The 72,089-nt window shown below is 36.3% G+C and overlaps 2 protein-coding genes across 3 annotated transcripts; both read left to right on the top strand.

Moving 5' to 3' along the window:
- The first annotated feature begins 13,702 nt into the window (after positions 1-13,702).
- ehf (ets homologous factor) lies at positions 13,703-20,359 on the top strand. 2 transcript variants are annotated; one of them, XM_046858661.1, is made up of 9 exons: positions 13,703-13,821; positions 15,696-15,804; positions 16,325-16,582; positions 17,377-17,436; positions 17,530-17,586; positions 17,670-17,738; positions 18,890-18,934; positions 19,063-19,258; positions 19,454-20,359. In XM_046858661.1, exons 1-9 carry the CDS (start codon positions 13,714-13,716, stop codon positions 19,551-19,553), a joined length of 1,002 nt encoding a protein of 333 aa, XP_046714617.1. In that variant the 5' UTR covers positions 13,703-13,713; the 3' UTR covers positions 19,554-20,359. The 2 variants fall into 2 exon arrangements, with proteins under 2 accessions (XP_046714617.1, XP_046714618.1); XM_046858662.1 differs by having other exon boundaries at positions 13,737-13,821; positions 15,669-15,804.
- Positions 20,360-29,291: 8,932 nt separating this feature from the next.
- Positions 29,292-69,871, top strand: pdhx (pyruvate dehydrogenase complex component X). The gene is made up of 11 exons (XM_046859846.1): positions 29,292-29,599; positions 34,883-34,966; positions 38,789-38,889; positions 48,529-48,725; positions 53,828-53,926; positions 60,194-60,374; positions 61,402-61,549; positions 62,715-62,773; positions 65,274-65,432; positions 67,580-67,644; positions 68,934-69,871. Exons 1-11 carry the CDS (start codon positions 29,473-29,475, stop codon positions 69,181-69,183), a joined length of 1,470 nt encoding a protein of 489 aa, XP_046715802.1. The 5' UTR covers positions 29,292-29,472; the 3' UTR covers positions 69,184-69,871.
- The last annotated feature ends 2,218 nt before the right edge of the window (positions 69,872-72,089 follow it).

Below are 72,089 nucleotides of genomic sequence, written 5' to 3'. Positions count from 1 at the left end.
TTTCTTTACTCAGAAATAAAAAATAACAATTTTTAATCAGTAAACATTTGTTTTACTGATGTGCCAAGTCTTACCTCAAGCACCAAAATCTGATGCACACATCCGGCAGTTAATCCTCTGGGGGTCGACAAAAGAGTTTTGTGGCATTTTTTTCTCAGAATGCCCATAATGTCTTTTTTTGATCATACGAATAAGAACAATACATCATTCAAATATGTAAAGAGTCTACTTTTATTTGTTTACACTTATAGCAAAAAAAATGTGTGCTTTTGTAAAATAAACAAAACAGACTGGGGGCACTCTGCCGTCTCTGTCATCTCTCTTCACAGACACATGAATGAAACAACCTGAATCTCAAGAAATACTCACCTCACAGACATAGTAAATATATGACTAGAAAGCTCGAAATGTCTACTTTTAAATAAAATTCCCAAATCATACGAAAACAAATATCGGATTATGTAATCCATAAGAAGAGGTACAGTTTCTCTGGTATCACCTCATTACCCGTTCGTGTGGAAACATAGCAAAATTCTGTTTGGTGTCCTGATGATTTACATATTTTAAAACACCATAATAACTTTAAAACATTAACAAGTATATTTTGTCTTCATGGACTATGCTGAGCATTGTTTCACCAATAATAAACACACATTTGCATAAAGCATCAATATTTGTCCAAGCCCATATTGATTAGAGTATTAAAAACATGAATTAATGAAATTGAAATGAAATTAATTTAAGGTACATTTAGAACAAAAAAATGTGCGATTAAGTTGCGAATAATCATGAGTTAACTCATGACAGTAATGTAATTAATTGCAATAACCGATTGACAGCCCTATTATTATTATGACGTGAGGTCCAGTTACCTGCATGACACTAAAACGGGTAGTAGTAATGACTACTTTTTTACTTAATGACATGTCGAAGCCCAAACTTCTTTACTTTAACTTGAGTTAAAAATTATAGTCAGTACATGAGTGTACTTTTACTCAAGTAAAAGATGTGTGTACTTTGCCACCTCTGTTTCTACTTGGACTACAGGCAGCTGAAAGTATAATTTCTGATCATGTAGTAGCTCTGAATGTCCTCTCAGTTACATCATGTGCACCAGGAAAAAAAAAATAACCTTGATGTGATTTTTGACTCCAGTTTCTCATTTGAAACTCATGCAGATAGCATTACTGGAATAGCTTTCTTTCATCTTAGAAATATTTCAAAGAATTGTGTAAGAAAAAAATAATTCATGCTTCTATCATTTCTACATGGCTACTGTATTGCATTGCGGTCTGAATGTTTCAGTAGCTGCAAAAACAAGCTTCAATTAGCCTAGATGGCAAAAGAGTTCTAACTAGAACCAGAAGATTTGACTATATCACATCTTTCGTATCCAATCTTTATTAGGCCCCAGTAAAAAATTCACATTCACATTGACCATAAAATACTACTAATGACTAATAAAAGCACTGAATGGTCCCTCATCACAGTACTACAGTACTACAGAGATTTTTTTTAATGATCCACAGTGTCTACAAAAACATGAAAACTAGAACTAAGGACCAGTTTCTATTCTTAAAAATCCCCACAGATAAGGAACAGCCTTGCAATTATTGTTTGGGACTTGAATAAAATCTCAGTCTTTAAATCTAGGATAAAAGTAGTCTCTTTGTTTTGTCAGTCCTCTTTTTAATAGGTTTTCTCTCCAGTAAAGGTAGAGATGTGGATGGTTCATGGATATAGAGTGTTTTGATACACTAGGATGTTTAGATGTTTTTTAACTCCCTTACCTACGGTGGCTGAGAAGTGCAAAACACATTAACAAATCAGAAAACAAATTAACAAATTAAAATACACAATAACAAATCCAAAAACAAAATAACAAATCCGAAAACACAACGACAATTCAGACAAACCGGAAAAGGTAGGTATAGTTTGTGAATGGAAACTTACCGATCATTGGACGATCATTCAATATATACAGGAAGTATGAAATCTTATAACTTTGTTTCTTGTACATGTGTTAAGTTCTCAGTTTACTTTAAACTATTTTTTATTTCGATTAGCACCTTTAAATTTACGAAAAGAACAGAAGTATACATTGGCAAGCAAGGAGAAAATGGAATTCATTCAATGCTACCTTGGGGAAGGACATTCATATGCAGTGATTTTGGAGATTATGGTAGTATATCATGATTTAAAGATTAGTCCGTACACTTTTACAAGTACGTTCCAACTTTCTCCTGCCGCAGACTGTTGTACTTCCTGTATATCTTGAATGACAGGTGTCTTGTCTAATGATCGGTAAGTGTTCCATTCGCTACCTTTTCCGGTTTGTCTGAATTGTTGCACGAAAACACATTAACAAATCTGAAAACACAACAACAATTCAGACAAAGGAAAAGGTAGCGAATGGAACACTTACCGATCATTAGACAAGACACCTGTCATTCAAGATATACAGGAAGTACAACAGTTTCTCCTTGCTTGCTAATGTTTACTTCTGTTATTTTCTTATATTTAAAAGTGCACTAATCGAAATAAAAGTTTAAAGTAAACGGAGAACTTTACACATGTACAAGATGCATTTGTTTTTGTATTTGTTATTTTGTTTTCGGATTTGTTAGTGTTTTTTAATTTATTCATTTGTTTTCTGATTTGTCAATGTGTTTTGCACTTCTCGGCCACCGTACCTACCAGCCCCCCAACTCTCATTCACTCCAGTTTGCTAATGGTGGAGTGGCTGGCTACATTACAGTATGTCCCAGTAAACACTCATGCCTGTGTTTTTTGGGTTTTTTTTGGCTCTACCTTTTTGCTATGCTGTCATAGCTACTGCTGCTGGAGTCCCTTCTTGCACTCTGTGTAGACTGTACATCCCCTAAATGCAGTACAGGATAATCTAATACGTTATGTTCTCTCCCCCTCTTGCTCTCCCTCTTTCTCCCTTTCTCTGTATTAAGCTGCCTGGTCTAAACTGAAACTCTCCTTCTGCTTGGAGCCTCGTTCACCTAAGGATCACTTGCATGCGAATGCCGAGGATGTTTGTGCATGGATTGCTTAAATTGCCATGAGGTTACTGTGGATGGTACCACATAGAGAACTCATTTAGCACTACTTGACTGTATAGCATACAGCTGTAGAAGAGCAATGATTTTCAATCTCACTATGCAGTGTCACCCAAAGAAGATTCTTCTCAATGTTTCTTCAGAGAAAACAAAGATGCCTAACAATATAATTGGTGGAGTCTTTAGGATTTGCTTTAATGTTTTGATTCATGCAGGACTGCTGGACTTATACATGGCTACAAATGCTTCTGCACCGACCTGGAGCATGACTACCCAATTTCAAAGCACTCAGACTGTTGTTGTCAATTGCATTTTCTGTATGAACTGAATTTTCTGTATGCTTTTATAGCATGAAGCTTACCCGCACTTTCATCAGGTTTGTGATTTCTAGGCTGCAAAAATTATATTCAATACTGTTAAGGGTGAATTACCCTCTTAGGGAGCAAGAACTCATCTGCATTACTTCTGGGAACACCATGGTGTCCAAAGTCAGCAAAAAGAAAGAGAGGGTTCATGGCTTTTCCAGACAGTTTTGCTATGGTGTAGGAGCTTTTCATAGGATTTGAGAAGATGACAACTTCCACAAGAGTTCACAGAGACTGCAAAAGAGACTACAAAAGAGAACAACTACAATCTTTCCTTGTTTTGCCTTATGCCTTGTATGCTTGGTCTCTACATTTTAGCAAGTAAAGAATCTTCTGAAAGAATTGTTTATTAGGTGATAAAGCCGGTAAGTGTTATGATTAGGGTTAGGGTTAGAATTAGGGTTAGGTTTAAGATATGGTTAGAATCAGGTTTAGGATTAAGGTTAGGTTTAGGATTATGGTTAGGGTTTTTAAAAATGAAGCAACGGCCTGTATACAGACAGTGTACAGGTAACATTAAGAGGGGATAATCCAAAATGAAAAACACAATTTACAAGTGAAGGTAAAGACCAGAAAGTACATTTTAAGAGGTTATATAGCCAGACTTATTAACTAAACAGCTAACGGTAGGCAACAATATGGAAAATACACATCATAAAACAAGGGACAGTAACAAAACCAGGAAGTTAAAACCAACAGTGTCATGGCTGGGCTGTGCACATTGTGCAGACAAAAACATTCTGCTCAGAGGGGATTCATGACAGCTATCACTAGAACTGAACAGTAATATGGATAGGGGACAATGACTATGGCTTTCGGGCCAAGTATCTCTGTGGGCTCATGTCTAATCTGGTCTAAAATAAAAGGATAATGAACCATTTAAACTTTCTACATGCTTTCAGCTGAGGGGCACTGTGTCACATTTAATGCACAATGACAGGAAGAGAAGTGATCTGCTAAAAGGGAAGAGAGAAACAGAGACATTGCCAGGCCGTCGATCAGCTTTGAAACTGACAGAAGTTAAAGAGGTCACATTGCTCTATGTGTGTGTGTGTGTGTGTGTGTGTGTGTGTGTGTGTGTGTGTGTGTGTGTGTGTGTGTGTGTGAAAGAGAGAGAGAGAGAGAGAACCTGTAAAATTAATAGTAGTAATAGAATAGTAAGGATAAACACTATTTATGACATTTAAAATAAATCATGCTAAGGCTATTGTCACAAATATTGACATTTAAACACTGAAATGTAACGAAATGTATAGCAATATGTCAATCTAGGGTATTTAGTATGTTTCACTAAAGTTGTAGACTTTGTGACAATGAATGTGTAATCTTATTTGACCAAAAGCTTGATATTCCTGTGTACATGTGTGTGGTTTATTGTTAGGTCATTTTAAATGTTTTGGTCTGGTGAGGCTAAGATTCCCTTCTTCTGTTACAGAGTCCTCTCAGCACAGAGGGACCATGTGTTTTTTTGTTTGGTTTTGAGTTTTTTTATTTATTTTATACCATAAACATTTTTTTTCTCTCCTAATCCTGTCTCCACCACTGTGCTGTCTGTGGTTGATTAGCATGCCTTAATTGGTTTCTGCAGCTATACCTTGCTCTTTCTCTTCCTATTTTGTTTTGAAAGTATATAATACAAAATTAGGATGTAACTAAGATTGCGTAAAAAATGACTAAAACTTTACTCCTTCATAAATTCGTCTCCATTAACACCTTTATCAATGTTTTTTTAATATACAATTTAAGAAAATAATAGCTTGATTGTTCGTTATCATTAAAATATAAGAAAACAATTTTTTCTCACATCAAATATTACATGTCTGTCAGCATATTTACCTGCTTCCTGAATTACTTTACTTTACTTTACTTTACCACTTTACCCATGATTCCCCAGTCAACCTCATGCTCTATCATGTGACCAATCACTGGCATCACCTTTAACCTCAGCATGATCCCATTTTGCCAGACATCTGATTGCACACACAATTAGCACATGCCTTTTAAAACTCTTAATGAAACCTCGCAGGTCTATACTGTTGTGTAATGGATAAACGTGTTTTTATGTTATTCCGAGCATGTTGGCATACTTGCCACATTTAGTGCATTTTAGTTTGTGCAGGTCCCATTCTTTCTTCATTATCTTAAAAAAGGGTTTTATTATTTAATATGTTCAGTAAGAAATTCAATATTTCTCTGTATCATTCTATTTCTGTAAAATCAGTGATATGCCAATGAATACATTATTAAACATTTGATTAATAAATTCAGTTAATTCAAAGAAGAAAAAACATTACCTGAAAAAATAAGATTTTTAAAGTACATATACAGCCTTGGCTACTTGTAATTTTAATAAGTTTTAATCATTTTACATTCAGGTTTTATATAAACTATTTTCTTTAGAATTGTTTTTGATTCAATTTATCTCTTGGCAGGGTTAAAAGAAAGTTTTCTTAAGTGCTGTCCTCCACTACAGCAACATACGTCATAGTCACATTGTTGGCAGCTTGGCAGGTCCAAATTGCCCATACCAAATAGGCAAACACAGCATGGCATATATCCAGGGAACAATAAAGAAAACAAAGTGGCACAACCAACCTTCAGATCACAGCCTTTGAACGTTGGAGTGTACACCAGAGAGAGCGAGAGAGAGAAAGAAATGTGAATGACTCCAGTCCTTTAGCTCAAACCCTCAGCTTTAATCCTCATAGGCTGGACTCCAGCAGGACCAGTATATAACGAGCCCCTTGTGGTCAGTCACTAGCCCCGTGGAGCTAAGTGCAGAGACTGCTGTCCCTGTGGGTTCCACATGCTGCTCATGATCAAGACCAATAGAGACCTTTGATCAAAGAATAAAAAGAAAAACTAAAATCAAACTCAATGTTTTCATTCTGCTTTCACAGGGAAAAGGTTCTTGGGTTCAAAGAATAGTAATGTTTTTCAAAGTAAATATTAGAAAAGACATTTTTTGTAATTTCTGCCACTCTCTTTCTCTTTCTCACTTTCTCTGTGCACACAGCGTCAATTGCCTCAGTGTTTCCTTTTCAAGGGTCATGTGGCTCCCAGCTTTTCTACAGTGTGTGATGTCTAAATGCAGAGGGAGAATGAGATTGAGGTGGTCATTTCTTCGGTCTCACCTCACTGCCTTTCCCCAATTTTGCACTAATTACGTCGAATCATGCACAGTATTCATTTCCAACAGTACACGAGAAATACAGTGACTAGAGGAGAAAGACCACAAAAAGACCTGTGACCCCTTATTTTAAATTAAGAAGCAACTACTTACATACTGTATGTAGCGTCCCTTTTTGTGTGTCTGGCTTATTATTAATTACTAAAAATATGTGGGACGTCAGTGTATATATTTCAGTCTATAGTATATATAATTATCATGTAATTGTTTTGAATTTAGTACTTTAGTATGAAAGATTGAAAATTTAATAAGAAATAATTCTGATTACTTTTTAAGCACTGACTGCACATGGCCTATGGAAAATTGCAGAGATACTTTACTTACTGTACTTTAAAGAATAAGAAGTTAATGAATAATCTATAATAATCTTGGGTGCCATATATATTGCAATGGGAAGTTTTTAGGAGTGTGTAAGTGTGGGGACAGATATTTTCTGTTTCATGCAGCCGTGGCTTACTGATAACCTTGAGACACTGTTGTGCCATCTGCCACTGTTTGGGATCAAGTTGTCTGAAGGGAAAAGCAGTAGGTCAATATTTTAATGTTACAGTTCCAATGAGATCACTTTAGACCTGTGTGGATTTGGGTCTATTGAGCTGGGCTGCTGATGTACTTATTTTTATTTGTACCTTTCTGTAATATTTTCTGAAAAAAACATATGCGAGATATTAGCATAATTTATACCACCTCAACTCTCTATATAATTACTATGGCTGCCTCCCATGTGTTTGTGTATACTCCAAGGTATATATCTGACTATTTTTTCACTTCAGCATGATAATTTTTTTGTTGCTGTTGCATCCCATGGGATCCCAGTCTCAACACACCTGCAGTCTTAACTAGCTGACCTAAGAACCTTGTGTTGGAATTTAAAAAATCACACGTGTATTTGCCTGTGCTCTTAAAATATTCTATTTATTCTGCTGATGTATTTGTGTTGAGTTACATCCCCTACATCACCTGTAATGTTGATCAAGGTTGATTCAGTGTCATCTTCCAAGTAAAGTTCCAACCTAAATTGCTCTAAGATATTGCATTTAAACAGCAAATGTTACAGTGGAGAAAACACACACACACACACACACACACACACACACACACACACACACACACACACACAAAATCATAGTTCTTACTAAATTTGTTATATTGCCTTCGCTAAGCTGTCTAACCTCATCATCTTCCTGTGTGCTTGTCAGCGGTTCAGGCAGAATTGAGACTTTTATATTTCAAGTATGACGCCAAACTGACATGCAAAACCTTTTAGTCTGATACAACTGCAGGAAGCTATTGTTAGAGATTTCATGGTTGACCTCAATGTTGTAAAGCATTAAGAGTCATGGTTGTGCTGTTAGTCTGCCATGACCAGCCTTCCGCAGCACGCACTTAATTGATGCAGCCTGACATTTTCCCAAGCTATTGGACCTGAAAGAGAACTTCTGGCAGCTTGAGAGTGTCCTTGTCAGGAGAGCACATCACCGTCACCCAGAGTAGAAGTCCTGATCTGTGACAGAAAACATTAGCGATGCGCTTGTGTGTGTTTTTTTTTTAATCAACATAAACCTGCAGCAGGTTGCAACCATAGGCCAGAAGAAAATGCTCCCGGGCACGCTGTGCACAAAATCATCAGAAACAGAAGCTTCTTGTGACAGGAAGGAAATAATTAGCATAATTCATGATTACTATAAACGCATATCATAAGTGATGAACTGTGTAAGCAGATGGCCTAGGGGAATATTACAGAATATCCGGTTAAAGAAAAATCCTTCGAAATTTTTTCTACACGCTGCAGGAGTGCAGAATGTGTCAGATTTTCCATTTATCACTCAGATTTCTAAATGCGCAGTTCTCCCAGGATCATTCACTCGTATTTCGCATGAGAAAGATGCATACTAATGGGTAAAGTCTTTTATTATCATTATGACATTAAATTGAATATAGCATTCATTTAATACAGTATGCCCAAGGCAACGATGTTGAAATGCTTTCAAAAAGTGTACTGAAAATATGACAAAATATTTTTTGATTTATCCAGTCTGAATGGTCAGAAACTGTTGATTAGATTTCTATAACAGCTCTGCTCTGATAGTAGTGCTGGCTGTAATTCAAATGAGAGTTTTTTATAAATGAGCTTGTGTACTATAACAATAACTCAATGTATAATTTATAGCCTGTCATAGATTATTTTCCTATAACATTGCATACGCCATGTTTGATTCCTTATTTACGTTGACCTTTTTGGTCCTATAATGTAGTGACATTTTCAGGATACAGAGACGAGGCAGAATTGCATTCTGTTATTATTTTACAGTTGCTCGATTTAGAATCTAACAAAAGATTACATATTTCATGCACATACTTTCTCAACAGCAATCCACTTTATAAATAGCGTATGAGGGCCAATCGAACTGATGCCTGCCGTTGATGCAAATTTCCTTATTCAGGACACACAAATCTACCCACCATGCACACATGCTCACTCACGTAGATGCTCAGCTGGCAGTCTGGTGGTCAACACAAAAGACTGTGACATGTTCATTAAGCAGTGGGGATCCTATTACAGCACACACCAGCCCCTCTGTCATATCCCTCACACATAATTAGTCAACAGAAAGCTAATTTCCCTCCTACTCATGCTCTCTGGCTATTTCTCTCATGCACACACACATACACACAGACATACCATGATTTAATTTTTGCTGCCGGTTGTCTTCATGTACACAGGGCTCAATGTCCTTGTGTATAATGTAGTTAGAGTGTTATGTTCTGTGTGCACGTGTTTGTGACAGCGACTCACTGTGTCTCTGAAAGAACTTCTAACCACCAACGATGCCACATGTGCCTGTACTCAGCAGCTTCAAACGTAGTGCTGCATTACAATGACACAAACACACGTGCCTCACAAGCTCCCTGCAGGTCTGTGCAGAAAGCCCTCCTGAGGCGAAGTAAGAATGGAAGGATTTTGAAAGACTTTAGAGGCAACGCATGAATAAAGATCCTGCGAGTGGCAGTAGGCTCCTGTACCCTCTTTTAGGATATGCTACTGTATTGCAGCCTCGCAGACCATGTACACATTATTATTTTAAAAAAATGAGAAAGTGGCCTGAAGAGAGACAGAAACATTCACTTTGTAATTATCTTTTTTCCCCCGAAGACACTGAGATTGGGACAAGCATGAAGCCAGGATTTCTGCCAAATGTATAATTTTGTCAGCGCAATTGGGCGATTTAGTTCATTTCTTTGCCTGTTTAAATCCTCCTTTGTTTCCCCATCATTTCCTCAGCCTTTCGGGCAAAGTATATGCCTGGAGCACATTTTATAACTGAGCAGTGTTGTGGTGTTTTTTTCAAAATTACTCCATTCCACCTCCCTAGACAGGATTGTCAGTGAGAATCATTTGAATACCCTGTCAACATCTTTTCTTTCAAAATAAGGTTTATAAATTCACTTTCTTTGCTTTGTTCTAAATATGTGCTAGTCTCTCTATCAAAACCGTGGGCCTATAATTTTCACAGTAAGAATTCCAGCCAGGTTAACAATGAAGGGGGAAAAATGACCATTATCTGAATTCTCGTGCACAGCAGTGAGGCTGTCTGTTTGCAGTACACATGCAGAGCAGTGTGTTAGTGCTACTGGAAGGCATGAGGGCTCAAGAGATTGTTTAGAAATGGCGCCTGAGGGCTGCTGGACTACTACCAGTGAAAAGACTTATTGCTCTACAGAGAGCTGTGTTCATTTAAACACACAGAGACAGAGGCAGCTGCGAAGAGCCCGACCTCATAAAACTGCATTCACAGTCCACCGAGGCTGTGGCCTCGCTTTAATTAGGAGTCTTTAGCTCCTGTCTAGTGCCTCTTACACACCTTTTTTCTTTCTTTCTTTCTTTGACTCCCTCTTCTAGTTCTTACTTTCCATGTTTGTTATCTCAATAGTGTTCTCTCATCTCCTTTCTTTCTTTCCACCCGTACATGTGTCTTTTCCTCCCTTTTCCTCTTATACATCCTTGTTTTTCTGGTTATCATTATCCTGACCAATTCATCAGCTAATTCACACATTTTCTCCTACTTTCTTTTATATATATATATATATATATATATATATATATATATATATATATATATATATATATATATATGAACCATGAAAAACAAGACACTGCTGTCCAAATCATTCACTTAGTTGTAGGTTTGGATAGTCCTTGTATGTTTAGTGGGCCAACAGTGCCACCAAGAGGTCCCAAGTAGGTTGCAAAGGTGTGTGTGTGTGTGTGTGTGTGTGTGTGTGTGTGTGTGTGTGTGTGTGTGTGTGTGTGTGTGTATCTCTGTGTGTGTGTGTATCTCTGTGTGTGTGTCTGTGTAGTGTAGACGTGACCAGGGGGTAGACGGAGCACGAAATCAGGCACAGAGAGTCATAACACACTGTAGCATATGACCTCCCAGTTCGACTCTTGTAATTAGATATTATCATGTAATTACACAGAACTGTCGCACACAGTATTCAACAAGTGGACAGCCGTTATGTGCACACACACACACACACACACACTGAGAGAGAAAGAGAGAGAGAGAGAGAGAGAGAGAGAGAGAGAGAGAGAGAGAGAGAGAGAGAGAGAGAATATTCCTCATTTGGCATAAATAATTTTTACACTGCTGTGCTCATTAGAATAATTACATACCCATTGTTTGCTCCGAAAACAAATGTAAAATTGTAATTTAGCCCAAGAAATTGTCATTTGTAGCTGTATATTACTCTAATATAGTTGCACCCTCCCTCCAGATTTTGTTCTGCTCAGTCTATTTTATTTACAACTCTTTATGACTTTCTTCTAATGAGTGTGTAAAATATTAATGCTGGCAGTGTAAAGAATGAGACCGTGAACATTAAACAGGCTCCTGGTGTGTGGTGATGTAATGTGATGGCTAGCATGAAAATAAACAGTGTGTGAAGTTATAGTGGTTGTATCAGGACTTTTGATCAGAAGTTAAACAAAGTATTCACTCACTTTTGAAATAGTTAATTAAATGTAATCAAATTCTTTGGAGATAAATCACTTTCATAAACTTGAGAGGAAAGACCACACTAGTAGTAAAATATCTATTTACATCTTAACATACGCAGTATTGACCAAGGTTTGTGGACACCTGACAATACGATTCATATGTCTCATCCCCTTTTGCTGTAAATAAATACCCACTCTGTTCAACTAGATTTTGGAACATGCTTGTGGAGATTTGTGCACACAAGGGTGTTAGATAAGTCAGGATGTAAGGTGTGGAGACCTGGTGTGCAGTCAGTGTTCCAATTTATCCCAAAGATGTTTTTTAAGGTTGAGGTTAGAGCTCTATGGCAGCCCACTTAAGATCTTTCACTCTAACCGGTGTAAAGCATACCCTCATAAAGCTCAATTTGTGCACAAAGGCATTGTCATGCTGGAACAGGTTTCGGTTGCCTAGTTCAAAAGTGAAAGGAAAAATGTAGCATTATCTCATCCAAACACATCCTATATAATTGTGTGGCTTCGGCTTTGTGGTAAAAGCTTGAGGAAAAAACATATATAGCTGAAAATACTTTGGTCCATACAGTTTCTCAATTCCCCCATTAAACATTACTATTATGTGTAGGTTCAAGACAACCAATCCTCATTAGGTTTAGGCTGTAATACTACAAAATGTAAAAAATAAAAAGATGGAAGTGAAATACTTAAGCAAGGTGCAACAAGTCTAGGGCATTCTGTAGCTACACACTTTATACATTTTGTTTCTCCCAAATATGCATTTAGACCAGCATAATCCCCATAACCACCAAAAAAGAGAGATTCAGTTTGAGAGATTGTATTGTTTTGGTGATATCAGTTACCACTTGAATTTGTACATCCAGTAAAACATGACACATTTTCATAAAAGATTGAGTGGAAAATATGGTTGATTAAATAATGATAATGAGGTTAGGTCAGAATTTCAGAAGTGACAATGGCAGCAGTGTAATTTGGCAGTATATAATTTCTACAAGTGTTCAAATTATATCATGATATCAAGAGTGTGTATCTCTCACGGTCACTCATTAACTACTTGGAACTGACCCATGTATTTTAGATAAGCTACACTGTATCTTTCTTCACTGATCCAGCAATGAGGAAGAGCAGTAAGACCTCAGTGTGGTAATTATACACAAGAACTAATGCAAACGATGAGGGATTTTACAGATGTGACCCCTGAGTCCCCTCCGTTTTTGTTTCTAATTATATAACTACTTAATAGAGCCACTTCAGTGAACACCATAACATCTATTGCCAGCTCTCAGAGATGCCACTGAACAGTCTCACTGTGAAGTGTTAAAATAAAGCACAGTACATAAAGCAAGTCATGTAATTGTCATCAGGGCAATAAAACAAGGTTAAAACAAGTATGACAATGTTTTAAATTTTATTATTTGGAACGTCATGCATATGCATATGCCTCCAAGGCATCACGTGCCTCATGCCTTTCTCTCCAAGGAAGAAAATAAATGTTGTCTGATTTTTATTTCAACCTTTAAGTATTTTCAGAGTCCATATAGAAACAAAATAAAGCCTTGAAATATGTTAACATTAAATTGTCTATATATCAACTAGTATGATGTACTACCTCTGAGTATAATATAGAGTTTAATTTAATAAAATTTAAAAGTCATTAATACAGATGGTGCCATAAAAAAAGGAATTACAGGAGTAGTAAAAAAATGTATTACAAACCAATCATCACCGATGTCATGTATAAATGACCAAGCTCATTAAATGATCATTTTTTTAAATACTGTAATACTCACATTATTTACTTATTAATGTTGTGTGTTTAATGTTCAGGTTCAGGTGTCATGCAGCGTTGAATATGATTAGAATCTAACTAGATCAAGAGAGAGAGAGAGAGAGAGAGAGAGAGAGAGAGAGAGAGAGAGAGAGAGTGTGTGTGTGTGTGTGTGTGTGTGTGTGTGTGTGTGTGTGCGCACAACAGGTATACTTTCTCTTCCTCCTTAGTATGCAAATACTTACCTGTCATAAAAATAGACCAATCCAAGGAACAGGAAGCAAACATGCTAAAATTCTCATTGGTGAATGAGGACTCTCATTCTACATTATAGTTCTGCGATTCAAAGTCATTGCAACAAACAAGGACACCTTACCAGTCTGCATTGTGCAGTGGACATTATTCATACATTTCTGGTGAGCAATAACGTTTTTTCTTCAAGACACTATCAATTATGTACTTTGAAAAATATAGTGTTGTCTATAGAGTACAGATCTCCTTAAGGATTTTTCGAAATAAATTTTAAACTAATTATAAATAAATAAATCTGTGTCTATTGTTTATTGTCATTACTGTAAGTTGCCATTTGAACCAGAGTTTTTAATTAATCACTTCAGAGATTTCTCAAAGAGTCTATGCTGCAATCAAAGATTTGTACAACTAGTATAGATCTCGCTCTGGTTCTCATTTCACCCTCTGCACAAGTTATTTCAGGACATCAGCACATCCAGTTGAGATCTCTTAATGAATCAGTATTAATTAAACATTAGATGAATTTACATAATACAAGATTAAGGCATGTTTTTTTCAAATACATAGAAACCACTAATTAAGGCCCACTGTAGTATAGGAATCGATTCGTAGTTTCACACTAAATTACAATAAGAAGTCAATAAACAGCTAAATAAGCTGTCTGTATATTAAGTTTTTATTATTAAGTCTGCACATTTATAACTAATTCAGCATTTAAAAGAAAAAGCAAGCATTAAATAATAGAGTTTTTGCCAACATTAAAGTTTTTTCCATCTTAATACTCGTTTCCTTTATTAACTATACCATCCTTATAAAATTACTCCAGAATGTTGGAGACAAATCTGCAGTGCTACAAAAACAGGTATAGGTATAGGTATAGGTAGAAATAGTCAGTATTTAGTAACAATAATTTTGAAGTCTTTTTTTCCAAGGCAGATGCAGTCTATAATAGACTTTCACTTCATGTTGTTTAGATGAGCAGTCGTTATCACTTAAGGCTTAGACACAAACAGATGAACAAAAATGACGAGGAGAAGACTGGATAGAGTATGGCATAGTTTACTACAGCCCAAACTTTAATTAATTTAATGTAACAATTAATCTAAATGTACGTATGCCAGATTCAGATTTGGCAGATTCTTGAACAGAGTGATTACAAAATGAGAGGAGAGCTGAAGGCACAATGATTGAAAGTATTTGGGAAAAACTGTGATGTTTCATAACCTAAAAGCCCAGAGATTATTGATTTCCAATTGTGTTAGAGTGATCTAATCAATAGGAAAAAACATTTACAAATACCTGTGAGGGCGTATTATTAATGCAAGTTAACAACATCAAGTCATTCAAAAACTATTAATACAATAAGACAGTGGTTAGAAAAACAGCATAGTATTTTGGGTATTGTCATAGGAAGTTTGATCTTTTGACAAGGATGGAGACAGAGTGCAGGATGAATCTTAGTTCATGACAGCAGAGCCAACACTAAACTTACAAGCCTTACAAGCATGGTTTAATGTCTAATATAGGCAAGTCAATTATGAATATTTATTTAATAAATATTGAATTATTCGGAATATGTCTTGATTAATTGATTTTGATGGAACAGGCAAATTCTAATGGATTCCATGGGCCCATGATAGCTCTATTAATAACTCCCCCAACTCCCATCCAAAAACCAAACCCTGTTTAACAAAGATAGTGGGAGATAGAAACATACACATTCAGTGCCAAGAGGGTCATGACTAAGACAGTGATTATACTGTTAACTGAAGAAAAACAGGCAAACCTTTATTTATGCAAAGCATACAGTGTCATTCCTGTGTAAATGCAGTTTTGTTTGTGCGGTTAAGCAAGGCATGAAACACACCCACACATTTGATGATATGCTTTTTGGACAGGTTACAGGTTCCTTTATCTTTAACTGGCTTTAGTTGAAAGGAAGTTATTATTTGATCAACATATTAAGCCATGTAGCTGTTTTTTTATGACTGTTCTCACTTTTCAAATGCAGTAATGCTGCATTTTCCCTTGTCTGTAGTTCCGGACCATGGTCCTTCATAGTGGCTGCAGCATGAGCATCCCTGCTGGTGTGAGTATTGAGAGCCAACTGCCTGCCTCCTGGGGCCCCCACTACAACAGCCCAGACGGTACAGTCTACCTTTATTACATTAAACCTCCCTCATGCTCATTTTAGCATACTTTTACATAGAGGTTTAATAATCAGAAATGTAATTTTAAGTAAACCAATAAGGTTAGTATTATTAGTAGTAGTAGTATTTGGTTTTATTTTACTTGATATAATTAATGTCTAAAAATCATGGAAATGTCAAATTGAATATATTAAATATTTCAGTGATAATTTAGTAATTTAGACCATGCTGTGCACTTAATTAATAGTACTGCACACTGAAAATATTTTTTTTCATAGTGAATACCTTGTGATGACTAAGACTAAAAATACTTTTAAGGTGTGCTGCTCGGCTTGCTTTTATTTAAGATTAATTATTTACACAAGACACTACTGCTTCTGTAATATGTGATTAGTAATTATACAACATTTAATCATAAAAATCAAGATGCTACTATTGCTACAGTACGCCTTCTTTTATTAACTTACATTATGTCCCAAACCACAAAAACTCAACCCTTTTTTCTTTTGTTTTAAAGTGTCCATGGTGTCGTCGGGTTATACCAGTCGTCTCTGGTCCCAGGACCTCCACCCACAGTACTGGTCCAAATATCAGGTGTGGGAGTGGCTTCAGCAGACCCTGGATGTGCACCAGATTGATGCCACATCAATCCCATTTAGTAACTTTGACCTGGATGGAAGGCAGCTGTGTAGCATGAGCTATCAGGACTTTAATCACTTGGCTGGATCTGTTGGTCCAGTCCTCTACCAGAGTCTGACTGATCTCAAATGGAGCAGTAAGTTTTAGCTTGGAGTCAAATTTACTTATCCCAGACTAGATGTGAGGCTTTCTTTATAGTTTATAATGAAATAAACTGAGCAGGGCCAGCTTCAATCATGCAAATAAGTCAATAATGACATATTTGGTTCATAATCACTCTCATTGCTGTACAGTGTCAGGTAGTTTTACTATCTTAAAAAGAACCAATACTTGGATAATCATAAACTTCAAGAAGTCAATGAAATGTAATCTTATTTGTGTAACACCTTTAACAATTAACATAGTCACAAAGCATCTTTACAGAAATAAAGAAGTTTTTAATTTCCTTCTTTTGAAATATTTTTGTGCCAAATGTAATTCAGCTGACACATACCCAGAAACATGGCTTTTATGATAACATGATAATACCATTTTCACCTCACAGCTCCAGGATTCTCAGTTCAATCCTTAAATCAAGTTATGCTTGATGTGTTTGTTCTGGGTTTTCTGGTTTCCTCCAACATGGCTGTGTATGTAATCATCCACCTCACAGGCTGTGTTCAGGGATGACCAGATCCACCACAATGCTGCTATTAACAAATGCTACATTTACTTTGATAATGTGAACTTTGGTGATCTTTTTATTTGAGAAGCTAATCGGTTGAAGAGTAAGAACAAGAAAAACATGTTTTACTGGTTTGAATTAGGGAAATGTACAAAATCAACACCTGATCATGTAAAATACAGCCTGCACTGTAACTGCATCATACTGTATTTTAGACTGTATTTCTCTAAATCTAAAGTACTCAATTTTTTATTGACTTTGGACAGGTCAGTATGGCCCCTCAATGGATATGTTTACACCAGGGGATATTAAAACAGAATTAGATGGTAAGCTTGTTTTAACAAAATCATACAACTTTTTGTAAATGTTTTATATTATTTTTTATGATGGCTATGTAACCCAACATGTATGTTTAACAGATCTTCCGTGCTCAATCTTGCCCTACAAAGAAGAGCCCAGTTTCTACACCACTTCAGGTACAGAAACACTTTCAGTTTGATTTCAGTTGTCATCAGGATATTAGTCATGCATAATCAGATGCATTATCATCCTTCAACAGAGCATTTTGACGTTAAAACCCCATTTCCACTGTCGACAGTGATGACTTCACCAGGTCCCTGTAGTCCAGGTATGAAGCATAACTTCATCCAAACCAAGAGAAAAACACTCATACATAATTCTGCTATCATGTACTACATTGCCGTTGTTCTTACCACAGAGTAGATAAGTGACAGTAAGATTACTGAGCTGTAGCTCTTTTCCTTTTAATTCAAGAGTCATTATTTAAGGCAGTGTTAATGAAAGAGGAAGGATGAGCAGTGCTGACACTAGCCCACATTATGTTCATTTATAAACCAATTCCCTGCCTAGAGCCATTAAATTTAAACTTTGACGTATGGAGGGCCTTTCAATTATAGGCCATGTCAAAACCCCTTTGAGTCATTTAGTTATACTCAAGGATTTTCCTTGTACTACATTATTTTTCTTATTAGCCTCCCTGCACAATGTATTGTACAGGTCAGCTGTACATGTAACACTGAACATTAAGGCTCTCTTTACTGATGTGTTTAGTATGTTAGTTGACTCATACAAACTACGTTTATCAGCACTAATGTGCCTTCAGCAATAATAAACAACACTTATCCTTATTGATTTTTAGCTGTAATTAACTATTAGTGCTCATACTTTAAGTGACTAAAATGGAGCCCACAATGACAAATATGAGACAACATCTTAGTTAAACTGATTATTTGTTAACCAGCAAAAGTCTGAAATGAGGCTAAGCTAAGTTCTAATATTTACACATCAAAGTAAAGGTTGAAAGTGCTGTAATGTTTTTTTATTTTCTTTAAGTAAGAGATATAATCAGCAGTAGCTGAGGCAGATGTATTTAACAAATGTAAATTATACATGTATTTGGCAGTGGTTCACTTTTGGGGATAATGGAGGCATATTAGGCATAGGTAATGTAGTAAACAATGTTAGCAAAGGGAAGCATAATATAAAGCATTATAATAAAATGTAAGGTTGTATATTTACTGTTAATCATTTGACTGATCCTAGTTTCCAAATTCACATAAAATTCAGACAGGAAACCACTGAGCAATTAAGGAATCAACAGTAACAACCTAATGATCAGGAGCCCAAGTCTGTAATCACTGACCTGTGCATAAATACAGATCACCAAATACAGCCATTATTGATTGGCACTCAGTCATTTAATTTAATTATTTTCACTTTGTATTGCTATTAATTCATGACTTCTTTTTGACTGCACAGACACTAAAAGACCCCACATCCGCTCACACCAAGTGAAAAAACACAGTGAGTAACTCCTTTACACTTATTTTACTTCACCCAATGTTGCAAACATCCTCCAATTTATATCTAAACACGCAGAGCTTTTTTAAAATCATTTTCCATTAAGTACAGCTGTGTATTGGGTTGTTTAGATCCCCGTGGGACCCATCTGTGGGAATTCATACGGGATATTTTGCTGAACCCAGAGAGAAACCCAGGCTTGATTAAATGGGAGAACAGATCAGAGGGTGTTTTTCGTTTTCTGAAGTCTGAGGCCGTAGCACAGCTATGGGGAAGGAAGAAGAACAACAGTAGCATGACCTATGAGAAGCTCAGTCGAGCAATGAGGTAATTAATTATTTATTATTATTATTATTATTATCATTATTATTATTATTATTACATTTGTTGTTATTATTATTATTATTATTATTATTATTATTATTATTATTATTATTATCTGAAGTAGTAGTAGTAGTAGTAGTATTTACTAGCACGTCTACCTATACACTAATATGACTCTTTTGACTATTCTCATTGAAGGTATTACTACAAACGAGAGATTTTAGAACGTGTAGACGGACGCAGGCTGGTTTACAAGTTTGGAAGGAACGCACGTGGATGGAGAGAAACAGAGAAGTGAAGAAGTTGACCAAATTTTTTTTTTTTGGATTTCCTATATTTCTTTTCAAAAGGAAATTTAACACCTCTTATTTATAACATTCTGACCTTTTACAATATGTTGTTTTACTATAAGGAATGTGATGCCTTTTTTTTATGTTGTAGTTATTTATGTTTTTTTGTTTATTTGTTTGTCTCAACCTGAAAAAAATTTACCTGAAACCGATCTGTGAACCAATAGTGCTTAGCAGAACACAGAACAATTCTCTATAGTACTATATACAGGCTTTTTTTTTGTTTATGAAACTTTGTATCCAGATACTTTTACATCACTAATTGCAGAAAACGCATTTCACTGGAAGATCCTGGACACCTAGACTGCTAGTTTGCGCAATGATTCTACTTGGAGGAACTTTATAAACACACTTATTCATAGTGAGCGTACACCCACGCTATTAATTCCGTCTAAACCTGACAATCTTGTTTTTGAACAGGTGAAGAAACACTACTGCTACATTTAGCACTTGTTTTCCAACTGCATCTAGACAACTTTGAATTCCTAATGCATAGCTGAAAAAAATATTAAATACTGTATATTTTTTTTAAACAGTTCCTCTACCAACATTGTCAAAAGCATCTTTTTTTATACTGCCTCTTACTATGGCACTTACTGTTGGTGAGATTTTGTTACATTTATTGTGAACTACAAAGGCTGGAAAGTTTACTGTATAGTCTATACAGTGTTTCAACTGTCTTTGAAGAGCAAATGATGTATATGTACAGTACATTTGTAATCTGTATGCTTCATTAAAAAAATTGTTAAACTCACTTTTGTGTTTTATAACAAAGCAATAGATTTTCACATAAAAGACACAGAAAGAGAAAAATTACTTAACCATTATTCAATCACTAATCAGCAGCTGAATATCAGGGCAAATCTGTCAGCACTGACTGCCCACTAAATCTTTATCAGAGCAATCAAAGCTGACTAATCTCTCATAAAACCAAATGCCAGGGTGTTAGCTGTTTTGATGTGTGCCATGGCCAGCGTGTCTGTACCTCCAGGCGATAGGCAGCTGTTGGCCCTCAGATGCTCTCTGAGATTAGCCTCTAATCACTTTATGTCTCCATCTCTTTGTTCATGTCTAATACTTAACAGGCAAATTCAGTATGCGTTATTTTTCCAGCCTCTATCACTCTCCAGACTATTCACGCTTTATCGCTATTTTACAACAGTTCTAACGGCATACTGGAATTTATTAATCACTAAAATCCCATACAATTTCCCCAAGAATGCCACCATTACTGATGCCCTCTGCTTAACTCATACATCTGGGAGCACAAAAAAAGACATTTACCCTAATGAATATGTTAAATGAGTTTAAACATTACAAAACTGTAAATATATGTTTTTTTCTTATTGGTATATAATTTTTTAGCAAGATTGAACATTCTAAAACATAATCTTAGAAAATATAATTTATTATTTAATAATGGATCATCTCATAAGAAATATTATTTCCTTTTGCCAATTTTTGCCAAAGCAGAACAAAAAGACGAAGAAAACACAGAATGCTTAAAAAACACTAAACACTATAACACTATGGTAGAAAGTTGAGAGTTAGGTTACTTGCTATAAATGCTTGTAGTGTTGCTTGATGCTTAAATCAGAGTTGCAAACTGGTTCATTAAAGATTTGCTGGTATGGATTGGGTCCATTTGTCACCTTAGAGGGAATATTCACTAAGAATCAATCAAGTTCTTCTGAATGATCACCTTTATTCTATGATTAAACATTTCTATTCAAATGATCTCTTCTAGAAAGACAATGTCTACATTCACAAGGCCTGAGGTTTACTGAATGCCTTTTGTGTATATGAAAATAATGTAAATTACATGATGGTGTCTTTATATGGAATTACAACACAAGGTGAATAAAGCATTAAGTATGGAATGTTATATGATAACAACTGTGCACCATATTAAACATATTTATATCTATATCTATATTTTGTAAAGATAGATCAATATTTATATTATTTTATTATCACAACCATAGAGATCTCTTCCTGCATCATCTTGTTGCCACTATAAACCCTCACAGAACCACTGTCATTGGAACTCTATCATTCTTCAGACTATGTTTTATCACCATTTCATAACAGTTTTAATGGCATACTAGAATTTACTTAATCATCACTAAAGCCCATAAAATTTATCCATGGAAGTCCACTATTACTGCTGCCCTCTGCTGAACTCATACATCCAGGAGCTCAAAATAGTCTAATCTAATGAATGTCACATATGTCCATACACTACAATACTGTAAATATAATATATATTTTTTTAGATTATGTTCTGAAAGTATTTGTTCTAATATCTTTAAAAATATATTTTACAGTGTAACATCTGTAACAGTGTTTACATCTTTAACAGTGTAAGGTCAATCAGAACAAAAAGTCAAAAAAATTATAAAAAAAAATAAAATAAAAATCCTGTAACACTATATTGGAAAGTCGAGACATACCACAAGAATGTTAAGTTACTTGTTGTAAATGCTTGTAGTGTTGCTTAATGCTTGTAATTGTGCTGTAAAACTTTGCAGAATGGTTCATTAGAGATTTGCTGATATGGTTTGTATCCATTTGTCATCTTAAAGGGAATATTTACTGAAAATCACGCAAGTTCTTCTAAATTATCTCCTTTATTCTGTGATGAAACATTTATATTCAAATGATCTCTTCTAGAAAGACAATGTCTACATTCACAAGGCCTGAGGTTTACTGAATGGTTTCTTTGTATATGAAAAAAAGTTTAAATCACATACTATGGTCTTTACAGTCACCAGATCTCAGCCCTGTTAAACATGTGTGGTGCCTCCATCACCACCATCAAAATCCCAACTGAGCAAATTTGTTCATCCCTTTAGTTCTATAGATTGTGTGACATGCTATGCTAAAGCGCTTTTCTTGTATTGTGGTGGTCCTATAACAATAGTGCTCAATAGCAAGATATTTTATGTTAGCAGCCAATTTATTAGGAACACCTGCTTCATGCATATACAGTATCTGATCAGCTTATCATGCAGTAGCAGCATAACATCATACACATGCAAGAGTTTCTAGCTTCTTGAGAATGGTGCATAGATGATAAAAGAAGTCAAAGGGGAACGGGCAAACTGGTTTAAGCTGACAGGAAAATCACAATAACTTAAACTCCTCATATACAACAATCTTATCATCCACAAAATGTCAAATCCTGAGGCAGATGGACCACAGCAGCAGAAGACCGCATTAGGTTCCACTCCTCCTAGCCAAGAACAGGAAACGAATGCATAAGTAAACATAGACAAAATATCACCTCTCCTAATAAAACGCGAATTGTTGGGTCATAATTTATCAACAGCAAACCAAGCCTTCCTTGTGTCAAGGTGGCAAATCTCTCACAATTATGAGATGTGAACAAAGTTCAAAATCATGGAAACTATGAGACAAAGACATAGACTGTAGAAAGGACATTACTCATAATCTTACATTCCAGTGCTCATGTTAGTTTTCACTCTCCAGTGTTTTGTACTGTTTAAAGACTATAATCACACTCTTGATATCACCCAAATGAGGATGGGTTCCCCTTTGAGTCTGGTTCCTCTCAAGGTTTCTTCCTCATAACATCTAAGAGAGTTTTTCCTTGCCACAGTCGCCATGGCAATGTTCATCAGGGATAAATACACATCGTTTACCTTAAACTCTTAAATTCTGTAAAGCTGCTTTGAGACAATGTCTGTTGTGAAAAGCGTTATAGAAATAAAATAAAAATTCTCTATAGAAATAAAAACATGTGCCAAATCGAACATGCGGATGAGCCGCTGTGGCGACCCCTGATGGGAGAAGCCAAAAGAAAGAAAGAAAGAAAGAAAGGAAGGAAGGAAGGAAGGAAGGAAGGAAGGTGTTCTCATGACCAAGGTTCTGTGAGGGTTTCTAGTGGCAACAAGATGATGTAAAAAGAGGTCTCTATGGTTATAATAATAAAATAATATAGTTATTTACCTGTTTTTACAAAATTTAGATAGCAATAACAGTAAAGATGTTTTTTCAAAAGTTTAACAGTTTAACATGTTTAATATGGTACACAGGTGTTATCAGATTAAATTCCATTACTTGTTAATACTTAATTCACCTTGTGCAGTAATATAATGACTATGTGCAAGGAGAGGTCTAACATTACCAGTTAGGCAAATAACTAGGTATGATACAGACTCCTTTTTTGTACAGAAACATCCATCTCATTTTCATAACGCACCACTGAAGCAAGAACATGCAAAGGAGAGGCTTGAGGTCTGATAGTCCTGCAAAGGTTAAGCTTGGTTGTGGCTCTGCAGCTAATAAAGGGAGATTTCTTAACATTCTCATTCCTTGACAGGGCTCAGGGTCAGGAAAAGAAACTGAGTCCTAGAGGGAATGTGGGTGTAGTGGGCAAGACACGTTCGGCAGACTTGCATGTAACAAAACCGGTTGTAATTTAGCCACATTCCCCCTCTCTAAAGAGAAACCCAAAACTATTAAATAACCAGCCGTTCCTGTTACATGCCAACACATGTGGATCGTCTAAACCATGCATGTGCATTTTTGTGGTCTGGCATTTTGACCTTGTTGAAGAATTCGTTTTTCTTTTTTTTACTTTAATAATGTGGAAGCAAACAGGTTCAAGTATATGTTTATTAGTTTCATTTGTTTAATCTCACATAAGCTAAAGAAAAATTGGGAGCTGTATTGTTCTGCAGGATTTGATTATATACAGACACACAAGCACAAAGCATGTCATCTTAGCATGTCATCTCAACTGATGTCTCCCATCGGAATACTCAAAGGTTTTTTTGAATGTGGGGTGCATTGATAAGCGCCTGTGATTCAGTATCTGCAGAAAGAACACAATGGCTTTTGTGAACTCCTCAGAGCTGGTAACAGCTCTGCCATCTGCACTGTTGTCTTTTTCCCCCTTATCTGCCATTACTTCCTTGTTCTTGCTACAGCATCTGATTGCTCTCGCTCATAAATGATCATGTTGCAAGAGCCATAGCAGAGCATATTCAAATTGAAGCTCAATATGGCCAACAATTAAATGTACAGTACATAACGCAGGATTATTGTTTCTGAGCAAGTTGCAAGTCTATCCCCACCAGACTACAATGTTCAAATCCACAGCTTAGATGTTATTATTAATAATAATAATAATAATAATAATAATAATAATAATAATAATAATAATAATAATAATGGTTATGTTGTCGGTATTTGGCCTCTGTCTTTAACATGCAACCTTGCATGCTCTTATGTCTCCAGGGATGATGGTTCATGCAAGAGCTGGCAAACATTCAATAACAATTTACTATTCAACTATTAGTTAGTCTGCTGCAATCTTAAGAGTCTACAGGGTTGTTGTTTGTTTGATTGTTTTTTCATGATCTTAATTAATTAGTTAACTAGTGTACACTCTTGCATCAGGTTGTGATGCAGGATGTTTTTTTCCGTCTTATTAATAATTCTTTGCCACTTTTAGATTAACTACATATTTCTTCAAACTAAAAATAGGCCGTTTAAATTACAATACAAACCTAAATTGTCTAATTCTAAATAAAGAAGGACCAATCTTTTTACCTTTTAATTTTACCTTTAATACCAATAATGTCACAGCATTCTCATATCTCTCTCTGTCTCTCTCTATTTCTGTCTGTCTGTGTGTACTGCATATTGTGCTGTTTTGTGAGTAGAATATACCCATGTACAATTTCAGCATTTTAAAAATGCAGTATTTATTACAAAGTAAAATTTTATGAATACAGTATTGAATAGCCATAAATCAGTCTAGTTGCTACTCTTATATTCATTAGGTTAACTAAGATTATTTGAAATAGATTATTTATGTGTGTCTAATTTCATGTGTTATCTAACAAACAAGATACTTTGTCAAGATTGGTTGTTTTATGGATGGGTTGCCTTCTGTTTCTATGATACACTAGACAGTTCAAATATAAAAACTATGAAGTCTAAGGGGACGTGTTTGTGCAAAGCAGAAGGAAATGTTTCATATTAAATTTGACAAAAGGATGAGAGGACAAGACTACAAAAAAAAACAATCATGCCAAAACTACTGCCCGTACCATGTTGTCATCACAGCATGAAAGCAGGTGTTGAAATATACAGTGTTCTAAATAGGTTCTTCAAGTAAAGGAAGTAAAAGAAAAATAATGGTGGTTGAATTAAAGATTTTTAAAAAATTATCTTACAGGAAAACAATAAACAGACAAACAAATAAGTACATTTGAGGATTCAACAGCACTGTCATAGACTTTGATAACATTATTTGATTTACTTACTATTATTCAGATAATAATTCTTTTTTTTTTTTATATTATACATTATACATTTTATATACATACATACATACATACAAAAAATCAAAAATTTTTGTCCAATCAGACAGCAATTTTAAAAGGCATATAAGGAAGTTGGTGCTGCTTTAAAATTCCCTCTTTGCCTTTTTCGCATACATCACATTTATTTCCTGTTATGATCACATGTTTCTGTATGGGGTTTCCCCAGGTGGGCTACTGTAACTCCCTATGCAAATGTCTTTCAACTTATTTATTTCCTGGAGCAAAATGAACAAGTTGCTCAATGGGCTGCATATTTGAAATGACTGGCTTCGGTTTGGCCAGTGCAGAGACAGAGTAAGAAGAACTTAATTATTCTTTTCAAGAATGATAGATATTATACTTACAATGGGGAAATTCTATCAAAGTCTCTGGTATTGCTTAACCAAAAAAAGAAAAAAAGTTCCTGTTGGCATGAATTTATTAAAAATAAGATCTTCAATAACATTACACATTTAAGGTGTTAAGGAGATGGAAAATGACTTTTAATGTATATGCACCCAAGTCTTGGAAGGAAACAGAATTATCTCACTTGCACAACACACTTTGTTCAGCTCATCTAGCCATTACTAGGGGCTTAATGCGGTATGCTTGTTATAGATATTAGTTTCTAATTTAAAAAAGAATAGGACAATTTGTCATAATGAAATATGTACAATACTCATATTTACTCATACTCTAATTCTTTTGTCATAAACATGAGTCTATGATAGTCTACATATGGAGGTCTGCATCATATAATTATGAAGAGTGTTACACTATAAAAGACACTATGACTGTAACATTTTCAGTGTTACATATGTATGTAGCTGAAAGATATTTTTGATAATAGATTAATATTCTACATGACCATTCATATAGACTTATTAGCCTCCTCAACGTAGATGTCAAGATTTTGCCAAACTTTTGGCCTCTCATTTGGAGAGGTATTATCTCAGTATTATCTCAAAGGAGCAATACTCTTTTTAATATTATACAAACCCAATTCCAAAAAAGTTAGGACACTGTACAAATTGTGAATAATTTCACAATCAATAGCACTTAGAACACTTCCTGCATTTCAAAGTGAACTCCGCAAAGGAAATAAATACAAACTAACCCTATATGCTGATGATTTGTTACTTTATGTTACTGAGCCGGTTACATCTATCCCCATAATAACACGTCTGCTTGATGATTTTGGCAAATTTTCTGGATAGAAACTGAACCTGCAAAAAAGTGAATGCTTAATCTGCTCAAAAATTAAAACAAACTGACATTCCTTTTCACTTTGAGGGTTCAAAATTCAAATATCTTGGAGTAAATGTTGCTTGTTCCTTCTCTGGGTTAAAGGTGGCTACCTTTGCGCCCTTAATTGCATGCAGTCAGCTTTTCAAAAATGGGCTGCGTTACCATTGTCTCCACTTGATAGAATAAATACAGTTGAAATTAACATTCTTTCAAAAGTTCTGTTCCTTTTTCAGTCTATTCCTTTGTTTTTCCAAATTTTTACTTCAAAAATGCTGAAAAAAACAAAACAAAAGTGGGGGCCTTGCATTACCTAACCTCATGCTTTATTATTGGGCAGCTAATATTAATAAGCTGGTGTTCTGGGTGTGTGCCCAAAATCTGCCATTGTGTATATTAGAGGCAAAGTCATGTATTTTAACATCCGTCCCTGCAACATTTCCCCTATTCCTGACATATATAGCCCAACGTTCCTGACATATGTGAGAAAAATGTTAACTTTCACCCTGTATACACAGTCATATGTTTTGCACTAAAACTGCAGACGTTTTGGAACGCCTTATTTAAAATTGTCTCTGAAGTTCTTAAAATTAAATCTGCCCTTTAATTGCCATTTTTGGTGATCTCAGTGTCAACCTCTAACCCATAATCAAGGTACTGTTTAGGCATTTGCATCTTTGCTTGCTTTTGCTTTTGCTCAGCATAGAATATTGTTATCTTGGACCTCCCCACAACCTCCTTCTATATCAGTATGGCTTAAAGATTTCATTTTCTATTTAAAACTTGAAAAAAAAATCAAGTAAAGTATCAGAGGCAGGAGGAAAGGCTTTTTTGAAAAATGGCAACAATTTATCACCTACTTTAATGATGTACGTATAATGTATAATAATAATGTAGATTGGTGTATATATTGGTACCTGTAGAAAGGTATAATTATTTTTTTCTCCTTTACTACTTTGAGGGATAGTTTGTTTGTATTATTATTTGTTTAACTTCTGTATTCCCCTTGGTTTTTTTTTTCTCTTCCTCTTTTAAGTGTGTAGTCATATGTCCCTTTGTTCTGGTTTTGGATTATTGATTTGGGTGGTATGGGATTGTTATAAAATGTCAAAGTGCAATTTTGCAATAAAGATTCATAGACAAAAAAAAAAAAAAAAAAAAAAAATCTACATGACAGAAGGAACTGTAGGTTCACCCATCACAGATTCGCACCAGTTTGATATTGTTTTCACAGTTTATTTTCGGAAAAATTTAATTGACGTTGCCTTTCAGGGATATATTTTCAGGCAGAATCTGTAAGTCCCTCAATGTATAACCAGTCTTCAGTTGAGTGCAGTGAACATAGAGTAGCGTGTCTGTTTTTTTGTGAACATAAAAGAAAAACTAGTATATACAATTCTTGCAAGTGCTTCAGAAAGAAAAATATTTGTTTTTAATCTCTCCAAGTTCTCCAATACTACATTCCCACCACTGGCTCCAGTAGCTACTTGTATTATGCTTGCATGCACTGATGCTTACCTAGATAAAGTTGCACAAGACCACACCTACTTGAAGTCACGTTTCAAACCATTCCCTGCATCATCCCTTTAAGCATCTAACAAAACCCTGAATCAACCCACCAACTCTCAGGATATTTAGAACATATTCATCCATCAAGACTACTCACTGTTTCTGCACTTACTGATCAAATTAACTGTCTCTGGAGTCACTGGTGCATAAACCAAGATCAACTACCTATCTCGTCAGCAAACACAACAATTGATTTGGTTTTTAGAACCTGGCCTATTTGTTTTAGCAGGCAGAGATGTTTTTTTGTTGGACAGGCACTAAAAAACTTGTCTATGAGGATGGCTGCTGCTCTACATTAAAATGGAAATTAAATGGAAATTAAAAGGCATGCGTTCTTTGGTACCACGTCCCTGCCAACCTCTCATGCTTTCAAAGCAACAAAAACCAAACAACAAAAAATAGACCAAGTACAGACATTCCTCATGTTCTGTCTGAACCATGCAAAAACTGCAATATGACACCGTGCAGTTCACCAAACCCAACACTAGATGGGCCTGTGAAAATATGAACGCGCTCTACCTTCAAGGACAGTTAATAAAGTTTATTTTAATAGATCTGAGGACCTCGGTGACATAAATGCGAGCAAAATTAATATGTGTGATCGCATTTAGCCTCGGTGTAGGTCGGTCATATTTAAAGAAGCATTAATAATAATTCATGATTGACATTGGTTTGTGAGCAGGCATTTTTTTGGGGCAGGCTTAAGGGCGCAAACATGGCGGCTTCCTTACGGCTAGGACACCGAGCTGTTTTAACCGGTTTGAGGTTTATTTCGATTAAAAAATGTCTTCATGTAAGTCAGAATTCGTCCAGACAACTGTTTCAGTCTGTATATTTATTAGGTAAGTGTGTTTTGCGTCTGTCCTGGACTGCTTGTTAGTCTACTATAAGTTAATGCTAGGTATAGCGACTAGCTAACAGGCTTTTTAGCTGTAATGATTGATGTTTAGGAAATCTGTGCACATGGATATATAGACTGTGTGTGTGTGTGTGTGTGTGTGTGTGTGTGTGTGTGTGTGTGTGTGTGTGTGTGTGTGTGTGTTTTGTTGTTATGCCAAGGACAGACGGCTGGAGAGTAATATCTGTATATAAGACACTCCCATGTCAGTTATTGGAGGTCGTTCAGAAAGAGAAAGCTGTGTGTAGCTGTAATGATATTAGTGCTGCTGTCAAATCAGTTTAATCAGATGACTGAGCAGATCCACGTGTTTTTTTTTCCTTTATCTGATGCATTTTGGTTGTGCAAGGTGCCATAACAATTATAACCATAGTATATAATGTGCTTAAAAAAAGAGCGTCCTGATCTGGGTCACGTGACAGCAGCCTGTGTACAAATATTTATAACTTCGCATTAGATCCTGTTTCTGTATTACATTCCACTGAAATGTTGCAGAGGGTTTTAGATGTATACTTCAGTAACAGACACCTGCACAAGTGTGTGTGAGACACAAGGTAGTCAACAAGGTATCTCCCAAGCCAATATTTCAAAGTAGACTGAGGTTTCAATATGTGCTGTTCAGGCGATTTCAAAAAGTGCAAAGAAATAATGTATAAACCTAATGCAGCATCATGCAAGGACACAATTCTCTTCCACTTTAGAAGGTGTCCATCAGTTCCATCAGCAAAGAACTAGTGGAAACCGGTGGGACACTGGTACACCCATCAATTATCTGGAAAAATCTGGCCAGAAGTGGTCATCATGGAAGAATTGTGGCCATTCCTCAAACATGGAAACTGGTTTGCTGAAAAATGAAGCAGGTGCTCTGGGCTGATGTGTCAAAATCTGAAATATTTGGCTTTAGCAGGAGGCAAGTTCCTAAAGGGCGCGAGAGCAGTACAGTAATGAGTGTCTACAGGTGCCATTAAAGCACGGTGGAGGTTTCTCACAAGTTTGGGGCTTTCACCAGGATTAATGTTGTCCTCAATGCTGAGAAAAACAGGCAGATATTTATCCCTCATCATCCCCATCCTATTATCCTATACTCCGGTATTTTTTTAATACCAGCCTTTTTCACAGTACTGTATATTGGGGGAGTTTTTTTTTTTTTTTTTACTTTAAATTTCCAAATCCCTACATCTTAATTAAATTTTGGAGGATTCGTTCTCTACCACTTTTGTGCACGTCCAATTAAATGATTTCTACAGTGTATATGCTCTGCTCCTGTGGGTGGAGCTTGTGGTATACTAGCAGCTTGTAAGCAGCAATTTACTTCATTAATTTTATTCATCAGTTAATTTGGAGGGTGGATTTAGGGCACTTTGGAAATTATTGTCAGCCTCTGCATTTTGCAGATAAGGTGGTTTTCCAGTTTTGTAGTTTCAGAGTTGTGCCATATGGCTTTTTGTGCTGGACCCTGTGACTGTTTCGCTCACAGTTCTCTCTAAATGGAGCTAGTTTTTAAAGCTACACTCATATTTATAGGTATTAATCGAGGTGTGGCACATTTCTAAAACTTTTGTTTGATATTGTACATACTGTACTGAACAAATCAACATTCAGTGACTTAACATTTACATCCACTAATTAATATTTCTATTCTAGATCTGTTTCAGGGTGGATTTTTCTTTCATAGTTTTCATTAAGTAATGATTTGTTTCTGTTTTTAGAGTAATATGACTCTACGTTTTAGGCAATATTTACAAGGTCACACTAAAGCTGAATTTACCTGAGGTTCAGAAAATAAGTAAACCCACTTGCTGTACGTGTCTCTAATCTGCCATAGAGAACTCAGTTGGAACAATCTGATTGGCCATATTATTGAAGGTATATACATTTTTTCTTCCTCTTAAAGTCTTCATTGGTCATAATGCATATGATTTGACAACTACTATTAGTTATTTAGTAAATCCAGTGAAAGTAAATGGGAAATTAATGCAGTTATTTTAGGAAGTAATGTACATCTGGTCTTTAAGAAGTGTAATAGTTCTGCAAAAGGTCACATGCAAAATTTCACAAATCACAGGACATCATATAGCACTGCACACATCTTACTGACGAGTGATTTACGGATGTATTAAATCACATTTGATCTTCCAGTACCACTGTTTGACAAATAACCTGTGGTTCAACATTTTTCTTTTTAATTAACTTCGTGTTAAATTCTTGTAAATTAAATAATAAAAATTTATATCAGTAATCGTAGTTAGGAAGTATGAGAAATATGCTTTATGAACACACTCACACACACACACACACACACACACACACATATATACAGTGGTCCCCCAGAACTGGCAAATTTTGGACGCACCCCTGTGACCCCTATGGTACCATAGTGAATTAATCTAGACAATATGTCACTTTAATACAATGTGTTTTAAAAATATTGAATGAAATTTTTTCTTGAAAACGCAGTTTAAAATATTACTCTTAACGTACCTGAACATTCGGTCCCACTGCAGATTCCCGCAAATTTTCAAATAATCCGCAACTTGCCGATAGTTATGTTCTAAATGAGAACCTGTGAAATTTCTGAGCCACGAATTATAGGGGGTTTACTGTGTGTGTGTGTGTGTGTGTGTGTGTGTGTGTGTGTGTGTGTGTAATATATATATGTATATACACACACACACACAAACACACACACGTATTTATAAATAAATAAATATTAAATATCTCATTTGGGTGGCTTTTTTTTTTTTTTTTGTGCTCCAAGCTTTTCACAAGAAACAAAACTTTATTATGGTGATTACTTAATAAATATCAGGTAAAATTGCCTGTTATAGACTATAGGTTTGTTGATGCTGATTTATTTAAAACTAAATCTGCAGCACTGTGTGTAGTATGAATATGACTTGCACTCAGCTGCTCTTTCAGGATTGTGGGTGTGTGTGTGTGTGTGTGTGTGTGGCGGGTTTAAGGCATGCAAGGCATGTTTATGCAGTGTCCTGCTCTGATAAAGAAAAATGCTAGTAGTGTAAATGTAGGACGGGACGAGTCACAGATATGCGTTTGAGCTAATAGTTGTTTTTTTGTATTATTTATACATGCCCTGTGGAGAAGAAACTCCACAGCCAGATAAATGTAGCCTTCACAAAGTTTCACAAAGTTTTCTGCAGCAGGAGGACTTCACTGATACTTTCATCCCTAGTTTGTTTATGTATTGGTCAGGGTACTGGCTGTTATTGTAGTGTGCAGGACCAATCCACCTTCTATGACTTCATATTATCCACATATTAATCTACTTTTATTGGATTTACAATGTGAGGACAAAACACAACACCTTATAACTAATGTGTTCAGAGATCATCTACTGCGTTTTATTAAAAACACTACTAATTTTCATAGGAAAACAAATAATGAATCCTGATCTCTTAATAGGAAACATTTCATCACTTTATTCCTCAGAAAGATAAAAATGTTTCCTCTATCTCCAAATTCAGTATCAAATATCATTTCATACATTTAAATGTGTTTACAATAGACATGCTCATGTCTAGATTTTTTTTTTTTCCAAACTTAGAGAACAGAAACTACTTCATTCAGTGTGTGGTTTTGAGCACTTCTTCATGTTTAGCGTTAATTAAATAAATATTAGTAAGGTTGAATATCCATGGTGTGGAAAAATCTTTTTCAGGCTCATAAAAATCAAATTTAAACACTGAGTTTTTGTATTCCACATTTAAATTTTAAGAAAACGACTATTTTGTCCACTAGGTGGCAACAGTAAACTCAGAGATGCAGCGCTATTAAGAGTGTTAACCACAAACATTTTGGAAGTGTTGGAATTACACTCTTACTCATCACTATCAGCATTGAGAAGTTCTTAAATGTATTACTTGTAATTGCTGTATGCTGTAATATGTGGCATCTTCTCGTCTCTATTCCCCCATTAAAACTTAACAAACAGGTTTATACAGAGTTACGAAGTATAGTCCTGTCATTCTGACTTCTATTTCTTGTTTACGAAATGTGCCAGACGATCTCAAGCTCGTGTTTCATTTCATTACAATGGATCCATTTAAATGAAGGGAAAGATGAACAGTGCCTGTCTAGACCTAGAAACTGTTTAACTGTTTTTGGTTTTGGTTTTGGGAGGCGGAGACAAATGTTATTCCCCTTATACTGCAGTAATTTGCGACTTATTTTCAAACGGCATCATTTTTTCATCGTTAAATGTTCTGAAAAAACAAAATAGGCCGAACCCCAAAAAACAAAAGCTTTTTAATGGTTTTGGGCCAAGAAAATTAAAATTAAACAAATAATTATGTCACAGATGGGACAGTTTTTTTCCCTTTCATTTGTTATAATGTTTCAGCCTTGCAGACAGATTTTTACAGAAAGAGGTGAAGTTCCCTGTGTCTTTCTTTTCCTTAAATAGTTCAATGCAACATATGTACATTTGCTAATGGTTAAACTCTGACTAATGATTGGTTAAGACCATGGATGGATGGATGGATGCATGAATGGATGGATGTGTAACTGGGGTGTTAAGGTGCATAGTGTACAGTGTGTAGTACAGTTTAGAACAGTGAGGAATGTCAGCATAATAATGTGTGTGTGTGTGTGTGTGTGTGTGTGTGTGTGTGTGTGTGTCTCTCCACCACCTGGCATTAATTATACACAGACATCATTATGTCTCTTGAGCTCAGCAGTGGTGTGTCTGCTCAGGCTAAGTTTGTTTTTAGATCACAGCATTACAGCAGCTTAGTGTCAATGCTGCTCAGGCAAAATTTTAAGGGCTACTACCACCCACGTGTACACACACACACACACACAGTCTACATTGATCTGCTGTCCTTTGCTTTAGTGTGTATGTCACTGTGTGTGTGTGTGTGTGTGTGTGTGTGTGTGTGTGTGTGTGTGTGTGTGTGTGTGTGTGTGTGTGTGTTTCTCTGGCCTGCAGCCTGACACTGATTGAATCAATCTTATTCTTTTATTCTATGTGTGCCGTGCAATTCACTGTATGTGGACACGTAATTTCATGCTGTGATTGCGATATGTATAAGCATCCATCAGGAGAAATATCATTACTCACTTACTGCATCTTACAGATGATATGCATTTAGCTTTTTTCCTCTAAGAAAGCTTCTCTTCGCCCTTGTTTTTTGGCACAAATGTTAAATATGAATTCATACAAACGCTGTCATGCTCCTCATGGTGCATCTCTTTGTGTGTCCTGCAGGGGTCGCCCCACTCAAAGTGCAGATGCCTGCCCTCTCACCCACCATGGAAGAGGGCAACCTTGTGAAATGGCTGAAAAAGGAAGGTGAGGAGGAGCTGCTGGTTCTTACCTTCTGTTACATTCTATATCACATCTCGAGCTCTTGATGCTTCTCATCACATTCATTGTATAAAACCACGTATTCTATTACATTACTTTTATAGAGCAAAGAACAAAAAAAAAACTTCGCTTCTTCGTGTTTTTGTTTATGATGGCAGTTTACTCAACACTTTCTAGGTTCTGGTTGTTTGTGGTGTATGACGCACCGCTTATTACTGGATGATGCAAAAGCACATAAATCGTGCAGCACACACCTCTCACAACCTCCTTATAGCAGGGATTCGGAAAACATTTACAAACCCCTTTAACTTTCAAATAAATTCCACCACTCTTTAATGAATATGTACAATAATTCTTTTTGTCTAATTATTGCACGTATGAAGCTTTAATTCCTCATATGTCCTCAAAGCAAACCCACAGAGGAATCTGCCGAGCTTTGTAGCTTTGTAATGTTACCAAGAGAATATTCTGCAATAAATGCAAATTGCTTTGCTCAGATGAATATTTTATGGGTTATAATCCGTTTATTTGGGCTTCAATATAGAAATGCCAATCATCCATCTCCCCACGCAGTGAACCAAATCCACATGGGACAGTTTATAAAAAGCACAGGGAGATATGCCTATGCTCCATCTTCCAGGAGTGACAGCAAATGTGAACAAAATCTAACATTGCAGCACAAACAATATCTTGAAACCATACACATTAGAAAATATTAACTTGATTGAGGGTGTTTATATGACTTTGGATTGGCTGCTGAGTCAACACACACACACACACAGAAAAATGCAAATTAGTAACACAATGCAGACCTTTACAAAAATCAGACGTACAGATCTGTAGCTATAATTGATATCGAATACATACATTGAAAATGTGTAGGTTAATTTAGATTCATTATAGTTTTTGACTAAAGCAATAATTCAGGTAAGTTATTATCCACAAAACAAATAACAATACAATTAAATCTTTCTTAATTAAACCTCTCTGTTTTTTGGCATAGTGGTTATTTTTGTGCTTATTGATAGCAGACTTGGTAAGAAATTGATGAGTTTGTTTTGTATTACCTTTTTGAGAACTGGGCTTTTTTGTTTACCTTCCAGGAACATAAGGGAACGTGTACACAATAGCCGTACAAGTGAAAGGTGTGTGTTAAACGGAAGTTTGCAGGTCTGGCTTTGTAGTATTAATTACATTCCTGTGATTGATTGTGGGAATTTATGCTAATTTGGTTCCTTATACATTCTGTAAATAAACAACTGATTGATATCAATCAGGAATCTGTGAGCAGATTGTGAAAGAACTGTGTTTGCAATATGTGTGAGCGCAGAGTATTTTTGTGATTGATTGTTTATTTTTTTTTTAAACAAAAGATTAAACAGTCCAAACATTGTTTTATCGCTTTCTTTGCTCTTACATCCAAGGGTGCCGATATTAGTGGAAGGTGCTATAAAATAAGCTAACGTCATGTATGTTTGAGAGAAGGTTACAAGTCTGAGTTCACGTTTTATTCTTTTTATTTATATATATATATATATATATATATATATATATATATATATATATATATATATATATATATATAAATAAATAAATAAACTTTCTTTCGGCTTCTCCCGTTAGGTGTCGCCACAGCGGACCATCCGCATGTTTGATTTGGCACGTTTTACGCAGGAACATAACCTTCCCCATTTATCCGGGCTTAGGACCGACACTAAGGCTTGTGCAACCTTAATGGCTGGGGTTGGTTCCCTTCCCTGACCATCCTAACCACTAGACCACCAGGGAACCCATATGCACGCACGCACGCACGCACGCACGCACGCACGCACGCACACATCTATCTATCTATCTATCTATCTATCTATCTATCTATCTATCTATCTATCTATCTATCTATCTATCTATCTAGTTTTGTTGCTCATACTAGTCGTGTTTATGAGCCATGATAAAATTCTAACAGAGCTTTTTCCCGATTACACTTTATTATTCTCATCACTAAAGTATTAATAATGGTGCGAAAATACACTACGAGATCTACACTACTATGTAAGTTCTAGTTAAAACATGTATGTCTGTTTAAAAGACAGACCATTTTCACTTATTTCTGTTTAATAATGATGGGTGTGCATAAGGACTACTGCAGTGTTCAAGGCACAATGGATTAATTTTATGTTTCTTTGTACTCTCTGGTGTCTTCAGTTCTTTATTGATGTCTGTCTTTATGCATTTCTTTTACTAACAGATATATATATATATATATATATATATATATATATATATATATATATATATATATATATATATATACACCTGACATACTGACTGGCAAATAACTTCCTTTCTTTCGTTTTTATTTTTGCTCTACTTATCTTCTTATTTACATTAATCCTCTAGAGAATTCTCCACAAGGGGGAGATATTGCCACTCGAGTAGCGTCTGTGTCTGTCAGTGCTGAAAGTGTCATGAACCCTGCAGGTGTTACACATGGACAGATTCATTTGCATATGGTCTCGCCTATACATTCGCATATGGGCTACAAGCAAAGTGTGTTTGTGTGTTGTGTATATACACCAATTGGACATGGACAAACTTTCATGCAAAAGAAATCTAGATAGATATGTATAGAGTTTAGCATTCATATATAATAAATTATTGTTTATGTTCAAACTGGCACCATGTTTTAGATTTTATAGATCATAACTCCAGAATGCTTTGATTAAATGGCACCTTCTGTCCCTATTTTGCTCTGGTTCTCTTATACACACACTATACAGCACCTCAGCATCGTATGGCCCGAAATCGGACTCCAGCCCACTTGTGATGTGAAAATGAAACCTCAGTTTGCACCAGTGAATTTTTCAGCCTCAGCGTCCAGAAGTGAACGAGTGTGACAAGTGAGAAGTGTGTGCATGACTGAGTCGCTATCCTGCTTTCCTGATCAGATTATCCGGGTTGATATATTTTTCTCCTGTTCTCTTTTTCCTGACTGTCAATCCCTGCGCTTTATTGCGATCTGTATGTTGGGTTTGGAATGTGATCCATGTCTGACAGATGCTGGCAGTAACGGCACTTTTCTGAATGAATGACATTTGAAGTGATTACACTGAAGGGGAACAGTTTGTAATATTAATGTTAGTTCTTCTGTGCCATGGGTTTTAGGATCCATTTCATTCCTTATGTTTTTAATTCTCCCACAGCTCCATTTGCGCACGCGTGTGTGTGAACCCATTGTCTTCTAATTGCAGTAATTTTTCATGGATAATTAAATGTAAATGTATTCATGAGCACTCCCCTGTCTGGAATGTAAGTGGAGATGACTGTACATTATCATGTGCCTCTGTCTTCGATGGCCTGCTGTGCAGAACAGATGAACTCGGATCGTGGAAAAGGAACACATTAAAAAAGAATCCCTGTTGCTCCTTCGGTTTGTTGTTGAACATTTAGCAGTGGAAGCAATATGCCACCCCAAGTGGTAAAGTAGATGATCGCGATTTACCTTTCACCTCATGAACATCAGCAGTATATGGCAAAAAGGAAAAAAAAATAATACAAATGTGTAAAAAAAAAAAAAAAGAAAAGAAACAATAAAATAACGTCTCCGTGTGTAGGGTGATATAAAGGTGGATCACCTTTAGGCTTAGAGTTGTCTACAGAATCCAGGAATGATGTAAATATAAAAAGCCTAAAGGTGATTACTGCATAAGAAAGAGAATTTTTGCATGTCAGTGCAAAATTAACATTAAAACTGCTTGACTCAGAGAAATTGCTTGTTATTCATTAATTGCTTGTGTGTGTGTGTCGCAGGTGAGGCGGTGGCAGTTGGCGATGCTCTCTGTGAAATTGAGACAGACAAGGCTGTGGTTACCATGGAATCCAGTGACGATGGAGTACTAGCTAAGATCTTGGTGAGTGTGTGTGTGGATGGCAGAAATGAAAAGGGTATTGAGTGAAAATGAAACTGATTTCACTATATTAACTTCACTCTCCCGAGTCCTCTCGCCATAAGCTTTCTGCCTAATCTCATTTAGAGGCCGTGTATGGTGGAAGAGGTGGCAATGCTCACACAATCAGAGCTCCTCATTAAGCCTGCTATGGTCTGGAGGAACAGAACCAGGTCCAAATAAGCCTCTGGCTCCTTGTCTTGATTCCCACGTTACATTTGCTGTGTCGAGGAGAGAAGTGGGATTTCATGGATTTATCTGTTTGCTGTGAATGCCTCTCTTTTGCCTCTTTTCTAGTAAAAAAGCCTTCAATCAGTAGATAAAAGAACTGTCAGTCAGACTCATTTCCATAATCCAGTGATCTCTCTATAGCTTAAGCAGCTTCCCACGGTTAAAGCATCTTAGTGTCCATGTTTACATGCAGCCATTTCTGTCGGCCTTAATAAATTCACATGAACGTTTGCATGTAATTCGAGCCAAATTAGTGCACATGAGGATATTCTGTAATAACAACAGCAAGCACGTGATACTTTTCCTTCAGCCTACACAAACTTGCAAAATGACTAGTTTAACTTAGAATTCACCCAGACTCCGCGTGCAAGCATGTACCAACCATCCCTTTCCAATTATAATAGAGGATTTAGTTTATGATCAAACACTAATCTTCAAACATTGTTTCACATCTGTGCCTAATCTGTGCTCCTTATAACACGGTACACTAATGATCAAATAGTTCTGGTCAAGCATTCCGATATTTCATGAGAACAGCCAGCATTAGGGCTGCTGTATTTACACTACAATGACCAGAGTTTGCTATAAAACAGTGGAACAGTGAGCAAACTACAGGCATATATTCATTATAATTAAGTAAATTAGTGAAGTAAATAAAGTAAGAAATTTTTACTTTTATTATTGTACAGTATTTTCTAACACTAATAACATGATGAAAGAAGTATATGTTTTAGGACTTGGCGTAAAAGGATAAAATGAATTCAGTAGCATGCGTGGGTTAATGACCTTTGTGTTTCTTGGAGCTGTGGTTGAAATGGTTGCATTTAATTATTTTATATATATATATATATATATATATATATATATATATATATATATATATATATATATATATATATATATATATATATATATATACAGTGCCCTCCACAATTATTGGCACCCCTGTTTAAGATGTGGTCGTGGACTTCTAAAATTCTCCTTTTTAAAACAACATAGAACCCAAATGCAAAACAAAAGAAAAATCCAACCTTTCATTTAAGTACATTACTTTGGTGGTAAAAAAAAATCATACATTTAGAAAAAAAAAAACTTGAAATCATGTGTCCCACAATTATTGGCACCCCTAACAATTCCTCTGAAAAATTTAATTGTTTTTTTTTTATATATATTTTCTGTAGTTGCTAAGGTTGGTCAGGGTATCTAGGGACTTTTAATTAGTAATTCATGATTTCCTGTTTCCTGGGGTATAAATATGACGTGACACAGAGGCCTAATTCTCTTACCCATTTGTCAACATGGCAAAGACAAGAGAACACACCATTCAAGTAAGGCAGATGTGTGTCGACCTTCATAAGTCAGGCAATGGCTACAAGAAAATAGCCACCGCCTTAACTTGCCGGTATCTACAGTCAGAGGAATCATTAAGAAGTTTAAAACAACTGGAACAGTGACAAACAAGGCTGGAAGAGGTCCCAAGTTTATCTTGCCACAACGCACAGTGAGGAGGATGGTAAGAGAAGTAAAGAAATCTCCCAAGCTCACCGTCACAGAATTGCATCAAAGAGTGGCATCTTGGGGTCACAGAGTCTCCAAAACAACCATCAGACGCTCTCTACATGCCAACAAGCTGTTTGGGAGGCATGCAAGGAAAAAGCCTTTTCTCACTAACACTCACAAACGTAAACGTCTGGAGTTTGCTAAGCGGTACTGGGACTTCAACTGGGATCGTGTGCTTTGGTCAGATGAGACTAAGATTGAGCTTTTTGGCAACAAACACTCTAAGTGGGTCTGGCGTAAAACAAAAGATGAGTATGCCGAAAAGCACCTCACCTTCACTCACCGTGAAGTATGGTGGAGGATCTGTGATGCTGTGGGCCTGTTTCTCTTCCAAAGGCCCTGGGAACCTTGTTAGGGTGCATGGCATTATGAACGCTTTGAAGTACCAGGATATTTTAAATAAAAACCTGATGGCCTCTGCCAGAAAGCTGAAGATGGGTCGTCATTGGGTCTTTCAGCAGGATAATGATCCAAAACATGTGGCAAAATCTACACAAAAGTGGTTCAGCAGTCACAAACTCAAGGTCCTCCCATGGCCATCTCAGTCCCCAGACCTCAACCCAATCGAAAACCTGTGGGGCGAGCTAAAGAGAAGAGTGCATAAGAGAGGACCCAGGACACTGGATAATCTAGAAAGATTGTGCAAAGAAGAATGGTCAAAAATCCCTCTCTCTGTGTTCTCCAATCTTGTGAAATGTTATAGGAGGAGATTAAGTGCTGTCTTGTTGGCAAAAGGAGGTTGTACAAAGTATTAACATCAGGGGTGCCAATAATTGTGGCACACATGATTTCAAGTTTTTTTTTTCTCTCTAAATGTGTGATTTTTTTTTTACCACCAAAGTAATGTACTTAAATAAAAGGTTGGATTTTTCTCTTTTTTGCATTTGGGTTCTATGTTGTTTTAAAAAAGGAGAATTTTTTTAAGTCCACGACCACATCTTAAACAGGGGTGCCAATAATTGTGGAGGGTACTGTATGTGTGTGTGTGTATATATGTGTATATATATATATATATATATATATATAATTAGTTATAAGTTCCACATTAGTCCAGAATTTTAATCATCTTACTCGTGTTAATCATGTCCACCTGAACTAATTGAACTCCCAGTGTATATACTGAACAGAAATTATTTAATTATTTAGGGGGGTTTTTTTTGTTTGTTTTTTTAACTCTTAATTTGACACATTTTCCGTCTCTACTATGTTATTTTTAATATTGTGTGTGCATTAGAAGATTTCTGGGTGTTGGGTTGCATGTATGCATACACTAGACAGGATCTGTACATAGATTCCTGTTGTGAAAGCAGTCAGAATTTGACTATGGAGACGAATGATCTGCTGTGGCGACTCCTAATGGGAGAAGCCAAAAGAATAAGTAGTAGTTTATTTATTAAAAGTGGCTTTGGCTTGGAAAAGCAGTGAATTCAAATTGAACTAATCAGGTATAGCTGTAGGATTTTTTTATTATTAAACTAATATGCCATTCAGAATAAACAACAAAAGGTATTAGATACTTCTCAGATCATTAAGCTGCATGTCAACACGGCTAATGAAGGATTTGTTATTTCCACATTTTCTCATGTTTCCGGTTGGAACCCAGCTGAGAGTGATAATGAGAAGTGGGGGAGGCATATTTGTCTGGTGGGATGGACTTGATCCTGATGTGTTTTATCTGCTTGATGGGCCTGATCTAAAGTGTAGAATATAAAGAAATCACTGCTTGATTATGCATTTTAATAAATAACACATTATCTCTTAATTTGAAACCCATTATCAATTTGTTACGGACTCGAATAGATCGAGCTGCTTGAAGTGAAATTACACTTGCAGTCTGTGGACGTGTCTAAATTCAGACTAGTCTGTAATAGTCACATTAAAAAGATCGCAATAAAAAACTGACCTTTATATATATATACACACACACACACACACACACACACACACACACACACACACCCCTCAGCTTCTTCTGCATGGGAGTTTCCATGGCAACAGGACATGGTAATGGGGGTTGGGGGCTTAAAGTAGGAGCAGAAGAAAAAAACCCTGAATTAACTATCTCCGTCTTGTAAGCCACCTGCATTATGAATACACATCTCCGTGTTAATTGCAGTGTGATGGTAAATAAAATAAACAAGCTTTAGTTTTACATACCCTTTTTTTTTTTTTTGCATCCCTGTAAATCTATCTCTCTTTCTTTCCCTCTCTCTCCCTGTCTGATTAGATCAATCATACACCTGAATAAATGCAACTATGCTCAATGCTTATGTGCTTTGAAGTGGGATTTTGGGAAGCAGCTGTATGTTTCAAATTGCCTCAAATGTATCATTTAAATTACTTCAGTTTGAAAAAGCTGTAATATCGCCAGCATAAAGTGATCGACAGTATGGGAATGCATTAAGTAGAGAGTTGGGATCTTAGGAATGGGATGGATTGGTTAAAGACTTCAGAGATCAGCTGAATTTCACACGTACAGGTGTGATTTTCTGTGTGAAAGGATAATGTCCTACGTTCACTACATTCTCTTCTTTCAAGGTTTTGTTTCGGGTCTGTGAGAGAAGAGACTGCACAGTGCTATTGATTTTTCAGTAATTGCTTCCAATATGTGTCTGTGCATGTGTCTAACATCAACATGGTGAGATTCTGGTGAGATTGCTTTGAATGTTGTTTAAAAAAAAAAAAAAAGCTGATGTTAGAATGACAAAGACAACTTGATGTCAAATCTGCCTTTTTTTTTTTTTTTTTTTTTTACACCTGTCAGTTTATGTCACAGTTGCTTATTGTTAATATTGATATCTCTATCATGAAATCAGTACTTTCCATTTTCATTTCACTGTTTAAATTCCTTTTTTTCTTTTGGTTTGCCCCCCCAGACTCTTGTTGTTTTTTTGGGGTTTTTTTGTTAGCAAGACTGTTTGCACAAGTATGGGTGTATACTGTACATGCCACTATTGGCTGAAGCAATACACTGTTTGGGTCGCATTCTTGTATGTTCTTGCATTTCATTAGCTCAGTATGACTCTGGTCTCTTTCACGACACACAGTGTGGTGCTTCCTGTTTTCACTACAAGTGCCTTGTGCCCTCATGCCATCTGTCAGCTGCAACTCCACTTGAATGGAACTTCACTTCGTTTTATTGTAACCCTTTATAATCAATATCAATGAAGTTACCAGTACAGGTAATTGCTCAGTTTGCCATTAATTCTATTATATTATCAAACCGTTCAGGGTGCCTATTCTGACACCTGTCCACTGCTGAAAGCAGCTATGTTTGGCATGTGAGCATCAGAACTGTCCAATGAAATGATAGGAGATGACGGCCAGGTCTTTTGAATGATGTTTTCTTTTATATCCTATGGAAGGTCGGTGCATCGTAGAGAACATTGTTGCAGAGTACACCTTTTTATGGTAGTGGTGTTCTCCAATAACAGTAGCTCCTTTCAACAGGATAATACGCCCTGCCACACTGCAAAAAAAATTATCCCGCAATGGTTTGAGGAACATGAAAAAGGTGAAGACGTTGACATACCCTCCATACTTCCCAGATCAGTCTGATTAAACATCTGTGGAATGTGCTGAACAAACAAGCCTGATCCATGGAGGCTCCAACCTAAGGGGCTGTTGATTGTCTTAGTGCCCGATACCACAGTGTTTTGGCGTCATTGCCTCGACAGGTTAGATGTGTTTTGTTCTCTCTGGTTAAAGTAAAAGATTTGCTCTGGGTAGGAGCATCTGCCAAATGCTCTTTCTGTAATCTGTCCTACAGCCTGATTTCAAGTCTTTATAATGTTGGCTATAAAGTCAGGCCATAATGGAAAAGAAAATACACAGAAAACATAGAAAGAAAAATACTTGAGTTTGGTGCGTTTGGCATCTTTAAGGTGATGGATGACGTGTACAAGTTCCCTGTCAAATGGCAGACTGTAAATTACTTCTATAGAACCACTCGCAGTAGCTTAGGAACATTGCAGAATAAAGTATTTCATAATCCCCCATGGTTTTTTATTGTGATTTTAACAAAAATACCCCACAGTGTAGCTTTTACGACTTTTTTTTTTTTCCCCCATGTAACAGATTATTCTCAACCAGGTTTATTGAGATTACTGATACATTATAGAGAAATTATGATGATCACTGGGTCCTGCACTGTTGTTTAAATTGGCTCTGCCTCGCAGTAACAAAAAAGCTTATGAATCTCATAAAAAACAAATTGAAAAATAGGTATTTTCTTTATTACGGGCAGCCCTGAGGTGCGTAACTTGTCTCACACATTATTTGTTTTTGAATTATTCACAAAAATCAGAGGCAGCGTAGCTGTAAATTTCCCAGAAGCCCACCTCACTGTTAGTCTGCCTAGTAACAAGCAATGGGGTGTTGGGTTCATGGCAGCCTTTGACACTTCTCTGACCTGATCAATGTGCCTGGTGTAGTTTTTATAAAGAAGCCAACCCACCTCCCCCTATTGTGTCATGCGTGTGGTCTCGGTGTGTAGAGGGTTATGAATACACACAGGTCTTGTACTAGTGAAGCACCATTTCTCTCATTGCTTACATTGATATTGAAAACATACGCTGTTTCTGTTAGAGCTTAGCGCATGTCTCTATTAACCTTTCAATTTACGTGGATAAGGTAAAACAAAAAGAGAAAAAGGCAGGTGCTAGTTTGCAGCTTTCAAGTTCTTCCAAGCGATGGCAGTGTTGAGCTCTTCATTTCAGCCTGGGTCCAGTAAAGTCTGGTCATCTGTGACGTGAGGAAAAATGGTGGACTGTAGCACTGCCTGATCAAGTGAACACAGTTTTAATCATTATCTATAATCTGTATAGAAATAATAAATCATTCCACGTTTTGTTTACACCTGAGAAACTGCTAAAACGCCAGAGAACAATCGCAATACCTATACCGTCAGGATCATACGTAGATTCTTCATAAGCAAATTGGGAAATGCCTCAATGTTTTACAGCTACCACAAATACCAAACGTTATCTAAGCTAAGATATTTTAAAATAAGGGGGTTAAAAATATGTGCACGAGTACTGAGCTCTGCGAGTGTCTGGGAGTTATTGTTGGACTTCAAGTGGCAGCTGAATTTCCCTAGTCACATGACAACTACTACTATGATAGCAAACACTGTCTTGCTGTTGAAATCAACCAGTTGTCCTGCTGGAGCTTATAGTCCCTTGGGTTGTCCTATAGAAGGAAGCTGGCCAAATATGAGAGTATGTTCTGCAACTGCCAGTAGGGCAGCTGGAAGGCAGGATTCTTGCCAAAAGAAGTTGGAAGTGTGGGATTTGCCACTAGATTTCTGTCCAAAGCACATGATGTGGGTCTTGTGGATTTTGAGAAACAAAGAGCCAGCCATATTCTCACCAAAATGTCAGAGAAAAGCCTTAAGATAGCTGCAGCACAAGACAAAAGAGCCATGGAGTGAGTTAGCCATCTGAACACAATAGGGGTCTGATGAAACTCAGCTGGCATACCTGGAATTCTTAGATGTTGCAGCTCTTTCAGAAACATTTTATGGCAAAAGCAAACAACGTAGTCCTCCGTTTTGCTGTTATAAAAAAAACCTCCATTCTTCTTTCCACTAGATTTCGGAACACGGCTGTATCTGAGTTACCTGTTCAGGCGCACAAGAGCTTTAGTGAGTTTAGGTCCTCATATCGGAGGGATTGCTCCAGTTTTTCCCAAATGTATGCAGCGGGGAGGGTGTCAGTGCTCTGTGAAGGCCACTTGTGTTTTTGCACACCAATTTTGACAACCCTTGTCTTTTTGGACCTCGCTATGTGTATTTGGGCATTGTCCTGTGGAACATGTTTGGGCCTCTTGGTAGCAGTTTGGAAAAGGCTCACATATGTGTTATAGTCTGGTGTCCACATACTTTTGCCGATAATTTCTTCACATCTGAGTCTTGCTTTAGTACATTTTATTAAGCATAGCAGACTAAGCTTCTGAACCAATAGAAGCACTATTGAAGTGCCATATTAAATCAATCTTTTTATTGAAATCAGTCACCAACGCAAACGGGTTTAACCGTGCAAATGTCTTGTCAAGTTCTGCAGCTGAGAAAGTCACTGTAAATGCTTCAGAGTAATTATTGTTTATTGATGATTATATGTTGTTGGTTTATATTTGTGTTTTTACCAACCTCACCGAAGTCTGTGGATTTTCTACCTCCTATGTGGCAGCGTGTTCTTTCTGTTTTCCTGACTAGCTTATTGTAAGTGCTTGCATAACTCTTAGTGCACATGGCTAGAAATGAACAAAAGAAAATCATTGCATAATGGGGCTTTTATTAGGCTTTTCCATTGTCGGTTTCTAAGCAAATACGCTGCACTTCCAACTAACAAAAGAATTCCTTCAAAATCAGAGACAGGAAGTCTGCAAAGCATTGTCTGAGTTCTCTTGACCCATCATCCACGTCTTCATGGCACGTGTATAATACGTTACATTTAACTGACATGTATTCATGCTCTGTAGTACAGCAGTGACAGTCTAAAAGTGTCTTTATACGTTCCACACTTAATTCTATTGCCCAGAACGTTTCAGCACAAGTCGATTTGAGTAAAAGACTTTTATTTCTAATTTCCCAGGTGTTTAGCATCTTCTGCTGCATCTTATATGAAATTGAATGTGATTTTAGTTGCTGGTTGTTTGGAGTAAAAAAAGAAAATGCTATAAAGATGATCTGTTCAGATATTGTTTTTATGTATGTCCATTTTATGCATATTTATGGTTACTCTATGCCTTAAAATTAATTGAACAGTTAGATAATCAGTTTCTACTTCCTAGATATGGATCATCTGATAATTTAGACTCACACAGTTACAAACCAAGAATTTTGCTGTAAATAACCAATGTGTACAATTGATTTTTAGCCAACCTGCACCTTTAACTGTGTGATTCAATAATGAATTATGTCCATCTGTTCTTAGTTATGACTTGTTTTTACTTTGGTAGAACTGCGCCCTTTGGAGGAATGATGACTCAGTTGCCATGCAGCCTTTCTTCAATTAATCTCTTTTTATACTTTCCTTTAAACCCACTTTCCTACTTTCACTGGCTCAATCAGAAGCTTTTGAATAAACAGCACAGGAAGCGCCCGTCCAACTGATCTATTGGTTTACTCTTATCGTACATTAATGTTTGTCCCTATTTATATACAGGGAGTGTTTGGAAATCAAAGCAACGGATTGTCTGTGCAGAACAAAAGAATCAAGATCCCATTAACACCTGGTTTTTAATGCATTTTTTTTTTGTGTCCGGATTTTTTTTTTTGTTTGTTTAATCATAACCATTTTTCATAAACCAAGTTTATAAGTAGTGAAATTTAAATGACTATCTTAAATAATCTCCTGTCTCTTGACAACCAGCTTCCTGTATTCTGTAATGTATTCTCATTTCCAGGTGTTCTATGCAAAAGATTCGATATTGAAAGTCTGTTTTGCATTGTGTAATTTACCTAAACTCTAAATCTATGGACAGCGAAGTTGTATTGCTGCTTTATGGTAATATATATATATATATATATATATATATATATATATATATATATATATATATATATATATATATATATATATAATATCTTGAGGGTAAGGAGGGTGTAGGTTGTTGTGATTTTTGTCATGTAAGAAGTTTATGTTTGTATAAATATCCATTGGTTTTTAAATGAGTATTTTTATAGTTTCTGATCCGTCATTAACAGTGGAATTGCACTGACTAGCTAAAGTTCTTTAATAACTTAGTTTTTTTATCATTAGTTTTAAGATGATCTCTGTCTTTTTCTCTCTCTCTCTCTCTCTCTCCCAGGTGGAGGACGGTAGTAAAAATGTGCGTTTAGGTACTCTCATTGCTTTGATGGTTGAAGAAGGGGAAGACTGGAAACAAGTGGAAATTCCTCCTCTTGTCTCCTCCCAACCTGCTTCAAGTCCTCCCCCACCATTAGCTGCACCTTCCTCCCCAGCACCTGTTACACCACCCTCCAGAGCTGCACCTGTCATTGGACCGTATGTAATGCCCAAGTCACACTACACAATTTCAGCAGTCCTAAATATAAACATGAGCTGTTTTATACTACAGGATTTGTACAGGAAAGCATTTCCATACATTATAGAATGCTGAGGCATAATTCTGAATATGTTTACATTTAGAGAAGCCATGGCTGGACCGTGATTAGATCAGAGGAGTTGAGATTGGATTTTGCACGCCTCATATTGCATTTACCACTGTGGTGATAATTTTTTCAAGACATAGTCTGAAGCAAATATCTTTCATTGAAGTCAAGAATATCAGGCTCATCATTTTTCCAGTTATCTTATAAGCATGGCCTCAGCTTGAAATCTGCCATATTGAAATGTAGACTTCTATATTCACTGCCCATCCAAAGAAAAAGTCACCACTCAGATTTAACTTAGCAAATAGCTAAGATATTAGATAATTACTGCATGAATGATTGTTTCAGTTGGCAACAAGTTATTTAACCCTAACTGATGCAGTGAGTAGCTTCTCATTTCTTAAAAAACATCCTGTGCTCATGGAAAAGATGTTGATCTGTTTCAAAAGAGTCAAATTAATGGCATGCATCAAGCAATAAAAACATCTAAGGAGATCCCTGAAACTACTAGAATTGGGTTGAGAACTGTCCAACACATTATTAAAAACTGAAAGGATAGTGGGGAACCATCATCTTCGAGGAAAAAATCTTGAATGATCGTAATCGGCGATCAGTTAAACATTTGGTAAATTCAAATAGTAATAAAACAACAGTAGAACTCATGGCGATGTTTAATAATAAAAGTAAGAGCATTTCCACACGTAAAATGCGGATGGATTGGGACTCAACAGCTGTGTAGCTTTAAGAAAACCACTTATCAGTGAGGCTAATCAGAGAACAAGGCTTCAATTTGCTAGGGAGCATAATGATTGGACTCTGGAGCAATGGAAGAATGATGAGGTCTGATGAGTCCAGATTTACCCTGTTCCAGAGTAATCGATGCATCAGGGTAAGAAAAGAGGCGGATGAGTACAAGCCTGTGGGGGCAGTACTATGATCCGGGGTTGCTGAAGTTGGTCAGGCATGGGTGAGACATCATTTTCACACATGGAACGGCCACCACAGAGTCCAGACCTTAACCCCATTGAGAATCTTTGGGATGTGCTGGAGAAGACTTTGCGCAGCGGTCCAACTCTGCCATCACAAATACAAGATCTTGGTGAAAAATTACTGCAACTCTGGATGGGAACAAATGTGTTTTTTTGGACGGGCGGTATATTAAGGGGTAGGGTGTTTATAATAAAGCTACTGTTGCTGTGTAATAACCTGCAATGCTTCACAAAAAGCTTACTAGCTGTTTGAGGGTTTTCTTTTTATATAGTTTTTCCTTTTGTCCTGCAGACTGGTTATTGCAGTTATACTGTATATGGAATTATATTGGGTTACACAATGGTGGTATTAGCGTACTACTTATTACTACCGATGGCAAACATTATACTTAAGAGTTCAAGTGATATTTGCCTAGCATTACAGTGTTAGGAATGATATGTACTTGATTTTGCTTTGCTGAGATTAAACGGAAAATATAGCCTAATAATTTTTTTTGTTTGTTTGTGTATTTGTTAAATTGTTGTTTTCAAACTCAAATTTCAAGTCATCCATGGGCAATAGCAAAGTGAGCAAATTTGGCCGTGCTGTCCAGTTGGGAGGGATGGCATACTGTCTCTTCCTTGTCAATCACAGCGACATTAATTATTCGTGGCCATCTGTTAGCTCGTGTATGCGTAAAGGGCTAGATAGCATTTTCTTCAGAGTGATGTGGAGCAGTTTGAAAAGACAGTTGACTGCCGTCATATGTCCCTGAAGAGGCGTGTGTTAGCCTTTACCTCTTCCCGGTTGAGGAGAACTGGATAGTGGCAGAGAACATGTGGAACAATCTCAGTAAATTTGATTGGACAAAAACCTATGTGTATCGGGTGGATTTTACGGTTTTATAGACTTTCAACGACCATTCGTTCATGTGAGGAAGTGACGTCTTTGTAGCGATGGGAAGATCTGGTCATTTTAGTGACTCTTTCGTCTCTTTAAATCTTGTTCATCAAAATGAACCAATCTTTTATTGAGTAATTTACTTCATTTCATTCCTTTTATTCTTTTAAGTACATTACAGACCAAAAGTTTGGACACACCTTGTGTGTCCAAACTTTTGGTCTGTACTGTATATATATTATGTATACAGTACAGACCAAAGTTTATATATATATATATATATATATATATATATATATATATATATATATATATATATATATATATATATATATATATATACAGACCAAAGTTTATATATATATTATATATACAGTACAGACCAAAAGTTTGGACACACCTGTTCATTCAAAGAGTTTTCTTTATTTTCATGACTATGAAAATTGTAGTCACACTGAAGGCATCAAAACTATGAATTAACATGTGGAATTATATACATAACAAAAAAGTGAACTGAAAATATGTCATATTGTAGGTTCTTCAAAGTAGGCATCAAGAGAATGCCAAGAGTGTGCAAAGCAGTAATCTAAGCAAAAGGTGGCTACTTTGAAGAACCTACAATATGACATATTTTCAGTTGTTTCACACTTTTTTGTTATGTATATAATTCCACATGTGTTAATTCATAGTTTTGATGCCTTCAGTGTGACTCTACAATTTTCATAGTCATGAAAATAAAGAAAACTCTTTGAATGAGAAGGTGTGTCCAAACTTTTGGTCTGTACTGTACCTTTATAGTGTAGTATGTCACGTGACAAAAAGGCAAACGATTCAGACCAGAGGACTTGTGGCTACTCGATCTGTACCGGAAACACTATTTGTACTGCACGTGCACAAAATGTGCCTACTTTCTGTCTGAAGTATGTCGAAAGAATTTCCGAAAGTTTGGGGTATTTATAATACTGTACTGATTAAAGCTACCTGATCCGTAAGGGAAATAGTCCTTTACTAATGATTCTCTTGATATAAATACATATAAAGTAGACGCATTTGCACACATGCGCATCACATTTCACGTTTCTGGTACAGAACGAGTAGCGACGGGACTTGTGAGATGAACTACTTAATTCTGTTTCCTCTGTAATACAGTGCGTATTAGCATCTATGGGAGTCACGTGATAAAAGAACGAGCAATTCGGACTACAAGTGTCGAGAGGTAAACTACTTAAATGTGTTTCCTGTACATAACCTACGGAGAATTTGCGATGCATTGCTCAAGCGCGTTCAGTAGGAAACGAATGAATGACTCGACTTCTCGTTCTGAGTCACATTAAAGACTCATTCGAAATGAACGAATCATTCACAAACGACTCATCACTACGTCTTTGGGCCTTGGAAGTTTCCTGTTAGCAGGATTATACACTATATTGAGAGTTTATTTATACTTGTGATTTTAAATGTCAAAATTAAAACCTGGACCATGCTGTTCATGCTCTCTCAGACCAGGAAATAACTTGCTGTTGGTAATTAAAATTGTGTTTAAATTTCCGAAAAATAAAACACATGATGCTTGGGATTACAGCAGTGAAGACTGGATGCTGACTAGCAGCTAGAGGATGTCTACTGTTATCAAAAACCAACACATGATGAATTAGAATTTAACATGAAATATTATTATTATTTTTTAATTTTTTTTAAGTCACATTGTATTGTATTGCATGCACCTTCTTGTTTATTTGTGCGCACTCAAAACCAAAAAGAATGACAGCACATGGCTACACATTTTACCTAATCTAAACACAAACGTTTCAAAACGTATAAAATAATTATGTACACAATACATAAATACACAACACAACAATTCATTTAGTAATGCGCACGTGTTATACGCTAGCTCCACTGTTCTTACCCGGGTTCCTTAAGCCGATCGGTTTATCGCCACTGCAGTTCAGATACCAATAAGGAGCTCAGGAGATCACAACTCTTGGTTTATTGAACATCAGGAGGTGAAACTCGTACATTTGCCACAGCGGAATAAACAGTGCATCCCAGATCTTTCTCAACACTCTCACAACTCCCGTTTTCCGTCATATCACTGTTCTCATGCTATTATACTCAGATCTTATTAAAAATTGTAACCTTAACTTTCACTCTCTAATAGAATTTAGTTACCAATGTGTTTTGTTTTGTTTTTTTTTATTTTTTTATTTATTTTTTTTATTATTATTATACTTCGGCATACAGACTTACATGCAATGCACTAATAACTTCTACGGTAACCATAGCAACGAAAAAACAGAAGATATTTTTAACAGCGTTTGACCTGTTTCAACCTTCACCAAACCAATAAACATCATCCACACCGCATGACTAAATTCAGACTACGATTAATCTTTACCAGTCCCCTCGTGTAGACGCACTCGCCCTCAACCAGATAATAATTCACGTCTGGAGACGATACTGCAGGTAAACGTTTAATGTTCGGAGTGAAAAGTTGTCATCTGATGTCTGGTAATTCTACGTCTTTTTTTTTTTTTTTTTTTTTTTTTTTAGCGTTTCTAAATATCTTAGCTGTTCTGTTTTACTTAAAAAGTGAAACTTAAAATTTCTAGTCAGTTTGTTTCGGCAGGTCCGTGCACTAAAAATGGTGCCACCGGAAATGCTTTAGGACCAGACACCATCACAGTATCATCGCAACGCGTTTGTTATTGTTTACATCCTTGAAATGGTCTATAAAAGCACCTCTTTGAGTTCCCTTTTTTGTTGTTGTTGTTGTTGTTGTTTTTTAAAGAGACAAAAAGCTTTGCCATTAAACCAAAATTTTGCTAGCTTCTCCTAAATACTGCCAGCCATTAAGCTATTAACACTACTAACGTTACTAATTAAACAGAGATTTATAATGGCCTTTAGAGATGAAAATACCTCAGTATAATGTTTCTACTGAACCAGTCAATTGAATAATTGTAAAAACTAATAAATAGTCTAAGTGTATAATCTAATAACCATTGCAGCGTCAGTGATTGCTCATACATTTATCATCATCATCCAGATCAATATGCTTTTCCCATCTCCTCTATCTGTTAATTGATTTTGTATGTGGGTGTGTATGTTTGTTTATCTTCTCAGGTTGCGGTTGAGTCCTGCTGCAAGACATATTTTAGACACACATGGTTTGGATCCTCACTTGGCTACAGCCACTGGACCACGGGGGCTCATCACTAAAGAGTGAGTATAGAAAAGGACATATATTTGCACATAAAGAGAGGAGGGGTTTGTGTATTAATCCTGGGGTCTGTATTAATCGTGTTGTTGTAATGGGCTTTGTCTCCGAGGAGGTTGTTTGAGCTAGCAGAACGTTTGATATAAAAACAAAAAGAAAAAGGCAGACAGAGACGTGCGTCTTGGGATCCCTGCGCACGTTTCTAATGCACTCTCTCTGCCACTGGAGGCGAGAAAGAATGCCTGCTACATTGACCGGCATCCTCATTAGCAACATGGGTTACCATAGCAACCCCATCTCCCTGCTTCCTTACAAAAACAGTGGCCATGCTGTGTGTGGTTATGTTTTTGAGTACAAAAGAGAGGCTTGGCAACCTTACACACGCACTGTATTACGTGAAGTCTGTTTGGGGAAAGTAGTTAATGGTAAACGGAGGCTTGTAAAAAATAAAATAAAACACACAGGGGGACTAGATTTTAGTGCTAATATGAAATTTTTATTATAGTTTTTTTTTGGGGGGGGTGGTATAATTAAATTTTCTGAAATATTTTGCTTACTGTAAAATAAGGCTTTTTTTTTTTATTTTTTATTTTATTTGTATTTTTTATCCATATTAGTTTTGAATTGTTCAAGCCTTGTGTGTACAAAATGTCATGGCACAATCAGTGGAACAAAATGTGTAATTTTTCTATGCAATTGGGCAGAGAGGGGAAACGCAATGACTCAAGGTCATTTAAGACCATAGCCTTGTTCCCTGTCTTTTGAAGAGAGATCATATCTGCATATCCGTACATAGCGACACAACTGCAGACAATATTTTCCTGTCTTTATCTTCATGACCCTCTGTTTATCACTAAATATGTTCTCCCACATGCAAGTTTATCGGATAATATTCTCGGGAGAGCAGCCTCCTTGTTGCTCTGAGTGTGCAAAATTGCATGGCAACATGGCACAGTGCATTTGGATGAGGTCACCCACGATTACGTAATCTTTTCAAAGAAAGGGGAGGGGGCATCGAGGGCATTCATTTTCGCAACAAAAAAAAAACGAGTTACATATGCAGTGTGTTTTGCTTGCATGCAAAATAGTCCCAATATCACATCATTTGAATTTATACCAGTTTGTGTAAAAGCTGATTGTACTGTACTCTTAGTTGGAACTTTTCAGTGGGACTAATTAAAGCACTTGTCCCTCCCCAGTAGCTCGCTGCAAACCTGCGGGATTTCCCACAAACAGTGAGGCATGGTTTAAAATAACAAGTCTCTCACAGAATTACAGTGTGTGCAGGCTATGACACACCAATGACTATGCTTTGTTCTATGGAAATAATTCAAACAGTGGCATTTAAATGTTAGGGGTGTTCAAAAGACATTTTTACAGAGTTCACAAAAGATTGTTAAATTAGCCCTAAACAAATGATTAAGTAAGATATAGAGTTATTATTGTACCAAAATGACCTTCGATGTTGCATTGGAAAAAGTAAAAATACAAATAAATAACTATGATCCTAGAAGCAACTCCTAGTAGAACTTAAGTTTTCATGGCAGATTCTTCCTTGCAACAGTGGCAGCTCATCCCCTGGAGCCCCAGGAACAGCATCAGCCTTTTAAGAAATATTTATATATCAATAAAGTCCTTCTTTTCAATCCAGCAATCAGTGTAGATAAAAGATTAACACACAAAGAGAACAAGTGAAAAATTCAACATGACTAGTGTATTTAAGAAAAGAATAACAACCAAAAGAGGAGCATGGTAAACTCTATACAGACAGTAACTCAAGCTCTGTGGTCCTTTAACCACATGATTGAGTTTCTCAGTGGGCTTGTTTGGGTGTAGCATCACAGCTTACTCATATAACTCCAGGTCACTTATTATTCCAGGTTGTGATCATGCTTGAGCATGTCTGTGTGGGTTTGCTTGTGTCCTGACATAGCCATTAGGTGTGGTACATAGAAAACTCACATTGGATGTTCATCCATTTCCCCTTTTTGTTTGGTCATTAAGACTTTTTTTTTTTTTTTTTTTGCTCAATTCTCACTAAAAGTTTTTTGCCTCTATGGATGATATCTATGACTTTCTGTTCAAAAACAAAAAAAAACAAAAAAATAAAAAAAAGGCTGCTCACTGGGTGTCCATGTTGCTGTGTTTGCACACATGCTTTTGAGATTGTGTACTCTCTGATTGCTTTCTCTGTCACCTGGGGGATTCCCACCATCTCCAAACAATGATGGACAATTATATCAACAGCAAGCAAGCAAGGAGAGGAAATGGAGGGAACAAGAGAGTGTGTGTGTTTGTGAATCGAGACCGTGAGGCCACCTGGCTGACACTGAAAGGCTTAATGTGTATAGAGAGCAAAGTTCGCAGTGCACTTGGCTATAACAAGAGAGCTAAAAGGGAGCTGCACACCTGATTCCTGTCCATCATGACCTTCGAAAACCATGTGCTCACTGATCCATGCGCCACTCTACTCCCATTGCCTTCTCCCTCGATTTCTACCTCTTACACCTTTCCTTTTGAAATACCTTTCATGTTATTCTGCCAGTAAGTGCAGGATTATTCCAAGTCAGTATTGCCTTTTCTTTTTTTTTTATCTTTTTTTTTAGGAGAGATGTGCTTATTCTCTATGCTCTGAAAATCCCATTAATAGCATGCTGTATTTCAGAATTAATATCTTCTGGAAATCTTCCCTTAAGTGAAATAGGCCAGTTTAATTAAACTTCTTAGGATTGCAAAACAATGTTGGCCTGGGGATCTGTACAGCTTGCATTTTAAGTGTTGATGAATGTCATAAGTGCTCTTATTGTAGAAGACTCTCTGGTAAATAGGGTTGAATATAATATCATATGGTCTGATGGGTTTATGCATAATATTTAATCAAATCATAGTAAATCTTTTCATTTTGGGGGAATGTGGGCAAATAAAGTCTGATGTTGGTCAATATATAAAAATGGTCATAATGATAAAACCGTTTAGAAATTAGAATAAGTAGCAATTGTGCTAGGCAAATGAAAGCCTAGAGTAATTGTTAGGCATTTACCGTAATTTCCGGACTATTAAGCGCACCCAAATATAAGCCGCACCGACTGGATTTTTCAAAGATTTTTATTTTGAACATAAATAAGCCGCACCTGTCTACTTAATGAACTTTACACAGGCTTTAACGAATGACAGTGTCTTTTACACGGCTTGTATCTAAACAGTAGCCTACCAAGAAAGTTATTGTTCACTGTCTTCCGGTTGTTTTCAGCGTGACAAATGATTCTCCTTTCCTGTAGACAGTCCGAGTGTGCGATATAATATAAAGAATTTCATTGGTTCACCTGAACCCGTTCAGCAATTTCATTGGTCTAATGATATGGGGCTCAGTTTTTTGTCTTGAAGTTTGTGAAACCGGGAAAAACCCAGGAAAAATCCATAAATTAGGTGCTTTGTTGTTTAAGCCGCAGGAGTCAAAGCGTGGGAAAAAAGTAGCGGCTTATATTCCGGAAAATATGGTGTATAAGAGCGAACATGAATGAATCTTTTATTTATATACAATTCAGACAAAAAAATGTTGGAACATGGCTTAAGATGTAAACATGCTTTTTAATCATAATCGATAACCACATTGTTCACCATCATTAGCCGTTATTTGTCAACATCTTTTAATCCCGCTTGGAAAGACGTCTGTTCCAAAGGTGTAAATGAACCATTAAGAACCTTGTTTGCTTTTCCAAACCCTTCGCATTATGTAACACAATTTCTCACGTTAGGTGAAAATTTAGTGAAACCAGTTGGTGTGTGCAGTCATGTGTTTAACATGTTAGTTGCTCATTTGCTTTTACTGCAGTCTCACATGGCTGTTTAATATGATGAGTCTGATTTGAAGCAGTCAGCTTTGAGAATGGGTGAAAGTGACAGCTGTCTTGTTGAACAGATCTCATGAAATGAAATCTGGTGCAAACATTCGAACTCGCAACACATGCTTTTGAGACGGGCGGCTTTGAGGCAGCTTTAAATATTTTAAAGAATAGCTGGTCATACAATATTTTTTGGAGCAAAGTAACTTAGTTACAAAATGTACAAAACAAGTTAGTTCCTGTAGTCACTTACATTTTAACAGCTATGAACGGTCATTCCGTCACCAGCTTCCTGTTCTGTTTTTACTTGTTTTTAATAAGACATAACACATTTTGTCATTTTACCAAGAAATTGGAAATTTAAAAAAGCCCCCTATAGTGAAAACTCTCCCAGATTGAAAAATGTACTGTGTTACTAAGCAAATAAACAAACATCGCATAAAAAGCTTTATATCAGTAATGCACTCATAACAACAGTTTTTAAAAATCGATTTGTTATTAAGCTTCGATTGTGTGGTGTGTACAGCATACAAGTTCCTGTGTATGAGATATGTTGTCTTACAAATGATAGCAAAACTAAGCGCATTAATACAACCCCAGTTCCAAAAATGTAGGGACACTGTGTACAATGTAAATAAAAACAGAATGCATTGATTTACAAAATCTCATAAACCAATATCTTATCTGTCCCATCTTTTTTTAAACGTGTTGCAGCCATCAAATTTACAAGTGCCATTATTTTATTCCGCAAAAATAGTACATTTCCTCAATTTAAACATGTTTTCTATGTTCTACTGTGAATAAAATATGGGTTTTTATACAGTGTCCCAATATTTTTCAGAATTGGGGTTGTATAAACCTGTTGAATTTGACTTAATGCTGGAACTACTTTCTGAGCTGCTGTTATAGAAAATTGGTTCTGTGGAGTATGAGTATTTTATTTCCTGTACTAAGGATGCTTGACAGAATATGGATATTGACACATTTTTAAGTTCTAGCTTAAGGCCTGTTGTTCTAATAGAAATTTTGGTGTGTGTGTGTGTGTGTGTGTGTGTGTGTGTGTGTGTGTGTGTGTGGAAATCTACTCAAGACAGTTTCTTTCTTAACTGAAATGTAAGACTTCTCAGACCTTAAAGGCTTATGTTTATTTCTGGGTAATAATAAAAACATTGGCACTCCATGCTGAGATTAAAGTCCAGTCCAAGGCTTTATTTAAGACCTGACTATAACTCATATTATACTCTTTGTGTTGACCTTCCTGTGTGTTTTCACACATTTTTGTATGAATAGTTTGCCGATTTTCAGTGATCTCAGTGCGACGGAAGACTTTGGATAATGTCGATATCCCATATTGTTGATTTTAGTAATAACATTACTACATTGTTGATGTTTTTGTTGTTCAATTGTGCTTGCAGTAGGTTTTATAGGTAGGTGAATTTTTTTTTGCAGTTGTGATGGATACTTGTGTTTTAATGATGTTCTTTCTTTTGTTCCTATTTAATACCTGTGCCTACAATGTATTAAAGGCATGTAAATAAATGTATCTTTAGTGTTTACTAATAGTGTAGTGTCTACTTTGTCAGGTTTACTAATAAAGCTTTTTTTTTAATGATCCTTAGATCTAATTTTTCCCCCTATAGATATAATCAGTATAGAAAACAACCAATTTTCCATTTAAGTGATTATGCTTTCTATGATTCTGTGATCTTTTGTCTTTATATAATTCAAACTCATGTTCCTCTTTGCTGCTTTCCAAAAGTTAGTTTTAGAAAGGTATATTGAAAGGTAGATTATTATGTGTGTGAATGAGTATGTGTATGCAGTGTTGCAGTAGTTTTTATGGACTCTATTTTACCAAAATCATTGACAAAATCGTAGGTCTGTTTGTGCATTTTTAGTGTGTGGGATCATTGAACATGATTTTAAAAGAAAGAAAAAAAAAAAAAAGAAATTGAGAATTTTCAAGCATCATTTGTATGTGTATGTATACAGTGGTCCCCGGAACTCACTAGGGTTACGTTCTAAGACCCCAACGAGTTTTGAAAATCCACAAATTTTGGACACACCCCCGCAGCCCCTATGGTACCGTAGTGAATTTATCTGGACATAGTCACTTTAACACTATAATGAGTTTTTAAATTGTTTATGCTTTCAATAACAAATTCCATAGTTAAAAATTTTATTCCTAACGTTCCTGAACAGTCGGTCCCACAGCAGATTCCCGCAGATTTTAAGATAATCCGCAACTTGCTGTTAGTTAGGTTCCAAATGAGAACCCGTAAATTTTCCGAACCGCGAATTATTGGGGGTTTACTGTGTGTGTGTGTGTGTGTGTGTGTGTGTGTGTGTGTGTGTGTGTGTGTGTGTGTGTGTACAGTATGTGTATATGTATGAAAATGTTTACTCATGTGCCTTGGCTCCTGTGCGCAGAGATGCTCTGAACCTCCTGAAGAAAGGAGACGCCGGTCGGCGAGCAGCCCCATTGACTGCACCTGCTCCAACTACTACTCCCTCGCCTCCCCCTTCCTCCCCTCGTGCTCCTCCACCAGTTCCAGTCTCAGGAAGACCTCTTCACCCAGCCATCTCAGTTCCTGGAAAACCTGGAGCTCCAGTGAGTGTCTTTTTTTTTTTTTGTTGAATGATCATCCTAATGTAAAGTATTTCTGTTTTGTACATTCTAATTTTATTTATATTTTTATAAAAGTCTGTAATATTTATATATTTATACCTACATACACATACATGATTTTATTTTTTATGAAAATGTATTTCTATGAAATTTAGATTTTGAAAGCAATATATACAATTCATTAATTATTTTCCAAAGAATCTCTTCAGAATATCTTTAAAGCCATTTTTTTGTTGTTGTTTTTTCAACCTCACTTCCTACATTTGATCCATGCTGATTGTGTAATGATCACAGGGCATTGTAGAAATCTGCAGTGAAGATCATTTCACTGCATGAGTTGTCTTCAATAATGCTTAAATGGTACATGAAATGATTAAGCAAGGCAAACTCCAAACTACATTTTGCTCTGTATAACCTGTTTTGTGATATTTCTGTTCAGATAACACTCTCTCCAAGTACCTTGTTCTGGCTTGGTTTAAATAGCACTAGGGAGGAATTAAAAGTTTGTACAGTATCTCTTTTTGGCACATACTGCCAAGGAAATTTTTCTAAAACAAAAACTTTTAAAATCTCTGGCCCGAATGAATAAACCATTTATTTAAAATTGAGAAGGTTAAAATCTTTTTTCCCTTTTTGCAAATATGTGTCAATACTTTTTTTTTTTGGGATAGGCCTTTACAAGCAGTTGCAAGAGAGGAGGTATATCATTATATTCTCTGAAATTAAATTGGTGCTTTGTGCATTTAATAACAATACGAACAGTGGAAGGGAAATTTAATGTAATATTATAGTCAATATGCGGTTTTCAGTCTTTCTACTTATTGAACTTGTGTTATTACTCCATACTTAATTTGATAAAATTTTTCTTAAATAACGTAATCAATGCACTCTGCTCTGGTAAATGATGACTTTACCAGCTTTTTCATTCTGTTTTCCATAGGGCACTAATGCCAGCAAGTCAGTCACTAAGTCACTATGGACACAATTGATGAATCTTTGTGATTTGTAGGGCACCTTCACAGATATCCCAGCCTCAAATGTGCGAAGAGTGATTGCTCAGAGACTAACGCAGTCCAAAACAACCATACCTCATGCGTATGCATCAGTGGACTGTGATATGAGTGCTGTGATGCAGCTTCGCAAAGACCTAGCCAAAGGTACGCTCAGTCAAAGAGAAACGTTTGTTGACTTTACTCAACCCTGTTGCAGGGGAAATAGTGTAAACTAATAATTAAATACAATGACATTTTACTCACCATTTTAAGACCAAAAATCATGCGTACTGAAGTAAAAATCTACTAATTTGTATATTTCTATTAGTTCTTTTCGTACTCCAGGTCACCCCGTGTAATTTCCGTTTTCAGTTTTTAAACAGTTCTAAAGTGTCAGGATTTCCAATGTGTCATAATTAACGTTTTTCTTTTTTTTTGAAAAGAACAGATTTTCAGAGTGAAACTTAGTTACTTGTTTCACAACTGTAAATGTGCACTGACCTGCTTGTTACTTTTACTTCAGCACTTACTATGATTTTTATTTGTAGAAATTAAGCATTATTTTTCCGGTAGTCGCTTTGTATTTGTCAGGGTTGTGTAAGGCCCAAAGCCAATCCCAGTAACATTGGGCACAAAGTGGGAGAATTCACCCAGGATGGATCAGCAGGGTTTTTGCAGGATGCTATTTATACCCATATGCTTTTTTACACCTGGGGTATTTTACAGTAGCAAGTCCACCCACTTGTATGTCCTTGGAAGGCAGAAAGAAATAAGAGAACATGCCTGAGTACAGCGAGAACATGCTTGCAAGCTTCATACCACCAGTAACCTAAGCTCAGGATCAGGCCATGGAGCTGTGAGGTAGAAATTCTCCAACAGATTTAGCTGGTTCTAGTAGCCTAATTTAAAATCCTGCAACCCTGACTAAGCATTTACTAAGGACAGGTCTTTGTTTTTTTTTCTTGTGATTTGTCTTTTTTGCTCTTTAAGCTTCCTTTAGAGTAAAAAAAAAAATATTTTGAACCAGAGTTCTGTCTGGCATCCTGCAGAAACTCATTCTCAATGCACTCTAGTCTTTACATGTGCTCTGTGAACCTTTCTAGGATGCTTTGTGTTCAAATGCAGTTAAATGCCTTGGGGAAATGTATATATCTTCAGACCGTGTACAGATGTTTGTACCACCGCAATCTAGGTGATTATTTTTAAAGTGAACAGAGTTATGTGAAAATGTTCCAAAGTAAAAACCAAATAAACCAAGCATAAAGAGTTTTAATCTCCCCAAGGTTATTATTCATTTCTCTCCCTTTTCTCTCTTTATCTCTCTTTGTAGAGGAGATCAAGGTGTCTGTCAATGACTTCATTATCAAAGCTGCTGCTGTTGCACTCAAAGTAAGATGACATTTTTACTGCTTTATGACATTTGAAATCACTTTGCCATTTATAATGACAGGTTAAATGTCAATATAGATGCTGATGAATATAAAATGAAAGGAGCTGATTCGCTGCGAGGAGGGAGTAATGTAACATTTAAAACAAAACCTCTGGTTTACAGCTTCCCTGTCCTAAAACTGCTCTTGTAGATCCATTAGGCCTCTTCTATGGCATGATGACAAGCTTTAAAATAGAACTGATTTTAAGTAAGGTCTCTTTCCCTTTTTCTCCATCTGTTAGTCAGAGTAAAAAGGAAATTAGCCAGATGTATGTCACCATCAACAGACAGGCTTTTGAAAATGGGAAGAAAGAGGGGAAAGAAGGGGGAGGGAAAAAAAATCACTATTAAAATCTGATTGTCACCCCATTGTTTAGGAGCTTTCTCTCTTCCTGCCTCTGCCAGCGTACTCGCTGATATCTGTCATAACACCGAGCGTGCCGCTCAGAGCAGCAATATTTTCTTCTGCACAATTCTCGTAGCTTGTCATCTGCTTCCTCTGAGATGGCAGACACACAACTCCGGGATAGTGGAAGTGGAAAACGAGTCTGTAAACCCTTAAGCACAACATACAATTCAGCTCAATGAGCTTTAGGAATACTGGCTTCAGAGGGCATAGCTCTATTTTTAAGGGCTGCCTTGAATATTTAATCATGTACGTTGTTGTACATTATTGGAATTGTATTATTTAATGATTTTGTGTATGTCTTCTGCAAATTAGTAACACAGAAGTGCTACATCACTGGATAATATGATTGGAACCTCATTGCCTGACCTCTGTGTATCTACATTTGGAGATGTTCTGAGGCTGACAAGTCATTGCTTGTTGATAGGACATTGTTAACATGATTAATACCAAATAATGAATTTGACCAGATATTATCCTGCAGGGTAAAAAAATAAATAAAAATGGTTGTCACTATAGGCTTGTTTACAAAACAATTGTTCAAAGATTATTTGTACTAGCAAGAAATATTGACTACTTGACTATATTGACTAAATTCAGTCTAGTAGGATTTTGATTGAAACACACTGACCAGGCATAACATTATGACCTTATAACATTATGGCCAGTGAGTGATAACACTGATTATCTCTTCATCATGGCACCTGTTCGTGTTTTAGATATGTTATATTAACAATATTGGTGTCAATGTTGGCATGTTAGAAGGAGGAAACATGGGCAAGCACTGGACAAGGGCCAAATTGTGATGGTTGGATGAGTGGGTCAGAACATCTCCAAAACTGCAGCTCTTGTTGGGTGTCTTCAGTGCTCAGTATCTATCAAAAATGGCCCAAGGAAGGAACAGGGGTGAACTGGCGACAGGGTCATGGATGGCCGAGGCTCACTGATGCACGTGGGGAGCAAAGGCCGCCCTTGTGGGAAGTGAATGCTATTAATGCTCAATGGGCCAGTACTGTTTATGCAGCAAATGGGGACCAACACCATATTAGGCAGGTGGTCATAAAGTTATGCCTGTTCGAACAATCCATTTCTTTTATCTTCTTATATATAAATAACCCAATCATTAGTAAAACTTATGATCCACAACACGTCATGCCTGATAGAATGAACAAGTGATTATGATGCTGTCCTCGCACTGCATGCGAATAACAAGCAACTTAAAAAAATAAAAAAAGAAAGAAAGAAAAATGAAAGACTTTCATTTTGAATTGTTGCAACATCAGTCGTTTAAAAAGCAGTCTGATGACATACAATGCAACATGTGTGGAGATTCAGAGTGAAGCATGGCGATTAGTAGATTCTTCTGAATTTCCAAGTGAGGTTCATCCTGCAGCAGATACAATGGTAATGATGATATGAAACACAATGGGGTGATATGATGCACTACAGTTATTGTCTAATAACATTGAACAGACTTATTCCCAATTTGCCACAAATAGTTTCTTCTACAATAAATACAAATAAAATGTTGTGTTTAAATTTGAATAAATATCAGAACAAATTGGACCTGAAATTGATCCTATTGTCATATAGCAGCTATATATAGCAGTGATTCCCTTACTAGCTTCTCTATTCTTAAAATTGGGCTACAGCTTGGATGTTTCTGAGAAGCCAGAAAGTACTCTGTACTTCTGTTCTGAAGATTCTTAGAAGGCACAAAAATCTGGCTGTTAAAACACCTGACACTTGAGGTGTTTCATAAATATAAATATTATAATCATCTTACTCTCATCAGCTTCACTGTGGAGTCTCTGGTTTTCTTGGTTGATTTTTCTGCTTATTTTTAGAATTAGATTATCGTGGTGTGTGCCGTTCATGGCGGGGGCTGTTTGCCAAATGAAATGTATTGAACTAGAACATTAACATAATCCTATGATTTGACATAAACACATTGCAGTCTGTGCCATGCTGATATAGAGAATTAATCAATATCCTCTGTGTTCTCTCAGCTTCCTTCCCTGTGTTTTATGCCTAACCTTTGACCCCTCAAACAGGAAATGCCAGAAGTCAATGTGACCTGGTCAGAAGAGGGACCACAAGCGCTGGACTCCATTCATATTTCCATTGCTGTGGCGACCGAGCGTGGCCTCATCACCCCCATCATCAAAGATGTGGCAGACAAAGGCGTGCAGGAGATTGCTGCAAACGCCAAGGTAACGGTCACCATGGCAGCGGCACAGTTTCTAACGTTAATAAGAGACAGTAAAAGACCGGGTCTGACTGCACACACTGGTGTTTAAAACACCTGAGAGACGATCGTCCGGCTGCTGGGGCAAACGACCTGCTGTGTTCCCGAAATAATGTGATTCATTTAGCTATGATAGTCTGAGGTTCCTTGTCTTTTGTTGTTTTATGTGATGGTACGGATGGTATGGATTGTTTGAATTGTTCATCTTAGGCCTTAGAGGTTTGTAGTATCATAGTGGAAATCAGGTGCAATTTAGGATAACATTTAGCTGACACCCTTATCTAGAGCGATGTACAAATGTGCTTTGTGTTAGTGGAGTTTAAATAAAAAATAAGCATTTCTGCTTTAAGACAGTTTGCTATTTTATATAGTCATGCAGAGGTCCCACAACAACAATATTTTACTCTGAAGTTTACATCTAGGTCCCACCATATCTCAGGGTACTCTATTCTGTTCCGGCACCTAGCTGGTTGGATGACCTTTTACGTCTGAGTCATTAGCAGTTTTCAGACGACTACTAAAAACCTCTTAAATCTCTTATAAAAGAACTTAAATTAGCACAAAAAAAAAACCAAAGTTTAAAGACTGATAATATTCATAGTCTGTGTAATTGTGAACCAGTATCAGGATAAGCACTGCTGGTTAGGTGCGAATTCAACCAACTCTGGGAACTACACAAAGCATGTGCACACAGTGCTCATCTCTCCTCCTGAGAAAACAGGGCAGCAGTGACCACTAAGGACTAGCTATAACCTGATTATCCTCAACTTACCAGTCTTTCTCCAGCTTCAGATGGCACACAAAATTTGATATGCCTCTGCCTGCATCTGTAATTTGATCTACTTGTTCTGCATATTGCAGCTCTTTCTTTCTTTCTAGTTAATACGGATGAACAGTAATTTTTTCCCTGGGGAATAAATAAATTTTGTTGCTGTGTTTTATATATATATATATATATATATATATATATATATATATATATATATATATATATATATATATATATATATATATATATATATATATATATTATATATATATATATATATATATATATATATATATGTATATATATATATATATATATATATATATATATATATATATATATATATATATATATATATATATATTATATTATATATATATATATATATTATATATAATATTTTTTTGTTTTTCTTTCTTTTTTTTTTTTTAACACTTGTATAATACATTTTTAATTTATTATTATTTTTTTTTTTGAAGAAGAAGAAGAAGAATATATATTTCCCAGTGAAAAAGTTCTAATTGAAGGCATTAAAAACTTGAATCGAAGGCATGTGACTTTTTCAAATCTATACATCAGCAAACATTAAATGTTCTTGTATTTCCTTTGAGGAAATTTTAGATGCATTTAGGTTTGTTTCTTTTCACTTCGTTGTGGTCCTGATGCCTCATAAAGCACTGTGGCAGTGTAAAATTACAGGCAGATTGATATTTGAATGTATTTGATTATATTTTTTAATTATTAACATGTCTGCCTCAGTTTTACGGGCATTTGACAGCCCTAGCACACGCTCATGTAATCAGTGGAATCCAATTGATTTGCAAGTCACTTTTTTTTCCAGGCTTGAATTTGCTGCCATGGTAACAAAAGGCCATGCGTTTGCTATGCTCCATACTGAGTGTACATCGGTTTGTTGGCTGACCTCTCAGACTTATTTCGAAACACTCCACTGAAGCAATGTGGTGTTTTCATGCTGATTGAGTAATGCAGTTCTCTTAAATGCTAAACATTGCTCTATTTCTAAGTGACAAAGGATTCAAATCGCAGTGATGTTCTTTCCCCCTTTGCCCAAGCTGTGCTCTGGCTAACAGACATTTCATTTTTTTTCTTATTTCAATGATGAAAAACAACTTCAAGTTGTGTGTGTGTTAAGAAATGAGAAGGCATAGCTATTGTGCAAGTGGAGACTGGGTTGAGCGTGAAGCACGTCTGAAGAAGCGGCAGGAGGTTGCGTTTAGCAGGTTATGATGTTAAAGCATATGTTTCATGTGTAATGTTGTTAGTAATGGACAGTGTTTATCACACTTCCCTTCACCTATTCCTCTTTTTTTTGCCGTTGCCAGGTACTGGCTCAGAAAGCGAGAGCAGGAAAACTTCTACCAGAAGAATATCAGGGAGGATCCTTCAGGTAAACAGCTTTAAATAAAAATAATAAAATTAAAATGGCATAAAGCTTTTAATTGAATGCTTTTCCTTGTGTTCTGGGGTTTACGATCGATGACGAAGGCATTTATTCACCACAAATCATGAACAGCATGTCATCCGTTCTCCTCTCTTTACTTCCTGTGTGAAACCTCCCTTATGAAAAGCCATTAAACACAACATTAAGTTAATGAAGTCAGCACACTACCTTAGCTTAGAGGACCTCTAAAAAAAGCCTAACCCCTGCATATTTTATTCCTCCCCTCTTATGACTGTGGATACTGTGTGTAAAATCAACGAGGATAATAAATGATGGTCATCAATTTACTCATTTCCACCCAAAGCTCAGGCTTTTGAGACTTAATGGGGTCAATTAGAAATAAATGGGCTCTCTGTGGTAAAGATAGAACAGGAATCCCAGTAGTAAGACATCACTCATTGTCTTATTACTGTGCTGTTGCATTTTCAAGCTTTGTTCTTACTGTCCCACTGAGAAATGTTAACTAAGAAGTGGAGTTTTTTTTTTTCCCTCTCTCTCATTTTTGCCAGATCATTGACCCCAATGACTTAAATAAACTGTGTGTGCTCATCTGATGGGGAGTGTTGGCCTTTCAATAACACTTAAGTTGAGGCTCCCTCCACCCATCAGAGGTCATAAAGGTTTAGCAGTTACTTCAAATTGTATATTTGCAGAAATACTGTCTTTGTGACAAATGTGTTGCTGGTGGGGGAAAAATAGATGCAGTTTGTGTTAGTGTGAAAGGTTTTCCCAGGCCACCACACAGTCTCTGCATGTATTTTAACCAGAAATATATAGCCCAATGGGAAAAATAGAAAAGAAACACAGATTTAATTCCAGCGTTAATATCCGAGCTGAAATATTCCAATATTACTATAAGTACTAAATAATTAGTGACTTCTTTTGTCTACTTTTTCCTATTCCCCCATCACCAACACTGTTGTCTGCTGTACAAAGTGTGAAAGCACTCTAATCTGCTCTGTGGATTCGACTGTTTGGGAGCAGACATTTTGACAGTTGGTGTCTGTTTATATACTGAATTGATTAGGCTTGTGTCCATTGGAACAACTGCGGAAAAAAAAATAAGTTTAAAGCTCTTAAGGAATGCTGAGTGCTTTTACTGTTGACTCCTAAACATGAATATTTATACTTTCTACATTTTGGTCAAAACCAGATTATCCAGATTTGTTTGGTTTCCAGAATTCACCTATTGTAATATCTACATGCTTTATATTGCTTTTTCTCTTCCCCTCTAGTATCTCTAACCTGGGAATGTTTGGCATCAGCTGGTTCAGCGCAGTGATTAACCCTCCTCAGGCATGCATCCTGGCAGTGGGGGGTTCCAGGGCTGAGCTTAAACCAGCAGCAGACGGTCTCTGCACACAACACCTAATGACCGTCACTCTGTCCAGCGATGGGCGTCTAGTCGACGATGAGCTTGCCTTTCGCTTCCTTGAAAAATTTCGCAACAATTTGGAGAAGCCTCAGCGTATGGCTCTTGCTTAGACAAGCAGGCAGTAGAGCAGAGAGGTAGAAGAAGGACTGAAACCATACGATTTGAATCCTTTGTCACTTAGTATGTGTGTGTATGTATATATATATATATATATATATATATATATATATATATATATATATATATATATATATATATATATAAAATAAGATTCTGCAGGTAAAGTGAACCATGTTACCCAAGTCCTGTCTTTTCATTATATTTGTTATTAATGGCAAACAAGATGTTTTGGTACATTTGAACTTATTCTTGTATTTAAAGATTTCACTAATGGGTCAATGTAAAAAATGATGGCACTTTAATTTATTATTCTCATAAATTGGCTCTTCATTTTCTTTCAAACATGCATACTTTTTTACATTATTTCTGAAACCTTAGCGGCAATACGGTGAAATCTCGAATCCCCAAGTTGCACATTTTTAAGCTCAGCTCTTTCCATATTCCTTCAGCCGCCATTCTATAATACATGCAGTTAAAAAAGACATGGTTGCTGACTCTACATATCTTGTTGGGGAAACCTGCTTACCACATATTTCATGGTGCTGTATGACTGAGAGGAAAGGGATTCAGACATCCGCTGAGAATTAGCAACAACTAACACTTTAAATAAGAAAATAAATGGGAGCTTTGTGGCGTCATACCCCAAACAGTAACACAAAATAAAATCTACTGAAGCAAGATTGTTTTGTGTAATATTTTTGTTTGTAATGTAAACTATGGATACAGAAGTAGTAGATAATTGCTGTAAATATGGTGGCCATTAACATTGCGTTAAGCAACAGTGTGCACAGGACATTTTGTTCTACTTTTCAATGCTGTATCATTGCATCACTTTTAAAGAGAGGTGTGTGTGTCTCTGTGTGTGTTTTCTGAGATGAGGGGTGCACAGAATATGCATAGGGGTGTGAGGGAAAACTGAGGCAAAGGGGTGTGTGTTTGTGCATGCGAGTGTGTGTGCTACTCACTGCTGCCTGCTTCAGTGTACCCACTGTTCCCCATGCACCCCTTCACTGTCTCCTAGTAACCACAGAGATGGAAGGTAAGCAAAGCACAAATCCCAGTCTTGACAAAAGGACTGGTTTTATAACCACAGATTGACAATAGACAGCATTGATTGTGGTGTTATTGTTGGCATTCACCTTCTCATGCACAACATTCACCCATTTTCCCTTTAGAAAACAGACAAACCATTAAAAGAAACACACACACACACGTGCATGCATGCAATTGAGCACATTTGTGACTACACTATTATTTATTAGAATTAATTTTAAGTGTGTAATTATGGTGTATCTGTTAAAAAATAGCATGCCTGGTAAAAAGAAAATCTGTCTGCTAACTAGCTCTGTTGTTCTTCCTAATAATTTTTAATCAGTAATTGAGAAAGGAGCCCATTTATTTATTTATTTATTTATTTCACACACAATTATAGCTAGATCAAATGTGATTTTTAAATCCCTGTTTAAATTGTGTTACTGGATATGTATTAGCGATGCAGAGTGAAATATATCAACCAAATGCTCACTTTATTTTAGGTGTAATCACATGATTGTCAACATAGCTTTATCCGTTGCCCCATCTGGACAATGCCACAGGCACTTATCTGTAAGTTGAAATATGCAGAAGAGGGCAGATAGTGATTTTCTCACGGAGTATTGAACTGCCCAGCCCATTGGATGGCTTGATGTGTCGAGTGGGTAGAAATTTGTTTGTGACTGACTAAATTGGGTGGAATTAATAAAAAAACTAGAGTCCTAGGAAAAAGGCCTTGACTTTTTACTGTTCTGGCAATTTGTACCATAATTGGCTGTGCTGTCATTATTTGATCTACAGAACTGAATCCATTGGGTTCCACTTCAAGCAGTTTGTTTAAATATGACACATATGCCAGAAATTGCGACTTGTTCTGTATTTATTTATTTTTTGCCTCAAAGAGAGGGGAGGCTCTGCAATCTGATTATTACCTGCCTGTAGTCATGCTCAGCTTAGAGGTGTGTTCATGAACTATGTTCTTTGTTTCTGTTTCAAGACTAATTGGCATGTAGATGATGTAGCAGCATGGTAGTGGATGATGAGCTCTGGGTGTGACACTCAAATAGATTCAGATTTACAACAAGCAACTGTCAGCTCAGCAGATATTGCAGGATCCTCTATGGCAGCTGTGGTGAAATAGTGTATATGTGAATGTGCACTGATGTCAGACATACAACAGCATTGTTAGACAATGGAAATCTTGTTTGTGATTTTTGTTGTTTTTTTGGTTGAAGTTGCTTATAGTTAAAATTACAAATTAGTAATGGAGTGGTAGTGGAATTAGAGAGTAATGTTAAAGCGCTTGGTCAAGTCAGAGAGGGTGGAGTCTTAATAAAGACCTTGCTGGCCTTCCTGTGGTGAACTCCCTAATATGAGGCCAGCTTGTCTTTTTACAAGCACCTTCAAGGCAGCGCTAATTCCGTTCCAATGAAAATAAAGTCTTGTGGAAAGCTTCCAGAAATAAAAGCCACATTAGCACAGCGAAGCAAAATTTGACATTTTACCTGCCCCTAGCTAGTTTGACATCCTTTGCCTTTGGTAGAAAAGCATAGTGGGATATGGATATCTCATTAAATAAAACAGTTGGAGGTAAGGCTAGTGGAAAATCTAATTCGCCACCGAGTCTCTGTTATTCTCTTGTAAGTTTTTAGGATAAAAATCCCTCATGCGTTTGTTGTGTGGACTTTAAACATTGCCTTGCCAGAACTTTCACTCTCATTGTGATATACAGTTACAAAATAGTGTGACTTTCTGATCTTTTCCCATACTTCCAGGAAGCAGACTGTGATTGAAATATCTTTTTTGCATTTGTTATTTAAGATTCAAGCAGAGTAACGTTAAAATGGTTCACTGTTTCCAGCTT

This window comes from Silurus meridionalis, chromosome 10 (genome assembly GCF_014805685.1).
Source record: "Silurus meridionalis isolate SWU-2019-XX chromosome 10, ASM1480568v1, whole genome shotgun sequence".
Lineage (NCBI taxonomy): Eukaryota > Metazoa > Chordata > Actinopteri > Siluriformes > Siluridae > Silurus > Silurus meridionalis.
This window is presented reverse-complemented; position numbering and strand designations above follow the sequence as displayed.

Bases quoted from the DNA above. Each gene is read 5' to 3' on its own strand.
- ehf (XM_046858661.1), top strand. From the start codon at position 13,714: ATGAGGACTCTCATTCTACATTATAGTTCTGCGATTCAAAGTCATTGC. The intron at 15,805-16,324 runs GTACAGTCTACC...TTTGTTTTAAAG, and splicing joins CCACTACAACAGCCCAGACG to TGTCCATGGTGTCGTCGGGT. The intron at 17,739-18,889 runs GTATGAAGCATA...TTGACTGCACAG, and splicing joins ACCAGGTCCCTGTAGTCCAG to ACACTAAAAGACCCCACATC.
- pdhx (XM_046859846.1), top strand. From the start codon at position 29,473: ATGGCGGCTTCCTTACGGCTAGGACACCGAGCTGTTTTAACCGGTTTG. The intron at 29,600-34,882 runs GTAAGTGTGTTT...TGTGTCCTGCAG, and splicing joins TCAGTCTGTATATTTATTAG to GGGTCGCCCCACTCAAAGTG. The intron at 62,774-65,273 runs GTAAGATGACAT...CCCCTCAAACAG, and splicing joins CTGCTGCTGTTGCACTCAAA to GAAATGCCAGAAGTCAATGT.